The sequence below is a fragment of the Corvus hawaiiensis genome, chromosome W (assembly GCF_020740725.1).
Source record: "Corvus hawaiiensis isolate bCorHaw1 chromosome W, bCorHaw1.pri.cur, whole genome shotgun sequence".
In the NCBI taxonomy this organism is placed as follows: domain Eukaryota; kingdom Metazoa; phylum Chordata; class Aves; order Passeriformes; family Corvidae; genus Corvus; species Corvus hawaiiensis.
In genome coordinates this window covers 3,827,560-3,899,648 of record NC_063254.1, presented here as the reverse complement: position 1 = coordinate 3,899,648, position 72,089 = coordinate 3,827,560, and positions in this window count along the sequence as shown.

Here is a 72,089-nt window from a genome sequence, read left to right as displayed (position 1 = left end):
TTTAACTTCCCACCTGTTACTCTATCTCTTATACACCTTTATTAATCTTGTGTTTACCTTCTTAAACAGTTTTCTCTCCCTCAGGTAAGAAGACTGAACTACCAAAAAAACAAAACAAAACAAAAAAACAACCAACCAAACCAAAAACAACAACAAAAACCCCAGACCAAACAAAACAAAAAAAAACTTTATTCTACAAGCTGAACCCAAGCCAAACAGAATTGAACCACCAATAACACTGGTCTACCAATAATAAAACCACCAATGAATCTTATACCACCAGGCCAAATGAACAGAACTAAACTCAAAAACCGAACTACCAATAAATCTGCACAACAAAGCCAAAATCCCTCTGTTTTAGGTAATTTTAATCAGATTTCCCAGTGGACCGTCCAGGAAATTGCTCCCTTACCAAGGAGTCCCTACCCCTATGGGTTTTAACCCTAGAATTCCTACCAAGGCGTTCAACTCCTAAGAATTCCTGTTTGCGGATTCTACCAAGGTGTTTAACTCCTAAGGAATCATTTCGGGGGATCATTCAGCATGTTTCTTTCACTTCACTTGGTCACCGGTCATGTCTTTCACGAGAAAATGAAAACGCAGTTAAAAGAGCTCCACACTCACTTCAAGGATCTGGACTCTCCAGTCCTCATCTCATGCACACACCATTCAATCCCCCTTCACACCCCCCAGACAAGACTTACCAGGGTTGTCCTCTCTTGTTCGGGTCTTCATACGTACAAGAATTATGGGCGATATACCGCGGTTCTCCTCAAGGGAGCTGAGCTCAAAAAGAAAGAAAAAAAGAGAAAAAAAAAATTTGCCTTGTTCCACGATTTAGGACGTGTTTCCAATTACTGCCTGCTAGTGCCCACTGTCCTCCTGGGCTACAGAATGCTGTTAGAGGCGTCCCTCTTTCCCAGCAAGAAAGCAGGTCTTAGTGGAGATTATCACAAGGGGTCACCATTGAAAAAAATGAATTCAAAAGCTAAATTTTTAGCAATATAATATTGAACATTTATTAGTAGAACAAAGACATATCATAGTGCTGGGGCACTTAGCAATATTGCCAGAGGTGTGATCCATTCATTTTACTGTGGACTTAAGTACTCTCTTAAACTGTTACATATTCATTAAGCCCAGAAAGTAATTTACACTTCACTCAACTTTCCCCTCCTCTGGTTTCTGCCCCTTCTGCCAGCACGATGCTGCTTCGGTCCTCTGGATAGCTTCAGAATTGAAGATAGGCACCCTCTCTCTGGTGCCTCCCCCGTCTCCAGCCTAATTTGTAGCTGACAATTTCCTTGGGAGGTGTGAGTTTTGATGAGATAACAGTCTTCCTGGGATGCATTCGTGTGGATACAAAAATGCTGTTAGCAAGGAATTTTCCTGCTGCTTTCTAAGCTGTGGGATACTTTTCTCTCTCATGAAGAGATTAGCAGAAGTTCTGTAAACCATGAACACCTGTGACCTTGTAGAACTATGTTTATGGTACAGTAGAAAAATATTTTGACAATGGATGTTTTAGGATTTTAGCCAATCCACCCAGGGGGTGGCTGATCCTTTGTCCAATTAGACTATGAAGAAAAAAGTCTATAAAAGAGTTTGTAAAATAATTAAATAAATCAATCTTGCTGCACAATTCCTGCCTGCTGGATTTTTCTCCTCCTCCCTACGGCTGCAGGATACAGTAATATTTACTGCGCTAATACATGTGGTTTATCTTCTTTGTTTCTCTAAGATAACTTGGTTCCTGGCTCTGTAGTTTCTCAACTCAAAAGACATTTATTACCGTGTGTTTATTAATACATTTCTTAACATATTACAACTATTTTGAAGTTACAATTTACCTTAATCTCGTTTCTACTTAACTACATTTTACCTTAACACTATTTCTACATAGTACATCATCACTTATAAATGTTATAATCATATATGCAAAAGACAACATTTATCATTTACTCATTTATTGCAATGGGAAAATAAAGATTATTGAGGAAAACTGGAAAACTGCAAGGCAAGTCAAGTTCAGGCTTAAACAGTTGCTGTATGAAGAAAAGTTTATTGCTAACAGAATTAAAAATAAAAAGAAATAATAAGAAACTAATGCAAACTCCCCTCTCCTCCAGCACCTCCTCCTTCCTACCAAAACCACACAAGGGAAAAACAAAACATGGGATTTGGTCAGTGTTGCAGTTCTTAAAAAGTCTCTCCAATATTAAGGAAAAAGAGTTTCTTCTGCTTTAATGTGGTTTCCAAACTGTCACCAGCAACTGTCCCGCCTGGAAAAAAATCTGCTGAGGTGGAAAAACATCTCTCCCATGAAAATCTCACAGTCTATTCATACTACAGTCATGGGCCCAGAAACATAGGGTTTTAGTCTTTTTAAGGATGAGTTATTCTGGCCAGAAAACAAAGGTTCTCTTCTTCAAAATCTCTAAAAGCCTTTCACTGCTTCTATATAGCCTGGCATAGGCATTTCTCATATCTTCACAAGCCGCACATGAATACTCCATCCCCCCATGTACTTCAAATGGATTAAGAGACAAACAGTGTGTGATATTACAGTTTTCACCACGATGTGCAAAAAGCATTTTTAAGCTACGTGCCAAAGTGCCTCCGCCTCTTTTTCCCTGCCGCCACCCTGGTTCCGTCCCATGTGACCTACTTCCCCTTTCTTTCTGACCTTGGAGCTGCCATGTTAAGGAATTGATCTTGTTCAGGCTTATACATTGGAGAAAGCCTCGCTCCCTTGTATGCTGCTGGCTGCATGGTGTTGTCTTCGGTTCGGTACAAGCTGTGCTGGCTGCAGAGAGACTCCACCAGCTCCCACCAGGTCTGCACAGGGCCGCGCCAGCCATGTGGAGAGGGAGTGGAAGACCCACCGGTCCCCAGAAGCTGCGCTGGGTGGTTTGAGCTGTGCGGCAGTTCATGGCTGCTTAACTGCCTGCGGCTCCTGGTGGGTTCCCTCGCAGTGACCTGGGGGCCCCTGCCACTGCGGCAGGGGAGAGGAAGGGGGCAAGGGGCCCGGCCCGGGCCCGAGACAGGCCGAGAGCCTCCGCCCGGCCTCTGGAAACAGGAACCAAGAAAGAGAAATTCCCGCACCAGCATGCCATTTTAAATATGCAAATCACAAAAGCGCTATTGGCTCAGCACCTTGCCTATCAACTATGTTTCAACCTACTACACTGTGATAATTACATTTTGGTTTTAATTACTTTTTATTGGGGCAAAACAGTCAGTAGTCACCATGTTGGTTGAGTTCATAATGTCTCTCTGGTTTGAGGTATTAATGTCTTTCTGGTCCCTAGGCCTGTTTGCCTATCCACAGATAGCACCAATTTTGTCCTTGCTATGTAACTTTTACAGAGCAGGGGCACGAATCTGGGTTTCTATTTTGCTGTGCTCGCTGATAATGATTTATAGGAAGTTAAAAGAGATGCTGGGGGTTGTTCAAAATCTGTATGATCTGTTGTTTTTCCGTCCTAGTCTCCATCCTAGTTTCAGTAGCCTGTTTTGGGGGTTTATTAGTAATTGCACTCAGTTTGTCAGAGGAGGAGGAGAGGCTGGGGTTTCCCAGCCTTTCATCTCCTTCTTCCCCTTTAAATCTGGTACATCACCTTTTGAGAATGTTCAGTTTCCCCTGGATGTTAAAGAGACCACCTTCCTGGTATTTTATCTGGTAAGCTTCCTCTATATGGTTTGCAGCTGGTCTAGAATGAGAGTTCAGATTTCCAGGGTGACTGATGAGACACCTGACCCAGGCATGGAAAATCCTGAGTAGTGTGGGGAATGGCAGGATATGGGCCAAACCCTGAAGGAATTCTCTGACCCAATAGTCTGGAATTTTTCCCCCTGAACAAATTCAGAACCCAGCTGAGGTGGGGAAATATCTGAAAGAGAAATGCAATGACAGTTCTAATGGGAAAAAGCTCATTGCAATATGCTGGGCCTTGGCATATGCTTATTGCAGACTGCCAGATACTGTAGGGCAGCAGATAAAGGCAGAGGGGCAGGAAGATAAATCAGCAGATACCCTAGTCACTCAGGCTGCAGCCAAACCAGACAGGGAGCCTAAGCCAATGACAGTTGCTCCTGTTACGAAAAGAAAACAGAAACACAAAGTCAATCGCCCAATGAAAGATGATGATGATGCGGGTGAAGGATCCTCAAAGCCAGAAACTGACTCAGAACCAGAAATCATTATTGAGTCCATGTCCATGAAGGACCTTCATGGCCTAAGAAAGGACTACCCCTGACGGTCTAATGAATCTACATTAAGTTGGATGGTCCATATTTGGGAAGCTGCAGGCGATAATATAATTCTGGATGGCACTGAAGCGAGGCATTTGGGATCCCTGTCACATGATCTGGCTACCGACCAAGTGATAGTAAGGTGGCCTGAACCTCAGTCTCTGGACACGGCTCTTGAGAAGTGTGAGGGAAAGATACCTATGCTCAGATGATTTCTATATGCATCAAACCCCATGGAAGACCATAGAACAAGGGATCCAACACTTGAGAGAACGAGCAGTGGTAGAGATTGTCTACACAGATGACCCAGGATTGAGGAGTTCAGACAGGGTAAGAATTACACCAGTGATGTGGCAAAAACTCATACGACTTGGGCCACAAGAATAAGCTTCTGCTGTAGCAATGATGGAGCAGGATGACGGGGATGAGACCGTGCGTGATATGGTGAAAAAGCTCTGAGCATAAGCAGATGCCGTGCATGGCTCAACACATGCAAGAATTGCTGCTGTGGAAACACGTCTGCAGAAAGTGGAAGATAAGACGGAGGAGAATCACCACGAACTCAAGAAGGAGATTAGAGAGAACTTTCTCCAAATCTCAGGAGTACAGATCAGAGGTTCTGTTACCAGATGCAGACGTCCCCCAGCTAGAGAGAGAGGGTACACCCCACGAAGTGAGCTGTGAGTCTTCCTGTGTGATAGTGTGGAAAACATGAGGAGGTGGGATGGAAAACCCACTGCTGCTTTGGCCCAACAAGTGCATGAATTGAAGGAGCGCAAGACTCAGAGAGGAAGTTCCACCAAAAAGGAAGTAGCTCCAGTTGCCCATAGCCGAACTGCAAGACATGATGGAAGAGAAGATGACATATCTGGTCCCCTTGAAGGAACCTCTAAAATGTATGCCCAGGGAAAGAAGGATAACCAGGACTAGAGCAGCCCTGTCTCTAGCCAGGTAGAGGCCAGGGAAAACTGTGTCTTTTGGACTGTGTTGATTCATTGGCCTGGCACATCAGAACCACAAAAATATGATGCCTTGGTCGACACTGGTGCAATAAATTGACAATGATACCTACAGGCAGCAGTTTTTCTTCTAGATAGAGAAGAGGAGGAAGTGAGGACATGTAAGAAAGAACAAGATGGTGGCACTAAGGTCAGTGGAGAAGGAGGGGGAGGAGGTACTCCAAGATTCGGAGCCAAAATTCATCTGCAAGCCATAGTGAGGACTATAGTGAAACAAACTGTCCCCCTGTAATCCATGAAGGCCACAGGGGATGCAGAGATTCACTCGCAGCCTGTGGGAAAAGTGCTCACGCTGGAACTGGTGGATGCCAGAAGAAGCTGTGATCCACTGGGAGACCTGAAGAGAAAGAGAAGGCTCCTGCTTCCAAAGATAGAAAAAGAGGGCCCTTGCTTCCAAACTAGAGCAGCCTATCCTTAGAAGACTGCACCCTGTGGACAAGCTACCCATGCCACAGTGTCGGGGTCCCTTCCCCCCCTGCCATGTGGTCCTGGGAGAGGGGCCCTGGGGGGGAGACACGGGGTTTCCCTAGCCCCTGGTCAGCCTCATTCCCCATTGGTTGTTTTGTGTTCCCCGGCATGGGCAAGGACCCTCGGGTCCCGTGATTGCCTCAGTTCCTCGGCAGATCCCGGCCATGCGGCTGGAGAAATAAACATCTCTGAAACATCTATCAGGAATCGGTCCATATATATTTCTTTTCCACGGGCCTCGTTGTCTGATACACGTGTTGCAGTATCCGCACTGTAACACCACAGCAGTTCTGGGAAGACTGTTTTGCCCGTGGGAAGGATTCACGGCATAGCATAAAAAAGACTCCTCTCCCTAAGAGAACTGAAAAAGATCTCGGGTGATGAACTGACCAAAATCCCCCACTCCCTGTCTCCCTGCTGTGTCGGTGGAAAAGAGGGAGGGGGCTGAGGGGGGAAAAAGGTGTTTTAAAGGCTTATTTTACTTCTCATTATCCTCTGACTCTGTTAATAATAAATTTACTTTATACCTTTAAATTTGAACCTGTTTTGCCCTTAGAGTGTTTTTCTCCCAGTCCTCATCTCAACTCATGAGCCCTTTGTTAATTTTTTTCTGAGGGAACAGCCTTCGTGGGTGCCTGGCATTTGGTCAACGTCAAACCACAACAACACTGAACCCCAGAAGACGGAAATGACTAGCTTTGTTACATTCATGACTTTATCCTTCTGCAAGGCTAATTACTTCAGTAAAAATTTTTGTTTGGCTGGAATGAAAACAGATTTTAAATATTCTAGCTTCAAAAAGTTGCTGAAATTAAAGTACTATGTATAGTACTTGATGAATTCTACAGTTCTATTACTACCAGCACATTTTAGGGGATACTTGTAATAACATTTAAATTTTGCAAACTTGTTTTGCAATTCTCCTTACTCAAGCTCAATGAACATCTCTTGCATCAGAAATTATACTAACAATTCAGTCACTGCCTTCCTATTCTCTCAGCAGCCTGAAGTTACTCAGCGTCTAACAAAGCCAGGGCTATTCAGGCATCCATTATAGAGACTAAACATCTATTGTAACTGCTTTGGCAGCCGCATCTAGTAGCTACACAAGACTTGTGTGAAAGCAGAAAATTCATAGGTCATTGATAATGCAAATAAAATTATATCCTATATTCTGCTTTTGATTTTGGACAGGAAACACATCCCAAGATATTTTATAATGCATGGACTAGAGCTCCACCATTATTTGTCATCACATAATACAATGCAGTCTGAAATACAGAGAACTGCAAGAAATATATGTATAAGTAGTAACTAAAGAAGACATTCCTGAAATCCAACACACAACTACGAACAAGATTGAGACAGTTTTTTAATTCACAATTAGCTCTCAGTCTTTTCCAAAACTGGAGTAATTTCCACTCCAATTGGACAAACCAAAGGGCATAAGAGTAACTTGAATGAACAGCCTGAAAAAAAAGATTGCCTTTTAGATATTATGAAACAAACTCAGAACCCAAGTGAGGTCAGTTGGAGGGTGTGTTAGAGAGGATGGAAATAAAACATATGACTATCGCAAATGTAGGGTCAGAGCTAGCTGGCAGAGTCCGTGAAATGCTGTTTGGAAGAAGGTTTTGCATTTCAGCCCCACCACTAGCAACAAAATAGGAACAACATTATTGAGAGCCCTTTCATCCAAATAGGGCAAAACTGGATTTATAGATATAACTTTAAAGGGAGAGACATGTCGAGTAAAGTGGCAGTTTTCATGCTTTTTGAAAACATCACACTCAAAAGTCATTTTAGCCACTGGATGGGGAGAAGCAGCAGGCAAAGAGAGGTAGGCAGGGAAAGGGAGGAGTTAATTTTTAAAATTTTTTAAATTAATTAATAGATTTGAAAGTACTGAAAATCAAGCAATAGAGTATATTGAAAAAATGCATGCATTTATTTAGTTTTGGAAAAAAGTACGTATTTATCCAGGTGTCTTGGTTTGAGACAAATTTGGAGGAAAACGTCCAAAACGAACTTCCCTCTGTTAGAAGGCAGATTTCTGTTGGGGTCCCTCCCCTGCCATGGAGCCCTGGGAGAGGGGCCCTGAGGGCACAGACACGGGGCTTCCCTGTCCCTGCTCAGCCTCGTTCCCATTGGTTGGTTTGTGTTCCCTGCGCGGGCAGAAGGACCCTTGGTCCCGTGACTGGAACAGTTCCTCAGCAGAGCCCCGGCCATGCGGCTGGAGAAATAAACATCTCTGAAACAGCTAGCAAGAATCTGTCTGTCCATATATATTTCCTTTCCACGGGACTCCTGGTTTGATATATGCGTGTTGCAGGATCCCCACTGCAACAAATGGTGGAAATTTGTGAGCAGAACGATCCCCGATCCCTAAGCGACTGATTTGTGTGAGTAAACCCTGGAAACTTTGGATTCCTCTTCTTGGTTTTGCTTTGCTATTCCGTATCTAAACTATGGAGGAACCGTGGGAAGACTCTTGGCTCTCAGAGCCGCATATGGACATTTATCTTAAACTTAAAATGATTCTTGAACAACGATTTGTAAATTTTAGCTTGATTCAAGCTCAAAAAGAACTGAAACACTTCCTGGCATGGTTGTTTAAGAACTTTTTCTATGTTTCTTGGGATTTAATTCTTACCAAGGGCTTTTGGAAAACCGTTTGGACACAGTTAATACTGGAGTCAAAATATATGCCGATGGAAGAATATTTTCGTGAATATTATTTAGTTACCGAGACTGTTGAGCAATGTCAGCTGTGTCCTGGCGAAGGGAAGCCTGGCGCAGGGACCGTGCGGCCCAGGCCACGTGCACCGAGCGCTCTGCGAGCAGCAGCGAGGCAGTTCCCGCGCGCGGGCGGAGCCACGCGAGCCGCAGTGTCGGTGCCGGAGCGGGGAGCGGCGGGACCCGGCGGTGCCCGAATGGCCCCGTGCAGCGCGTGGTGGAGCGAGCGCCGTGAACGCCCGGCCGAGAGGGGCGGCGCGCGGGCGGCGGCTGGCGGCGATGGCGGTGGAACGGAGCCGCGCCCAGCCGAGACGCGCGCTGGAGCGGGGCGCGGGGGGGGTCGTCGCTCGGGGGCCCGGCCGAGACGTGGGTGCAGCGCCCGACAGCGGCAGCGAAGCTGCGACCAGAGGAGGCGACGCACGGAGAACTGAGCGGCGTGGCCCGGCCCGACCCGCGCAGCCCCGAACGCGACCCCGGGAAGAGCGCGCAGGCACCAGCAGCCCCGACAATTCCAACACGGGAGCGAGACAGAAAACAGCAGCCACTCGGAAAAAGGAAAAGATCATAGCAACTAAGACCTTAGGGGTAGTAAAATGGTATAATGTTAAGCAAAATTATGGTTTTATAACAAGGTGTGACAACCAGCAAGACATATTCGTGCATAGAACTGCTATTAAAAAGAATAACCCTGAAAAATGCATCCCAAGCTTGGGAGATGGAGAGGTGGTGGAATTTAATATTGTACTAGGGAGAAAAGGGTTACAAGCATCGCAGGTCACTGGGCCTGATGGTGTTCCTGTAAAAGGCAGTATATATGCAAAAAATCGTAGTCATGTTAGACAGTATCTCCATTGTAAGCCCCCCCTACAGTTTCCCTTTCCTAATCCCACCTTTCCCTTTTACCCTATATCCTATTACCCCCAGTGTACTCCCAATCCGTTTTTTCATCCATGGTTTCCCTCACAAAACCATGCTTTTGCCAATTGTTTCCCCAAAAATCCCTTTCCAATGCCGAGTGGGGGATGAAAAGGGGGAGGGAAGAAGTTAAACCCTCTCCTGCCTCAGTTTCCCCACAAAGCGTGCCCGGAGAGTCCTGTCTCCCTTCTGTCAGCCCTAAGATGTTCCACAGAATCTGATTGGACATTTAAAGGCTCAGGAGGGTGGCTTGTTTTGTTTTGAAACTGTTCTTGTTATGTTTATCCAGTTGTTTTCATTCTCCTTTTATTAAAATAAAACGGGTGAGGTGTTGGGGTCCCTCCCCTGCCATGGAGCCCTGGGAGAGGGGCCCTGAGGGCACAGACACGGGGCTTCCCTGTGCCTGCTCAGCCTCGTTCCCATTGGTTGGTTTGTGTTCCCTGCGCGGGCAGAAGGACCCTTGGTCCCGTGACTGGAACAGTTCCTCAGCAGAGCTCCGGCCATGCGGCTGGAGAAATAAACATCTCTGAAACAGCTAGCAAGAATCTGTCTGTCCATATATATTTCCTTTCCACGGGACTCTTGGTTTGGTATATGCGTGTTGCAGGATCCCCACTGCAACAGATTTCAGCAGCCCCTCCCCCACCAGGTTCAGAAAGAAATTCCTCAGAGGAAAGTGAAAAAAACCCCTATTTATTTAACAAGCAAAGTGCACACAGGCACAGAAAAAAAGAATGAATCATGTTAAATAATAAAACCTCTCACTGTGGAGAAGACCTGGGAAGATTTCAAAGTCCTTTCTGTGGATGTGGCCCTCTCCTCTCTGGAGCTGGGGTTCAGCGTGGGCCCCTCCGGGCCATGGTGTAGGGCCTCCCGGTGATGTTCTGGTGTTGCTGAACAGTTGAGAAGAGAAGAAGCCAAAGTCCCAGGAAACTCAGTGCTTTAGCTAAAGAACAAGATGCTAGCTAAAAAGCAAGAGAATGCCACTCTTGCCTGCTGCAGAGGGCCTAGTCCTGAGGAGAAGAGCCAGCAAGTTATCTGTATTTTTGAACACAAAATGCAGAAGGAATTCCACTGGTTTCCCCCCCGTCTCTTAAAGGTACAAAACTCATGTCTGGCATAGGGAAGATGATAGGGAATACAGTATCATACAGTCACCCCAGGACATTCCACCCCTTATTCCATATCGTCGGCTTAATGCCCAAACAAATATATTCTAATGATGCCTTTTCCTGGTCTTAAAATCAAGAGTCAGACACGGTTAGAAGGGGAAAAAGGATTTTACCTTGGTATTTATTGTAAGGATCCTTAGGTGTACACGTCCAGGTCATATGCATCGAGATGCACCCCACCGAGTCTCCCCCCCCCAACATCAGGTATAACATTATAGGCTTTACTAATTAGCATATCTATCAAAGATTCCCCAATGAGAGGCTCAAGTGAGCCCCCCTCCCCAAGGAACCTTCCTCTGGATGGTTCTATCTTGGTTTACAGAATGTGTTCTGGAGAGGACCTTGGGGTCTGGGGCACACTGATCCCTAGCTACGAAGCTTCTAAAATGTTTAGTCTCTTAGCTTGACAAACAAGTTGTCATAGGTTAGCAAGCATAGTCCCGGAAGGGATGTCCTTGCTAAGGGGTGCTTACAGTTTCCTCTGGGAACTGATAGAACCTATCAGCTGCCCAGTTTGAATATGGACAATTCTCTAAGCCACTTAAAGTTGTGATCACCTCTGTTATCCACATTTAAGAATAGGCAAACTCCCCCCCAAGCTCTCTCTCGTTTCCGGCGCTGGGACAGGTGGCTGCGGGCCCCGTGTGGGGGCCAGCGGGCCTGGCCAGGCCCTGCTTGGGCCAGGCCGGGCCGGGCCATGGCCATCCTGGAGTCGATGGACCTGTTCCAGCCGTGGAACCCCCCCCACTGCCTTGCTGTGGGCAGCCGGAGTGGCTTGGCTCTCCCCCCTCTCCACTGCGATAAGAAAGATTCAACATTCCAGCTGCAAAGCAGCAAGGCCGAGGTGAGATTAACCCTTTTTATTGCTGTGAAGAGCTGAAAACCCTAGGGAAGAGAGAGAGGAGATGCTTAAAGCTGAAATTCTGTTGTGAAGCTATGATATATCAGAGTATCCCGTTGTAATTCCATGAAGATATGGGGGGTGGAGTGTTCAACTCGTGAGCAAAAGCACCTGCACTGAGATAGGCAGATGCTGACGCAGCTGTAATTTCATGAGAAGTTTGGACAGGGAGAGATGAACCAGATGAGGACTTTTGCTCCAAACGGGAAAGGAGAAAACCTCAGTTCCTAGAGATGCTCCCAGAGATAGTCCCAACAATGAAGATGAGGAAGACCCTTTGCTCCCAGGGAAGGAGAAGGGCCTCTGTTTTTGTTTCTGAACGGCTCAACCTTAAAATTGTACCCCAAAAAACTTCAAGAGTGGACCCTCGAACGTGGGAAAACCAATTGCTATCTGTGTGTGACCTTGAACAAGCTGCAAGTCGGGGGAAGGGACTCACATGCAGGCAGAGAGACTCCTCTTCCTGAATGGACTGAACGATATTTGGAAGTGGGCGGCTGGCTCGTTGTGATACTGTTTTCATAGCATGAGCAAGAAGAGACTTCTCTTTCTAAATGGACTAAACAAGGTTATTATGGCAGTGGTAAACAGACTGAACATCTTAAGGGTTGTCTTTGAACATTGTCAGTGGGAGAAGGGAGGAAGGTGGGGGGAGGAGGAGAGTTCTGAAGGTGGTATAATTTTTTTTTTTCTTTTCTCCCTCTTTTAGGTCTGTTAATAAACTTCTTTATATTCTTTCAAGTTTGGTGCCTGTTTTGCATTTCTCCTAATTCTTATCTCACAGCAGATAAACAGTAATGAGTATTTTGGACCAAACCACTACACAAGTCCAAGAATGTAGGCAAAAAGCACTAGGAATACAGAAGTTGTAAAAAGGTATAACAGGGGTATAAAAGAAAAGGCAAAAATCTTCATGGCATCATTTCCCCCCTTTTAGAGACTAACAAAGCTCTATCTTGTCTAGTCTCTACTCTACTCTATTTTTTACTTGCAGAACGGTTTACACAACCGGCTGCTCCACAGGCAATTACACAGATAATAACTACAATTACAGCTATGATGAATATTTCTTTTACCCAGGCCCAGTTTGGTAACCATGAGGTGAGGGTATCAAAAATATGATCAAATTTTAAGGTGTTATTTCTAGAAGCTACTTCATGTAGAAATTGAGTTCTTTTCCAAATTTCATCTAAATCTTTCTTAATTCTTCTATTAAAATGCCAATCAATGGCCAGTGACCCCACCCATCTAGGGGTGGTAACTGAGTACAGATCCAGCAATCGCTCTTATTAAGAACTTTGGACACATTTTGGACTACAGTCTTATGCAAATCATGGGGTGAACCCTGAACCATGGTTACCAGTTGGGCAAACAGCAAACATGTAAAAAACAGTTTAAACTGCATCTTTCTGATTTGTCTCAGTCTCTGTCTTCTTGGTGATTTCGGGAGCAGAAGCTTTCTTCACCCTGGAGTAGTGAATCCAGGGTCCCTTGCCAGCAACCTTGACCGCAGTAAAAGTGGTCAGCAAAACTTGGAATGGTCCCCTCCAATTGGCTTGCAAGGGGTCGCTGTCCCACCACTTGATGTAGACCCAGTCTCCAGGCTGGAATGGGTGAGCAGGTGTGTCCAATCCTGTGGGATATGCCCAGCCACTGCCCTGGAGGGATGTCTGCTGAGATAAGAGATTTCGCAACCGCCCAGCAGGACTCCCTGGAAAGGACTTTTGAGTCATGGTGAGGAAAAGTAGACCCACAATCCTTTGGGATACCCTATGCAGATCATTCTGTAACCCATTGGTCTATCCCAGACCCTCTGTAATCCATTGGTCCCCTTGCTGATCCCCTGTATCCCTATAAAGGAAGACCAGCTCGCCTCTGTGGAAGAGAGAACTCGTCCCTGGCCTTCCCTTCGCCGGAGGGAACCCACAATAAAGCTACCTTCGTGCGGAACCAGCCACACGGGTCTTCTCGTCTCTCTCTGGTCTGGTTTGGCCTAGAGGCAGCCCTGCAGAGCTGAGCTGGAATCACGAGCTGATAATCACTAAAGAGCTGACAGCTTTTGCAAGGGCTCCTCTGCCAGCAGCTGAGAGGAAGACACCGGACCTCGGGAAGGCGATTCCTTTTGGGACCATCTCCCCGGACCGGTCACCTCTTCCTGGGTCACAGCCACGGACCCCACCACCAGCTGTAATACAATCCTATTGGTTTGGATAACGCGACGAATCTCTGGAGCTTCTGCAAAGTGGAACTCAGAGCCATTAAATATTTCTGCAAATCATTTTTACCTCTCATATGAATTTCCCTCGGGATATGTGGAACCTGGTATGGCCTGCCATATAATATTTCATAGGGACTGATGTTGTCCCTTCACCTTGGCTGTATGCAGACTCTCAGCAAGGCTATAGGCAGGGCTTGAACCCATGTCATGGATGTCTCTTGACAAATCTTGCAAATCTGGGTTTTGAGGGTCCCATTCATGCGTTCAACTTTGCCACTTGCCTGGGGCCTGTATGGTGTGTGCAGGTCTCAGGTAAGTCCCAGAATCTTGCTAACTTCCCCAACCACTGTTGCAACAAAATGTGGTCTCCTATCTGATGACATTCCCAAAGGAACCCCAAATCTTGGTATTATATGATTGAGCAAAGCTTTCACAACTTCTTTTGCTGTGTTGGTGCGACAGGGGAACGCCTCAGGCCATCCACTGAAGGTGTCAACCAGTACCAGTATATACCTGCATCCCTCTTTGCGTGGCATCTCAGCAAAATCTATTTACCAATAATCTCCCGGGAGATCTCCTGTCTTTGTCACTCCTAACACAACTCTCTTGCTTGTGTCAGGGTTGTTTTTACAGCAGGTTTCACACTTGCTTGTTACAGATTGTACAATATCAGTCATCCCTCTCCCTATCACTACTTTCCTCAAATGTTTTAAAAGATTTTCTGTTCCCTAGTGGGTACTTTCATGCTCTTGTTGGGCTATTTCCAGAAGGATCTGGGGTGGAACTATGACTTGTCCTACTGGGGTAACAGCCCACCCACCTTCTTTGATTTCAGCCTTAAGGAACTAAATTAATTTGTGATCCCTCTGATTGTATTTTGGGGTAAATGATGACAAATCTATCTCTTTGTGTGGTACCACTGCAAAAATGCCTTTTTCTGCAATCCCCCTGGCTGTTTCGTCAGCAAAACGATTTCCCAGTTCGGGGGCTGTTTTCCCTTTTTGATGACCCTTGCAATGCATGATAGCCACTTCCGTAGGCTTCCAAATTCTCTGTAAAAGTGCAAGAATTTGTTTAGCATGCTTAACCTCGTTACCTTGAGCAGTCGACAGGCCACGTTCCTTCCAAATAGCTCCGTGGGCATGCACAACACTGAAGGCATACTTAGAATTAGTCCATATGTTTTCTTTCTTCCCCCCGCTAGATTCTAGAGCTCTCGTTAGTGCAATGAGTTCAGCTTTCTGTGATGATACATCTGGAGGCAAGTCTTTTGCCTCAATGATTTTATCTGAGGTGGTTACGGCGTAACCAGTCATCCTCCTACCGTTTTTCATGAAGCTGCTCCCATCAGTGTACAATTCTGCTCACAGGGCGAGGGTACGCGGCTGTTAAAAAAGATGGTAGAGTCAAATGGTGTCCACTTAAGTCTATCAAACCTGACCTTCAGAATAAGACTAATGAAAGCTGCGAGGTTTTGTTTGCAGGACTGGATCTTTGGACGCCCCGGTGACCCATACATCCCTGTGCCTGAGGGAAGCGACAAGTCATCGAGCAGCCCAGCAGCACCCAAGAATCCTACACCAGTGAAATCCAAGCAACAATGGTATCTTTGCATAATTTTGCTTTTACAGCTCCTTGGCAGAGGGCAAGCCGATGCAGAACATCACCCTCACCAGCCATTCAGGTGGGTCCTACGCCACCTTTCGGGCGACAAAGCAATCAAAGAAACCATCACACCAGACAGCCCATCTTTTGAGTTTAAGCTAAAAGACATTTTTCCCTCGCATCAACAATTCCCTAATTTCGGTGATTTCTCACTGTACCAAACCTATTGGTGTCCTGCTTCAAACCCAGGTAAAAGCTACTGTAACTATCCTGGGTACGGTTATTGTGGGTATTGGGGGTGTGAGACTATCGTGACAAACGATAGATGGCAACTGCAGAAACCTGATGAGTTCCTCCAAGTCAAGTATGCACCCCAAGGCTGTCGCGAGCCAAAATTCTCACTTGACAAGCGAATATACCTGCCCCAAGACAGGAGGAGACACACTTGCACACACTACAGAATGACAATTCTACAGCCGGCCCATAAGAGCTGGGCCTCAGGTAGAGCGTGGACAGTGTATGTTCGCGCCCCTCACAACTATTGGGTGAACGTACAAATTGTCAAGCTCCTACCGTCAGAATCCCAACCAGTCGGGCCTAATCAGATTCTTACGGTAAATAGAAATCCTATCCTCACCCCACCTGGCCCATTAGGTACCTATCAGATACCCAAGTCAGCTCCTTATGATCCGTTTCTCAGCGTACTGAATGCTACCTTTTTGTCTTTGAATCAATCAAACCCGAACTTTACAGAATCATGCTGGCTGTGTTATGACGCGCAACCCCCTTTTTATGAGGGCATTGCACTTAATGTTCCTTTTGGCTACTCAGCAGCACAAAATCCACACCAGTGCAGGTGGAACACCCCCCGCAGAGGAGTCACTCTGAGTCAGATCACCGGCCAAGGCAAGTGCTTTGGCAGTGCAGCCTTAGCAAAACGAATGGGCAATGTCTGTACTGAATTTGTCAAACTTGACAAAACGACCAATAAGTGGGTGGTCCCATCCACGTCAGGAATGTTTGTTTGCCAGCAATCTGGAATAAGCCCCTGTGTGCTCCTTGATAAATTCGATAACTGCTGATTTTTGTGTCCAAGTTTTAATTGTTCCTAGAGTCCTGTATCACCAAGAAGAAGAAATGTACCACCTTTTTGAAGAACCTAGCCAGCTCCACAAGAGAGAAATAATAACAGGCATAACCATCGCAATGCTGCTCGGCCTTGGAGCCACCGGCGCAGCCACAGGTGTTTCAGCCCTCGTGACCCAACACCAGGGACTTTCTCAGCTGCAGATGACTATTGATGAGGACTTACAAAGGACTGAAAAATCCATCTCCTTTCTAGAGAAATCTGTTTCCTCGCTCTCAGAAGTCGTCCTGCAGAACAGGCGAGGACTGGACCTCTTGCTCATGCAACAAGGAGGCCTGTGTGCCGCCTTGAAAGAGGAATGCTGCTTTTATGCAGACCACACCGGAGTTGTACGGGACTCAATGACTGAACTAAGAGAAAGACTAGCCCAGAGAAAAAGAGAAAGAGAAGCCCAACAAGGATGGTTCGAGTCATGGTTTAACCAGTCTCCATGGCTGACCACCCTTGTTTCCACTCTAATAGGCCCCCTCACTATGTTACTCCTAACGCTGATTTTCAGGCCTTGCATACTAAACAAATTGGTGTCATTTGTTAAAAGCCGGTTAGAAAAGGTTAACATTCTGTTTGTTGACCGCCAGCAATTGCTCTAGAGCGCATTTATTTTGTGAATGTTATATCACTTTTTATAACTTGTTATGTAGGTTTTTACTAGTTCTTGAAATTTTATACCATTTATACTTTGCATGTTTTTTAATCAATCATGGGGGGGGGGGGAATGTGGATAATTTAGGATAGAGGGGGGGGAAATCTCGTAGGAGATTAGGGACAGGCGTTCGGAAGATATCGCGCTGTGCGGGACAGGTAAAACCCCTCCCCTCTACAGGTAATACCTGACCAGAAGGAAATGACGTGGTAAACCCAGGTTATTTAACCCTATGTAACCCATGAATAAACGCCATTTTTTGTCCACCAAATTGGTGTCCGCGAGCTGATGGCCCGAACGACCTGAGGTGGTCGTCGTACCGTTCCTGAACCAGGTCGCTACGCCTTCGAGAGGCAACACAATTCCCAGTCTGGATCTTTCAAAGGAACATCTTTCAGGTCTGGTCTGCTGGAATAAGTTTCCTCTATTGTCTGCAAACAATCGTGCTCAGGCACACTGTTAAGTAACATGGATGATAAAAACATGGCAGGGTTTACCACAGAAGTTGTCTTTAGGGTAACATCATCTTGTTCTAACAACACAGATTGGTATTTGAGCATCCTGCTAGGGGAGAGCCAGTGTCCCCCCTTTTGCTCCAGCACATTAATCACTGCATGGGGTACATACACGACAATGTGCTGCCCAAGGGTGAATTTACGAGCCTCCTGTATCAGAAAGACTGTTGCTGCCACAGCTTTCAAGCATCCAGGCCACCCCTGGGCTACATTGTCTAGTTGTTTTGAAAAATAGGCCACAGCTCTTCGCTGGTCTCCAAGGTGCTGTGCCAGTACCCCCAGAGCAACATTCAGTCGCTCATGTGTAAAGAGTTCAAAAGGTTTAGTCAAGTCCGGCAGCCCCAGAGCTGGGGCTGACATCAAGGAATGTTTCAGCTTTTTAAATGCAGCCCTGGCATTCTCTGTCCACATGATTGTCCCCTTTTCAGCTGCTTTAAGGACCTCATATAAAGGTCTCACCAGTATACCGTAGTTTGATATCCACAGGTGACACCAACCTACCATTCCCAGGAAGGCCTGCATCTCCCTTACGGTATGGGGCTCTGGAAGTTGACAGATGGCTTCCTTCCATTCTCTGCTAAGTTGTCGATGTCCACGGAAAATTTCCAGGCCCAGGTATACTACTGTTTCCCTGGCAACCTGTGCCTTTTCTTTTGAGACCCAATACCCATTTGGCCCAAAAAGTTCAACAGACACAGTCAGCTCTATGCAGTCATCTCGTGTCTTGGCCGCTATCAAGATGTCATCAACATACTGGAGAACCACTCCTCCTGGTTCTTGTTTCCTCCAGTCCTCAAGCTCCTTTGACAGCTGGTTTCTGAATATGGTCGGGCTGGTTTTGAATCCTTGTGGTAAAACTGTCCAGGTGAGCTGGGTCTTTCTCCCTGTTTCTGGATTCTCCCACTCAAAAGCAAAGAGTTCTTGGCTATTCTTATGCACAGGAATGCAGAAAAAGGCATCCTTGAGATCTAAAACAGTGAACCACCCTAATTCATTTGTTAGTGTTGTCAAAAGTGTGTAAGGATTTGCTACCCCTGGGTGTCTGTCCTCTGTTATCTTGTTGATTTCCCTCAAATCCTGTACCAACCTATAGCTTTTACCATCAGCTTTCTTTACTGGCAAGATTGGTGTGTTGTACCTGCATTCACATTCCACTAACAACCCAAATTTGAGAAACTTTTCAATCACAGGTACTAATCCCTTACGAGCTTCTAATTTCAGAGGATATTGTCTTTGCCTTACTGGTGTAGCCCCTGCTTTGAGTGTGATACTCACAAGTTCAGCTTTTTTGGATCTCCCAGGAGAATCATTGGCCCGCACTATTTGAATGACAGCCTCTTCAACTTCTTTGGGAATTTTTCCATGGCATTCTTGTACAAGTATAGCAGCTGCTTTGATAATTTTAGATTCTGGGATTATAACTTTCACTCCCCCTTCCTTGGAAAACTTAATTTCTGCTTCCAATTTTTCCAATAAATCTCTGCCTAACAATGGCATTGGGGAATTTGGCATATACAGGAACTGGTGAGTGACCCAGTGTTTTCTCAATTTAAATTTTAAAGGTTGGAGAAAAGGCCTTGTTTCACTTACCCCTGTAGCTCTGTCATAGGTTAGCAAGCATAGTCCCGGAAGGGATGTCCTTGCTAAGGGGTGCTTACAGTTTCCTCTGGGAACTGATAGAGCCTATCAGCTGGCCAGTTTGAATATGGACAATTCTCTAAGCCACTTAAAGTTGTGATCACCTCTGTTATCCACATTTAAGAATAGGCAAACTCCCCCCCAAGCTCTCTCTCGTTTCCGGCGCTGGGACAGGTGGCTGCGGGCCCCGTGTGGGGGCCAGCGGGCCCAGCCAGGCCCTGCTCGGGCCAGGCCAGGCCGGGCCACGGCCATCCTAAAGCCAATGGACCTGTTCCAGCCATGGAACCCCCCCCACTGCCTTGCCGTGGGCAGCCGGAGCGGCTCGGCTCTCCCCCCTCTCCACTGCGATAAGAAAAATTCAACATTCCAGCTGCAAAGCTGCAAGGCCGAGGTGAGATTAACCCTTTTTATTGCTGTGAAGAGCTGAAAACCTGAGGGAAGAGAGAGAGGAGATGCTTAAAGCTGAAATTCTGTTGTGAAGCTATGATATATCAGAGTATCCTGTTGTAATTTCATGAAGATATGGGGGGTGGAGTGTTCAACTCGTAAGCAAAAGCACCTGCGCTGAGATAGGCAGATGCTGACGCAGCTGTAATTTCATGAGAAGTTTGGACAGGGAGAGATGAACCAGATGAGGACTTTTGCTCCAAACGGGAAAGGAGAAAACCTCACTCCCTAGAGATGCTCCCAGAGATAGTCCTAACGATGAAGATGATGAAGACCCTTTGCTCCCAGGGAAGGAGAAGGGCCTCTGTTTTTGTTTCTGAACGGCTCAACCTTAAAATTGTACCCCAAAAAACTTCAAGAGTGGACCCTCGAAAGCAGTTGCGGGAAAAGCTGCAAGTCGGGGGAAAGGACTCACATGCAGGCAGAGAGACTCCTCTTCCTGAATGGACTGAACGATATTTGGAAGTGGGCGGCTGGCTCGTTGTGATAATGTTTTCATAGCATGAGCAAGAAGAGACTTCTCTTTCTAAATGGACTGAACAAGGTTATTATGGAAGTGGTAAACAGACTGAACATCTTAAGGGTTGTCTTTGAACATTGTCAGTGGGAGAAGGGAGGAAGGTGGGGGGAGGAGGAGAGTTCTGAAGGTGGTATAATTTTTTTTTCTTCTTTTAGGTCTGTTAATAAACTTCTTTATATTCTTTCAAGTTTGGTGCCTGTTTTGCATTTCTCCTAATTCTTATCTCACAGCAGATAAACAGTAATGAGTATTTTGGACCAAACCACTACACTAAATTGGTGTTTCTGCCCGGTTACAAACCGAACCCGCGACAAGCTCCAATCACATCCACAGTGTCTTGACTCAGTTTACCTTTTAAAGTATTTAACACAATATGTTGCCCTTGTATCAACCAGAAATTCAACATCATCATTCCCCAGCTTAGCTACAACCGAAGGCTCTGCTGGGGTAGTTACCTTCGGTCCCCGTCAGTCCGTATTTACAGTTAGTTCTGAAACTGGGGCTTCTTTTCTGCTCGTGATGGACACTCATTTTTCCAGTGCCCCCGTTTTTTGCAAATTGCACATTGGTCCGCAGATAGGGGAAAAGGGGGACCCCTTTCTGACGTCTCAGATGACTTTTCCTTATCATACTTCTTCCTGTAGTGGGGTTTATGATGTTTACCTTTGTCTGCTAAGTCTCTGTTCTGATATAACTTCCAGGCTACAGTCAACAATTTACTTATATCCGGTGGCCCATTGTAGTGGTTTGGTCCAAAATACTCATTACTGTTTATCTTCTGTGAGATAAGAATTAGGAGAAATGCAAATCAGGCACCAAACTTGAAAGAATATAAAGAAGTTTATTAACAGACCTAAAAGAGGAAAAAAAATTATACCACCTTCAGAACTCTCCTCCTCCCCCCACCTTCCTCCCTTCTCCCACTGACAATGTGAAAAGACAACCCTTAAGATGTTCAGTCTGTTTACCACTTCCATAATAACCTTGTTCAGTCCATTTAGAAAGAGGTCTCTTATTGCTCGTGCTATGAAAACATTATCACAATGAGACAGCCGCCCACTTCCAAATATTGTTCAGTCCATTTAGGAAGAGGAGTCTCTCTGCCTGCAATGTGAGTCCTTTCCCCCGACTTGCAGCTTTTCCCGCAACTGCTTCCGAGGGTCCACTCTTGAAGTTTTTTGGGGTACAATTTTAAGGTTGAGCCGTTCAGAAACAAAAACAGAGGCCCTTCTCCTTCCCTGGGAGCAAAGGGTCTTCATCATCTTCATCGTTAGGACTATCTCTGGGAGCATCTCTAGGGAGTGAGGTTTTCTCCTTTCCCGTTTGGAGCAAAAGTCCTCATCTGGTTCATCTCTCCCTGTCCAAACTTCTCATGGAATTACAGCTGCGTCAGCATCTGCCCATCTCAACGCAGGTGCTTTTGCTCACGAGTTGAACACTCCACCCCCCATATCTTCATGGAATTACAACAGGATACTCTGATATATCATAGCTTCACAACAGAATTTCAGCTTTAAGCATCTCCTCTTTCTCTTCCCTCAGGTTTTCAGCTCTTCACAGCAATAAAAGGGTTAATCTCACCACGGCCTTGCTGCTTTGCAGCTGGAATGTTGAATTTTTCTTATCGAAGTGGAGAGGGGGAAGAGCCAAGCCGCTCAGGCTGCCCACGGCAAGGCAGTGGGGGGGGGGGGGGGGGGGGGGGGGTTCCATGGCTGGAACAGGTCCTTCCACTCCAGGATGGCCATGGCCCAGCCTGGCCTGGCCCAAGCAGGGCCTGGCCGGGCCCGCTGACCTCCACATGGGGCCTGCAGCCACCTGTCCCAGCGCCGGAAACGAGAGAGAGCTTGGGGGGGAGTTTGTCTATTCTTAAGTGTGTATCACAGAGGCGGTCACAACTTTAAGTGGCTTAAAGAATTGTCCATATTCAAACTGGCCAGCTGATAGGTTCTTTCAGTTCCCAGAGGAAACTGTAAGCACCCCTTAGCAAGGACATCCCTTCCGGGACTATGCTTGCTAACCTATGACACCCATCTATCTTTTGCAGCTTTTTCTTTATGTCATTCGCAGATTGACCTATAAACGGGTAAGCCAGGTGGATCTGCTGCTCAGGTGAGTCAGGGTCTAAGGTAGTGTATTTTTGTGCAGCCTCTTTAAGCCTATTTAGAAACTCTGTGGGTGCCTCATTTGGATTTTGTTTGATCTCATATAACCTAGCCCAATTCACTGCTTTAGGAACGGCACATTTTAACTCAACAACCACCCATTTTTGGTATCGCTTCAGCTTTTCCATCTGTTCTGGGACATTAGGATCCCAGTTAGGGTTTGCTAGGGGATAGATATCATTAACTGACCCTTGAAGACTCCCAGTTGCAATTTGAGTTTCTATAGCAGATATAGTAGCTTTGTTGACCATTTCTCTCTCTGTTTTATCCAATAATTCATCTAGCATAACATTTAGATCACCCCAATCTGGGTTTTGGGATTTTATGGCCATTTCTACACGCATAGCTACTCTCTCTGGGTTGTCCCTGTACTTCCCAATTGAGTTTTTCCACTGCTGTAGTTCTCCGAGGGAAAAGGTGCCTTTATATAAATCACTCCTTGATTTCCTACAGCCTGTCTCAGAGGTGCCTCTAATGCAAGTTCTTCCTCCCCCCCTTTATCTGCTTTGGACCTTGTGTGTTTAGCGACGGGACTGACTGCTCTCATAGCTTCTCGGGACATCCTGCCCCTTCTTCTACCTCCCTCCCCGTGAGAACCATCTGTATCAAAATCATCCCATTCGCTTTTAATTGAAATTGGTTCATTGGTTTTAAAAATTGTTCCAGGCGAATGTTGATCAGGAACTGTCTCTCTTTTTGCGGCAGTGGAGGGGTAGGGAGGCAGGGGCTGCAAGCAGCTTCTCCCATCCCTAGTTCTGCAAGAGCCGCCTGGGTCGGGGCCATCCCATCTGCCCTCAGCTTTAACATTGGCCGCGCCACAGGGTGGGGAGAGCGAGCGGCTCCTCCTGTCTCTGGCTCGGAAACTTGCGGTTCTCTGTATTGGGGAATGCCGCCGCAATTGCCCATGTCCATTTCTGCCTTCACTTCTGTGTTCAGGGTACTCGGGGAAAGGTGGCCAGCCTGCCCCTTCCCCTCCCCCTTCCCCGTCTCTGCCTCTGGAAAAGTCAGGGGGCGGTGGCATACCTGCCTCTTCTCTGCCTCTGGGGCGGTCAGGGGGCGGTGGCCAATCCACCCCTTCCCCGCCTCTGGGGCGGTCAGGGGGCGGTGGCCAATCCGCCCCTTCTCCGCCTCTGGAAAAGTCAGGGGACTGTGGCATGCCTGCCTCTTCTCTGCCTCCGGGGCGGTCAGGGGGCGGCGGCCAATCCGCATCTCTCCTACCTCCGCGCCCGCCCTCCGCCCCTGACGAGGCTGGGGGCGGGGGAGCCCCGCGCTGCTCCTCTGGCTTGGAGCCGGCCGCCTGCCCCCTCCCCTGCCCCCGCTCGGACAGCGGCGGGGACAGCGGAGGCGGCAGTAGAGGCGGTGGGGGAGCCACTGCTCCCCCATCCCCCGCCCCCACCTGTGTGGGCTGCCCTGCCGGCGGAGGCGGCGGTGGCAGTGGCGGAGCCACCGCTCCCCCATCCCCCACCCCCACTTGTGCTGGCTGCCTCGGCGGCGGAGTCGGTGGTGGCGGTGGCGGCGGCACAAGTGGGGGAGCCACTGCTCCCCCATCCCCCACCCCCACTTGTGCGGGCTGCCCCGGCGGTTGAACGGGGGGGAGACCCCCCCTCATTGCGCAAAGCTTGTGCTACCATATCTGTATCTGTCATATCAATTTCTCTGTCCGTATTAGTATACGAGTCAGCTTGCTGCGGCTTTTTCTTTCCCTTTCTCCTCCTCAAAGTCATTTCCATATTACTTTTGTCTACCACATATGCTTCTTCCCTGTTCAAATACATAGTAAAAAGTTCTGCATATCGTAGTTCATCAAACCTATGTAATGATCTCAATTCTACCATCAGGTCATTAATGATGTTACTTTCCAAACTCCCATAGCGAGGCCAATTTCCTTGACTTAATTTTAAAGTCGGCCAAACCCGTGTGGACAGCCTGATCAATTCTCAGGTGTCCAAAGTAGTTTTTCGCCCTGTCAGCCATCTCCAATGTTTTATTATCAGCTCTAATGGGCTGTTAGGAGGGATTTTTTCATTCACACCACCCATGTTTGCTCACAGACAGAAAAACTCTGCCAGAGGAAAGCTCCTAACTCTGGAATTCAGCCTGCAATCTGGCCTTGGAATTCCGATTTCCCAGGCAGTTTATCTAGGTTACTACACAAACACTTCAAAACAGCACTTTAAAATAGTAAAAAGCAACTAGTTTGAGCAAGCAGTAAATGCGCGCGCGTGAAAATCTGGTCTCAACAGGATTCGAACCCACAACTTCCCAACGTCCCAACCAACCAACCAACCAACCTCTGAGCCACCCCTGCGGCTGCGAACACTGCATCCTCTGGGCTCATGTGGACTCCACGGAGGGAGTCCCCTCCTTTCCACAGTTTGTAGGGGAAAAGTTTAAGCTTTCCCCTTTTGTGGGCTTCTATGCCCCCAACCTTTCCAACCCCCTCAGAGGTCTCCTTCCCTAGTGCTAGCACAGACTCGGTAGTATCGGTCCCCTTTTCACTCACCTCTTTCCGTGTTTCTGCCTTTCCGTGCTGGGTCCTAGTCACAGTCTTACATTGTTTCTCCGGCCCCTCTGTAATTTGCCGGCAAAGAGAGGGGCAAAGCAAGATGTGTTCCAACCCAAGACTGCGAGTTTCAAGGTCTTTAGGGTCCCTTCGTGGTGGCCAGCAACTGATGCCTTTTCCTGGTCTTAAAATCAAGAGTCAGACACGATTAGAAGGGGAAAAGGGATTTTACCTTGGTATTTATTGTAAGGATCCTTAGGTGCACACATCCAGGTCATATGCATCGAGATGCACCCCACCGAGTCTCCCCCCCCCAACATCGGGTATAACGTTATAGGTTTTACTAATTAGCATATCTATCAAAGATTCCCCAATGAGAGGCACAAGTGAGCCCCCCTCCCCAAGGAACCTTCCCCTGGATGGTTCTATCTTGGTTTACAGAATGTGTTCTGGAGAGGACCCTGGGGTCTGGGGCACACTGATCCCTAGCTACGAAGCTTCTAAAATGTTTAGTCTCTTAGCTTGACAAACAAGTCCAAGAATGTAGGCAAAAAGCACTGGGAATACAGAAGTTGTAAAAAGGTATAACAGGGGTATAAAAGAAAAGGCAAAAATCTTCATGGCATCACTAAATCTACACACACACATTTATACATACATATATATATACAGCTATATACAGATAGTGAGTGACATTCAGCAAGCAGTGGTATATAGGCATTCCAACATTACAGATGGCTCTCACCCAACATGAGATCTCCCTGTGGTGCACGTGTTGTTCCATCTTTCTGCATTACCCACCATGTGCAACCTGGTCCCTGAGTAAAGAAAACCCCACGGATGGGTTTGTCTGTACTCGAGGCAGAACTAATCCAAACAGTCTTTCCTAACAGACCTCTGACATGCGCTACTGGGACCTTATCTCCATCTACTTTATGCAGGGATTCAGATTGGGCTGGACCAGCTTGGTTGGTGGAGCCTCGGGTGTTAACTAACCAGGTGGCCTTTGCTAGATGCTGTTCCCAATTCTTAAAAGTTCCCCCACCTAGTGCCTTCAAGGTGGTTTTCAACAATCCATTGCACTGTTCCACTTTGCCTGCAGCTGGTGCATGATGAAGGGTATGGTACACCCACTCAATGCCATGTTCCCTAGCCTAGGTGTTGATAAGGCTGTTCTTGAAATGAGTCCTGTTGTCAGATTCAATTCTCTCGGGCGTACCATGCCTCCAAAAGACTTGCTTTTCAAGACCCAAGATGGTGTTACGGGCCATAGCATGAAGCACAGGGTAGGTCTCCAACCATCCTGTGGTGGCTTCTACCATTGTGAGCACATAGCGCTTGCCTTGGCGTGTTTGAGGCAGTGTGATGTAATCAATCTGCCAGGCCTCCCCATACTTGTATTTGGACCACCTTCCCCCATACCATAGGGGTTTCACCCGCTTGGCCTGCTTGATCGCAGCACATATCTCACAGTCATGGATAACTTGGGAGATACTGTCCATAGTTAGACCCACCCCTCGGTCTCATGCCCACCTATAGGTGGCATCTGTGCCTTGATGACCTGAGGCATCATGGGCCCATCGAGCTAGGAACAACACTCCCTTGTGTTTCCAGTCTATCTGTGACACCTCTATCTTTGCAGCCTGATCTACCTGCTTGTTGTTTCGGTCTTCCTCATTAGCCCTACTCTTGGGGACATGGGCATCTACATGGCGAACCTCCATAGGTAGCTTTTCTACTTGGGCAGGGATGTCTTTCCACTCTTCAGCAGCCCAGATTGGTTTTCCCCTATGCTGCCAATTAGCCTTTTTCTGTCGCTGTTGAGACAGTCACGACACACACACTCTCTTGGCCCCGAGCAATGGCAAAAAGCACGTTTATTATTTACACAACTTCTTTTATATGCTTTCTTAGCTACATGTTCATTGGCTATTATTTTGCTGCAATACAATACTATTGGTTGTCTAGAGTGTACAAATATTTTTTGCTAAATATCGGCCAGTATCCTCCATTTTGCAGCTGTTACAACTTCTTTCTGTTGTTTATCTTCTTGCTTCTGCAATTCTCATGAGTACAAACTGATTGTATCAAGGGAAATGTCTGCGAGGCCTTCAGACTAGCTGTCAGTTCCCACAGGTCCCCCTTTTTGTTTTTCAACTATAAATGCAGCGTTTATTGTCCTCTGCAGGGCCCTTTGCAGAAAGGACAATAAACACAGCACAAGGAGTAAAATAAGAAGGATAACAATTACAACTAAACATCCCATTTACATGAGGTATTTGACCCATTTAGTAAGTTGCCAATTACCAATCAAAGCATTGAACCAATTGGACTCATCGTCTTCCCTTAATTTTGAAACACTTATTTGTAGTTCTTTGATATTAGCAAACATGGATTTAGAGTGGTCAGAGAGATTCATGCAGCACATGCTATCAAAGTCTTCACAACCATGTCCATGTGCTAACAGCAAAAAGTCAATGGCTGCCCAATTTTGCAAAGTAGCATGTCTAACAGAATCGACATCAGTTAATAATCCTGATAGAGCAAGTGAAGTGGTATTAGTCTGTTTAGCAAGCCAGAAGCCTAACTTATTTAACAATCTTTATGCTTTTCCAGCTGCTACTCTTGGGGCAAAAAGGGAAATTAAAACACATTTTTCTAAATTCCAAAAATCAAGGGCGTCATTGCAGTGTCTTGCACACAAGATAAGATACATGGAATACAGATCACAATCAATAAGAACCCATCAAGTACAACCATGCTACTGACAAAGAGACCCACGGCATAGGAAAACAAAAAGATAGTGTCTAATGTCCCCAGAATGAAAGAGAGAGGGCTGCTTCTTCTGCACTTGGCAGTAAATGGCTACTGTTCCAAAGCTCATGTCTGGAGCTCAGGGGCTGTGCTGTTTAGGCAGGAGAAAGTCCATTAGCTGGAAGTTCTGACTTTGACATTACTGAATGTCTTTCTGGAAGCATGGAACAGGGAATAGCTGAAGAAGGTCAGCAGAACACAATAACGTGAGGGTAAGTACAGTGGGACACAAGGCCTCTGTTGGCAGGCTGCCTCCGTAAGCTTCCAGGCACAGCCATGTTCCTGGCAGCCCTACCCCTGTTCCTGCTTTGGCCACAAGGGCTGGATAGTGATTGGGTCATTTTTTCTCTCACTGGGCCTCGTTTTCTTGGAGGCGATTGATGTTTGTCCAGTCAAGCAGGTAACCACTTTAGACCTGTTGGCAATAAAACACATGCATACCTTCTCTCCTAGGTTAGTAAATCAGCTAGGTCTTGCCACTGCACGCCCAATTGTGGATCCTTTCGTAAAACCTTTTAGAAATTGGTCTCACACATGCAAATCTTTAGACTGATATTGCTCTGCTGGGGATCAAAACTGATGATTTGCCTGCAAAAACTTAGTGAAAATATTGCATTATCTAAATGTTCCTGAGGAGCCATCCTAATTTTTTATTACATTGAAATGAGGGAGAGGATTTAAGGGATTTTAAAACCAAACACTTAAAAATGGGAAGGGCTAGCAAAATTAACAACACTATAAACAGAACCCATACAATGTCTTTGATAATGGAAGGAATCCAGCTGCTGGAGCTCCCAGTGCACAGGAGGAGCTGCAGCAGCAGGTGGGAGAGCAGCAGGTAGGATGTCATCACACAGTCAAGGGTGGTAACTTTAGGAAAAGTGTAACACAAATATAATTACACAAATACAATTAATTTAAATAGCAATGGCTCCCTTGGGCTCCCCCTCTTTCAAAACAAAATGAGGGGTCATTTTGGGAAGGGAAACACATTTTAAGGAGACTGGGAAGGGGACAGTTTGTTTTTCAGGCCTGGTGGAGTCCTTTTTCTAGGTGGTTTGGTTTTTCTTCTTTTCCAGGCTGTAGCAGCTTCTTTCCTTTGCTTGGCATCCACAGGTGGTCTCAAAAAGGGTTTGATCCACTTCCCAGGGATCCATTTTGGACCCTCGGGGGTGGAAACACACCAGTAGCTTCTACCCCGGGTGACTAGGGGGTACGGGCCACGTATTTGTAAAGTATCAGGGTCTTCTATTAGGACCTCAGGTCTCTCAGTCAGTTTATGCTTGGCAGAGTTTGTGAAGTGTCTCCTGATAGGAGGGTTGGGTTCCTCATAGGAACAGTTTAAAAAGTTCAAAGTGAACAACGCTTTGGACAGTCTTATGATGGGGCCAGCGATCTCATTGCCACCCTTTTGTTGTTCAAGCAGTCTTTTTAGTGTCTGATGTTTCCTTTCCGCGATGGCTTGGCCTGTGGGTGAGTGAGGGATGCCAGTGATGTGATCCACACCCCACTCACTCATGAATCTGTTCAACTCTGCAGAGGTGTATGCTGGGCCATTATCAGTTTTTATTTTGTTTGGTGTCTCCAACACAGCGAAGGCCTGGACTAGGTGGTTGATAACATCTTTGGCCCTCTCTCCACGGTGGGCTGAGGCGAAGGTCACGCCAGAAAAGGTATCCACAGAAACATGAATATATTTCTGGTGGCCAAATTAGGGGAAGTGGGTGACATCTGTTTGCCATACCTCACAACTGCCTAGGCCTCGGGGGTTAACCCCTTAACCTAATGATGGAAGCTGATGTTTCTGGCAGGTGGGGCATGTCACCACAATGGCTTTCGCCTGGTCTCTAGTGAGGTGGAACATTCGAATGAGAGCTGGAGCATTTTGATGGAATATTGCATGGCTCAGCTGGGCTTGCTGGAATCTGTTAGGCAGATTCGCTAACTCGATGGGCATAGCTAGGGCATCTGCTCTCCTGTTCCCTTCTGCAATAAATCCTGGCTGGTCAGTGTGTGATCTCACATGCATGGCATAGAATGGTTGCTTTCAGTCGGAGATCAGTTGAATCAATTTCGAAAGCAAGTTATGAATTTTTGGGTTTGTAACCTCCTTTAGTAAAGCTGTCTCTGCCCTGGAAACTACACCTGCTACATAGGCTGAATCAGTTATCAAATTGAATGGTTCACTGAACCGCTCAAATGCTCTGACCACGGCTGCAAGTTCTGCCACTTGTGGGGATCCTTCAACTACCTGCACATCAGACTCCCACTTCTAAGTGCGAGAATCCCTCCAAGTGATGACAGACTTGCGGGAATGACCAGAGCCATCTGAAAAGATTGTCAAGGCATTTAATGGTTTTCTACTTTGAATTTCTTTTGGAATCAGTTTGAAGACTTGTCATGGGTTAGCAAGCATAGTCCTGGAAGTGATGTTCTTGCAAAGGGGTGCTTACAGCTTCCTCTGTGACCTGATAGAACCTATCAGCTGGCCAGTTTGAATATGGACAATTCTTTAAGCCACTTAAAGTTGTGACCGCCTCTGTGATGCACACTTAAGAATAGAAACTCCAAGGCAGAGCCTCTCTGTCTTGTTTCCGGTGCTGGGACAGGTGGCTGCGGGCCCCATGCGGGGGCCAGTGGGCCCGGCCCAGGCCCTGCTCGGGCCAGGCCGGGCTGGGCCACGGCCATTCTGGAGCCGATGAGCCCTGTTCCACCTGTGGACCCCCCCCCTCCCCCTTCAGCAGGTCTGTGGGCAGCCTGAGCAGTTCAGCTCCCACCCCCCTCCCTCTCCACTGCTGCCAAGGCCAAGATTTCAGCTAAAGCTGCACCGCTGTCTGGCAGAAGTCATGTGATCTGTGACCCACAGCAATAAGCAACATTCTAGCTGCAAGGCCTAGGTGAGATTAACCCTTTTAGTGCTGTGAAGAGCTGAAAACCTGAGGGAAGAGAAAGAGGAGATGCTTAAAGCTGAAATTCTGTTGTGAAGCTATGATATATCAGAGTATCCCGTTGTAATTTCATGAAGATATGGGGGGTGGAGTGTTCAACTTGTAAGCAAAAGCACCTGCGCTGAGATAGGCAGATGCTGATGCAGCGGTAATTTCATGAGAAGTTTGGACAGGGAGAGATGGAAGCGATGAGCACTTTTGCTCCAAATGGGAAAGGAGAAACTTCAGTTCCTAGAGATGCTCCCAGAGATAGTCCCAACAATGAAGATGGGGAAGACCCTTTGCTCCCAGGGAAGGAGAAGGGCCTCTGTTCTTAGAGATGAAATGCTCCCAGAGATGGGTGAAGAGAACTTTTGTTTCTGAACGGCTCAACCTTAAAATTGTACCCCAAAAAACTTCAAGAGTGGACCCTCGAAAGGAGTTGCGGGAAAAGCTGCAAGTCGGGGGAAAGGACTCACGCAGGCAGAGAGACTCCTCTTCCTAAATGGACTGAACAATATTTGGAAGTAGGCGGCTGTCTCATTGTGATAATGTTTTCATAGCATGAGCAAGAAGAGACTTCTCTTTCTAAATGGACTGAACAAGGTTATTATGGAAGTGGCAAACAGACTGAACATCTTAAGGGTTGTCTTTTTACATTTTCAGTGGGAGAAGGGAGGAAGGTGGGGGGAGGAGGAGCGTTCTGAAGGTGGTATAATTTTTTTCCTCTTTTAGGTCTGTTAATAAACTTCTTTATATTCTTTCAAGTTTAGTGCCTGCTTTGCGTTTCTCCTAATTCTTCTCACAGCAGATAAACAGTAATGAGTATTTTAGGCCAAACCACTACAGTGGGTGAGTTTTTCATGCCTTGCGGTAGAACTCACCACTGGTAGCGCTGCATGGGAGCCTTTCGGTTGATGGAAGGTACTGAGAAGGCAAACCAGGGCGCATCGTCTGGGTGTAGTGGGATCTGGAAGAAGCAGTCCTTAATATCAATGACAGCTACCTTCCACTGCCTAGGGCGCATGGAGGGTAAAGGCATTCCAGGCTGCAGGGGTCCCATGTCCTCAATGACTGCATCTATTTTCCGCAAATCGTGTAGGAGGCGCCACTTGTCTTTCCCTGGCTTTTTGATTACAAATATTGGGGAATTCCATGATTTGAGGATTCAGTGTTACCCTTTTTCAATTGCTCCTCCTCGAGTGCAGTGAGCACCTCTAATTTGTGTTTTTCCAGAGGCCACTGATCCATCCAGACGTGATCGTCAGAGATCCAATTTAATTTCTGGAAGGGGCGCTCCGCAGTGGCCTTTATTAAAAATTCTGGGATTGAGATGGAATTTCGACTCGAGCCCCCCACTGGGACATGAGATCTCTGCCTCACAGGGTGAACCCAGAGTTAATTACAAAAGGATGGACTGATGATATCTGTCCCTCCGGACCGTCAATTTGGACAACTGTCCTGCTTCTCTAGGCAGATATAGATTTCCCCACACCCGTCACAATACCTTCTGCCAGCTGCAGCTTCCAGTGTGACGGCCAATTGTGGGAAGAAATGACAGTCACATCTGCTCCTGTGTCCATCATTCCTGCCAGGCTGATGTTCGAGCCTTGGCAAGACAGTTTGCAATTAAGCATGGGTTTGTCGTTCCCAACTACCTCAGCCCAGATGTCAGAGGAGTTGTAGTCCTGTGGCGGACTACTGGGCATGAGAATAGCTTGGGCTACAACCTGGTTAGCAGCAAGAAAATAGGGAGGGTTAACACACTGGATATTGACAGTAAAGAACCCTTGTGGACCCACTTGAACAATTTCTGGTGTAACACAAATGTTAGCTGGTGTGTGTACAACATCTTTTAACACAAACAATATACAGTCTTTCATATTCTCGCAACTCACGACGATTCTCTGGGGTGTTACCGAGTCCATCTGAGTTGCAGTGGTCGTGGTAACCATTTTTCTGGTGACAGTTTCATGATTCATTCCCCCGCATGGCCCTGCCAATCCACGTGGTCTGGTCAGTTTTTTGGCTGCATCCCATCGGCGGCAGGCGATGTCATTTGCCCTGGGGAGACAGCTCAAGAACCCTGATTAATTGGAGCCGGAGCTCTGCAGTTTCGGGCCAAGTGCCCTGGTTTGCCACACCTGTGGCAAACCCAATTAGCATTACTTTTGCTTTGAGATGCTTTTGCATCAGCAGTGGCTGCAGTTCCTATTAAATTCCCCCCTGTTTTTAAATTCGGCTGATTAATAGGCACTAAAGTCATGCAAGCACAAATCATTTGACTCTAGGGTCGGTGGAGGTTCGAATGGAAGACCCAAAATCACTCTTTTGCAAGCATCATTGGCATTCGTCTTAGCAATTTGCATTATAATATGCTCTCTCGTTTTCGGATCTTCCACTTGTCTTTCCACTATGAGCCTCAGTTTATCCACAAAATCAATAAATGACTCATTTTGCAGTTGCCGAGTCTCTGTGTAATTCAATTGAGGTGCTAATTTAGGGTACATCATTAAGAATGCTTGCTGTGCTGCTTGCTTTACAGCATTCAGGACCAGTTCTGGTGCATTTTGAGCCTGTTTCTGGGGCTTGGCTAATAACCCTTCACCGGTTAGGTGATCCATAGAAACTCCTGCATTGCTTGGATCCTGCAGTAAGATCGGGAGGACCTCTCCCAGTTGCTTTCTCCAACCTTCTTCCCACATTTGAAACTCGGACGGGGAAAGCAAGCAGGAGAAAATGCTTTTGAGGTCATGTGGCACAATCACTGTACTGCTGAGGGTTATTCTCAGAAGGTTCTTAAAATACTGACTCTCCCTCCCAAATTCTTTCTGCGCTTTGCAAAGCTCTTTCAGCCCTGCAGAATCAAAAGTTTTCCATGTGGGATTGTTGCCTGCTCTGTCATATGTTACAGGAGCAGCAAAGGGACAGGAGCGAGCTGAGAGGACTGCCGGACCCGATTTCAAGAAGGCGTTGGTTCCGATTTCTACCCCGTGGGAACCGGAAGGAGGGGTGTGGGAACCAGGAAGTCCTCCACAGGGGGCGAGGTTGGAGGACCAGGAGGAGTGGTCACAGGATGGGCTGGGACTCCCGATGCAGGGGGCGGAACCCGACATGTGGGAGGAGCCCGAAGACATCATGTCTGGGGGCGGGGATAGGAAAGGGTTGGGGGTAGGAGGGCGAAAGGGACTGTGGGAAGAAGAAGAGGGGGGAGGGGTGAACTGTGCCATGTGGTCAGCGCCATTGTTCATACACGTGGAGTGGGGGGGGATAATGGCAAACTGCATTTAGAACAGTTTTCTGGGTTTACAACTGGGGAAGAGGGTGAGGGATACAGGGTTTGGGAAGGGGTCGAGGCAGCCTGGCCAGGGCTATCTCTGCAGGGTGGCTGAAAAGACCAAGAGGGGTCAGAGAGAAGGTAGCAACACTGTGCGTGTGGGCATATTGCCTCATTCGGATTTTCCAACAAAGGGGAAGTGGGATGAGGAGCAGGTGGGGAGGAAGAAGGGATATGGGAAGAACTACTAGGGGATTTGTGCTTTTCTTTTACTTTCCAATCCATTTTATGCAAGTCCCGAAGGACTAGAACTAGAGGAAAGAATTTTCTCCAGAGGTATCTCCCTTTGGCTTTAAATCAGTATTCTTATCACCCACAGCTTGCCAGAAGGCAGGAGATTTTAAATTTGCGGGAGACACTTGAGGAAGGTAAAAGAAAAGCCAGCGAACAAACTGTTTTAACAGACCCTTTGGAAATTTAAGCTCACTAACTTCAAGGAATTTCACAATTTGGAGAAAAACCTCTCTTTGGGGATGAGAGAGTTTTGATCCCATCTCTCTCTCAACACTTCTTCCACCTGCCACCCACAAAATGAAAAAAGAAACAAAAATCCCAGGGACCGTGGATACTTACACATTTCAGTTCAGCAGAAATCAGCACAAATTCACAGTTACAGGCGTCCGGTCCCAAAACTAAAAACACGGGTGGGGTCCTCCGAGGCTCAGTTCAGTGTAGAATCAGTCGGAGTTAGCAGCCTTCCCTCAGGGCAGCACTCCTAAAACAGAGCGAGCTGCACCGAGAGGCGTTGGCACCTCGTGGCAGGAGCTCTGGTGTGCCCTCGATCAGAGGGAGCCCAGCTGCGTTACTTCTGTGCGTTGCAGAAGCGACTTCGGCATCAGGTAACGCAACCGGGTGCTTGTAACCACAAGCCTCGGTGTGCCCTCGGGCAGAGGGGACGGAGCGTTAGCCTCCACAACGTCCTCGCTGGACAGCTCAGTGGAATCGGCGTGGGATGGTTGCGTGCGCTGGCTCCTCCTCAGAGGAAGCACGTCGGGCAGCCGATGGATTAGGCTCGCATTAGCCCAGAGGCAAAGAAGGCGGGAGGGGCTTCTGGTGTGGGTTCCAACAGGTTTATTTGCAGGAGGGTCCAGGAACCAGAAAAGCCTCGAGGAAAAGTGGGCTAACCCCTTTATGGGGGTGTGGAGCAAGGCAGGGAAAGAGAAAACAACCAATGGGGTACAAGCAGAGGGAGGATACAATTTTTCAGAACAAATCTGGAAAACAGGGAGGCAGGAGTCATAACAGGGAACCAGTTAATAACTAAGAAAGGGAGAACTTTCTGGAACAGAGGGAGGTAATTTAGGATTGGGAGCCACCCAGGGGGAGGTAACCTAGATCTCAGTGATCTCTTCTGGTGACTGACATTTGATGGTTTCAGCCCGAGAGCAGGCTGATCCACCCCAATAATCAGGATAGGCACTGCTGTGCACGCTAGCTGGCTTCTTTGCAGAGGAAACACGGCAGAAGCCGATGATATCTGCTCACATTAGTTCAGAGGTAAAGGAAGAGAGAGGCCGTTCTGGTCTGGCTTCTAACAGGTTTATTGTCAGAAGTTTCGTAACCAGAACATGGCAATGATCTTAATCTGGGATGGCATGGGATCCTGCCGAGAGGCATTTCCTCAGTTTTATAGGGTGTTAGAAAACCGCGGGGAAAGGGGAAAACAACCAATGAGTTACAAGCCAGGGGGAGGATACAATGCAACATGAACCAATGGGGGAAACCGGGAGGCGGGAGATACAACAAAGAACCAATGAACAACTGAGTAACCAAAAAATTTCCCGAATAGGGGGAGGCTTGGACCTGGGCACAGCCCAGGGGGGATGCGGCTTAGGCTTCTGAGCTGCCCCTTGACCCACCCTCCGAGTCTGTGTCTTGGGGAAACTCAATCCAGGGGAGGGGCTGGGATTGATTGGCATCTCGCTGCCCCAGCCCTGCAGTGGGCTGGGTCATAGCAACAGAGCCACATTCCCCCTTTTTTGTTTTTGTGATAACATGTGCGTCTCTCACTATGAATGTGAAGGCAACAGAAAAGCAAGAAAATGCATATAATGAGACAGTAAACCCATGCCGAGCAAAAATAAGCAAGGTAATACATGTAATCAGTAGCACACGACAAAGGAATAGTGACTTACAACAATACACCCTCAATTGCCTAAATACTGTACCATCACCCAGAGTCTGCCGTAGCTGGCGAGCCCCGATTCACAATGAGGACCTAGAGAACCTTCCCGGACAAGGCTTCCAAGTTTACCTCAAAAGGAGGTCCAGCTTTTATAAGTCCGTATCAGCAAGTCAAAGTGACTCAATTATGTTTTTAGTGCAGAAACACCTGGGTCTGTAGGCGTACCTCTGACCAGGTAGGGCCAGGGCTTGGCCAGAGCCAAGGCCTTAACTGGAAAGGTTTCCCTACCATATCCTACAAACAAGCCTCTATTAATAGCAGTTGGGAAAGTCTCCTAAAAAGATATATGTCTTGCAGATAGCTACACAACAGTATGTGAAAGTTTGTAAAGCAGCTGGCTTTGTCTTTTATCTTTAGCTAAGTAGTGAATGGTACCATGATCAAACTGCAAACAACCAAAGAAATACATATGTGTAACATCAAATAATATCTTCTGGATAATGCCCTTTATAAAACATCCGTGAATTCATGATATGACATTAAGAACATATTCAGAATCAGTAATACAGCAACAGTAACTGATCTAAGACATCAAGATTATGGTTCTCCACACATCTATGTATATATGTCAATAAAGCAAAATAAAAGCAAGAAAGCACTAAACACCTTACAATCAATAATACCCATAACTTGGAATCATTACTCATCCTTCTCTGCTACCTATGAAAGATAAAAAACCAAAGATTGTTATGTATAATTATCTTAATTGGCCAATGCAGAACATTTATACCTATAGAATTTTCAGCGAATTTAAGGCTCTAACAAACCGCATCTTCATACATTTTTACCACTTATTATCTTATATTCTTAAACAGTTGCTTAACAATTGATCATCATAGTAGTCTCAATCGGTTCAATCTTACCTCTATAACAAAAGAACTGTATCTTATAATTCAAATGAGCATATTTCAGCAGAACTTAGACTTAACTTCACTCAAATTAAATGTCACTTAAATGTAACAGAAAGCAAACCAAATAGAACTTAGTTAACATCACTGAAACTGAACAGAAATTAATCTGAATATAACTTAACAGAAATTCAAAGAACAGAACTTAAACTGAACACACTTAAAGCCTAACAGCACTTAAACTTGTCAGAAATTAGTCAACAGAACTTTAGATTAACAGAACTTAAATGGAACAGAAATTCAAATTAACAGAACTTAAATCTGACATCACGTAAGTTTGACAATGCTTAAGTTTAACAGAATTTAAACTTAACATCACTTGAATTTTACAATACTTAATAGAACTGAACCCTAGCATCACTTAAACTGTACAAAGCTGAAACATAACAGAACTGGAAATTAACATCACTTTAATTTAACAGAACTAAAGTCAGACTTGAGTGTGTTCCTTTAAAAGTTTCAGATACAACAGAATTTAACTCATCTTGACTCCATCGTTGCAAGAAACCTAGAGAAAATTTGTCACACAACAGTTAAACATCAATGAACAATAAGCAAGCAAACAACTGATTTGTAAATAAAATAGCAGCAACATGGATTTACTGGAGACATTATAAAGGTGTGGCAAATACGTTGTGATTTTACATAATTTACCTGTGAGAATAGCTCACTGTAACTAGAAACATTATTGAAAATATCAATTCACAGTCAGGACTTTTCTGGTATAAGCACAATTTCACATGATTTTCCAATTTTCAGCTGTACCCCTGTCTTGGTTTTGAAAGACAGGTGTCTGCTAAGGAAGGCAGAAGCCTCCCTTGAAGTGGCAGATGTAACCCCTTTCCCTCCGAGTTATTATAATTTTCAAATCAAGGGGGCTTTTAGGCAAAGATGTGGGAAATAGGAATAACAGTTCTTTACTATTATATATATATAACCAGTCAAACAAAACAACAATAACTATGGCAGTAACAGCAAACAATCACAAACCCAGTCCCAGCCTTCTCAGCTGTCAGGCCCTTTCTCCTTGGGTGCAGTTCTGCTCGCAGGCGGCAGGGGCACTGGCGGGTCCCGGTGAGCAGGGCAGGTGCGATGGTTCCCCTGCGGCTGCAGGGGGCGCTCCGAAGTGAGCTTGGGAAGCACGCGGCACTGGTGGCCTGGGATCCCAGGGAGGGATGGAACAAAGGCTTCACAAACCCCTGGGCAGCTGACCCCGGTGTCCGGCTGGACCTTTGGGAACAGCAAGCAGGAACGGCAGGCTGGAGCGGCAGGGACGAGCACAAATCCCAGATGGCAGACGAAGTGTATCCGAACGGAGAACCCCCCGGAGGTCTGGGCAGGCAGGGCGAGCACAGCTACAACGTAGTGGAGGCTCGAAGCAGCGGCAGGGCAGGGCGGCCACGGCCCGGCTCCAAGCGGGGCAGGGAAGGCAGGCTTGGGATCCTGGTGTTTCTCCAGCAGAAAGAAAAGCGGCTGTAGAAAAAAAAACCATCTTCCTCTCTCTCTGGACGCCGAGACCGAACTGCCCACACCCCCAGGTGAAACAAAAAGAGAAGCCAGGTCCTTTGTTTTCCTTAAATATCTAGCCATTTGTTCCCCTAGCAACATGTATAGGGGGAAAATTCCTTTAACAGAAAGAAAACTAGGACTAAACTAAAACCCCAACATTATCCACCCCGAATTTTTCCCATACTAACATGTTACATGAAACTTAACCCTTTTAACCACATAAATACATGCATCACCCGAATTATATACATATATACATGCTGATACTGATACAAGTGCAGAGCCATGGGTAGTTCACCCTAAAACAAGGTCCCCTTGAGGTATGCATCAGGTCTCTCCATCCTTTTGCATCACTCACCAGGTGCAGCCTGGTCCCTGAGCAAAAACAACACCACGGATGGGTTTCTTTTTGCTCAAGGCAGACTTAAACCAAACAGTTTTCCCAAGCATACCTCTCATGTGCACCACTGGAACCTTATCCCCGTCTGTTGTTTGTAGGGGTTCGGATTGGGCAGGGCCTGCTCGGCTGGTGGAGCCTCGGGTGTTAACTAACCAGGTGGCTCTTGCTAAATGCACCTCCCAATTTTTGAAAGTCCCCCCACCCAGTGCCTTCAAGGTGGTTTTAAGCAGTCCATTACACCGCTCAACCTTCCCAGCTGCTGGTGCATGGTAAGGGATGTGGTATACCCCCTCAATGCCATGTTCTCTAGCCCAGGTGTTTATAAGGCTGTTCTTGAAATGAGTCCCATTGTCAGACTCGATTCTCTCAGGGGTGCCATGCCTCCAAAGGACTTGCTTTTCAAGGCCCAGGATGGTGTTCCGGGCAGTAGCGTGAGGCACAGGGTAAGTCTCCAGCCATCCTGTGGTGGCTTCTACCATTGTGAGCACATAGCGCTTGCCTTGGCGTGTTTGAGGCAGTGTGATGTAATCAATCTGCCAGGCCTCCCCATACTTGTATTTGGACCATCGCCCACCATACCACAGGGGCTTCACCCGCTTGGCCTGCTTGATCGCAGCGCATGTCTCACAGTCATGGATCACCTGGGAGATACTGTCCATGGTCAGATCCACCCCTCGATCTCGTGCCCACTTATAGGTGGCATCTCTGCCCTGATGGCCTGAGGCATCATGGGCCCATCGAGCTAGGAACAACTCTCCTTTATGTTGCCTTTCCAAGTCTATCTGTGACACCTCTATTTTCGCAGCCGGATCTACCTGTTTGTTGTTACGATGTTCTTTGTTAGCCCGGTTCTTGGGGACATGAGCATCTACATGACGGACCTTCACGGATGGCTTCTCTACCCGAGTGTCAATGCCTTTCCATTCCTCAGCAGCCCAGATTGGTTTTCTCCTCTGCGCTGCCAGTTTGCCTTATTCCAGCTTTCCAGCCAACCCCACAGAGCATTGGCTACCATCCATGAATCAGTGTAGAGGTAGAGCTTTGGTCACTTCTCTCTTTCAGCTATGTCCAGAGCTAATTGAACGGCTTTGAGCTCAGCAAATTGGCTCGATCCACCTTCTTCTTCAGTAGCCTGTGCAACTTGACGTGTGGGGCTCCATACAGCGGCTTTCCATTTCCGGCTAGTGCCTACAATTCGGCAGGAAGCATCAGTGAAGAGGGAATATTGTCTTTCACTCTCTGGTAGCTCGTTATATGGTGGGGCTTCTTCGGCACGCGTCACCTGCTCCTCTTCTTCTTCAGAAGATAACCCAAAAGTCTCACCTTCCGGCCAGGTCATAATTATTTCCAAGATCCCAGGGCGACTTGGGTTTCCAATTCGGGAGCGCTGCGTGATGAGGGCAATCCATTTGCTCCAAGTAGCGTCAGTGGCGTGATGCGTGGAGGGAACCTTTCCCTTGAACATCCACCCCAGCACCGGTAGTCGGGGTGCCAGGAGGAGTTGTGCCTCTGTGCCGAATTACTTCTGAGGCAGCTTGGACTCCTTCATAAGCTGCCAAGATTTCTTTCTCCGTGGGAGTGTAGTTGGCTTCAGACCCTCTGTAGCTTCGGCTCCAGAATCCCAGTGGTCGGCCCCGAGTCTCACCAGGCACCTTCTGCCAGAGGCTCCAGGACAGACCATTGTTCCTGGCTGCAGAGTAGAGCACGTTCTTCACCTCTGGTCCTGTCCTCACTGGGCCAAGGGCTACGGCGTGAGCGATTTCCTGCTTGATCTGGGCGAAGGCTTGCTGGTGTTCAGGGCTCCAGTGGAAATCATTCTTCTTGCAGGTAACCAGGAAGAGAGGGCTCACAATCTGGCTGTACTCGGGAATGTGCATTCTCCAGAAACCTATGGCACCTAGGAAAGCTTGTGTTTCCTTCTTGTTGGTCGGTGGAGACATTGCTGTGATCCTATTGATGACCTCAGTGGAAATCTGACGCCGTCCATCTTGCCACTTTACTCCCAGGAACTGGATCTCTCGGGCAGGTCCCTTGACTTTGCTCTTCTTGATGGCAAAACCAGCTTGCAGGAGAATTTGGATTATTCTCTCTCCTTTCTCAAACACTTCTGTTGCGGTGTTCCCCCACACAATGATGTCATCTATGTACTGCAGATGTTCTGGGGCCTCACCGTCTTCCAGTGCAGCCTGGATCAGTCCATGGCAGATGGTGGGACTGTGCTTCCACCCCTGGGGCAGTCGGTTCCAGGTGTACTGCACACCCCTCCAGGTGAAAGCAAACTGAGGCCTGCACTCCGCTGCCAGAGGAATGGAGAAAAATGCATTAGCAATGTCAGTAGTGTCATACCACTTCGCTGCTTTGGACTCCAGCCCATACTGGAGCTCCAACATGTCCGGCACAGCAGCGCTCAATGGTGGAGTCACTTCATTCAAGGCACGATAGTCCACAGTCAATCTCCATTCTCCTTCCGATTTGCACACAGGCCAGATGGGGCTGTTGAAGGGTGAGTGGGTCTTGCTGACCACCCCTTGGCTCTCCAGCTCATGGATCATCTTGTGGATGGGGATCACAGCATCTCGATTTATCTGATACTGCCAGCGGTGCACTGTCGAGGTAGCAATTGGCACTCGTTGCTCTTCCACTTTCAGGAGCCAAACTGCAGAAGGATTCTCTGATAGTCCAGGCAGGGTGTTCAATTGCCTAATGCCCTCTGCCTCCACAGCAGCAATCCCAAATGCCCACTTGAGTCCTTTCAGGTCTTTGTAATAGCCATTCCGGAGGAAGTCTATGCCCAGAATACACGAGGCCTCTGGGCCGGTCACAATCGGGTGCTTTTGCCACTCATTCCCAGTCAGGCTCACCTCAGCTTCCAAAAGGGTCAACTGCTGTTATCCCCCGGTCACCCCAGCGATGGATACAGGTTCTGCCCCCACATGTCCCGATGGCATTAAAGTACACTGTGCCCCAGTATCAACCAACGCATCATATTTTTGTGGCTCTGATGTGCCAGGCCATCGGATCCACACCGTCCAGAAAACCCACTTCTCCCGTGCCTCTTCCTGGCTAGAGGCAGGGCCCCTCTAGCCCTGGTTATCATTCTTTCCCTGGGCGTACATGCTCGAGGTACCTTCAAGGGGATCCGACATATCATCCTCCCTTTTGTAATACTTGGCAGCTCAGTCACGGGAGGCTGAGGCTTCTTTCACCTTAGCAGAACCCCCTCGGTCAGTGCCTCCCTCCTTGAGTTCACGCACCCGTGCTGCCAGGACCGAAGTGGGTTTCCCATCCCACCTTCTCATGTCTTCCCCATGCTCACACAGGAAAAACCACAGCTCAGCTCGTGGGGTGTACCCTCTCTCTCTAGCAGGGGGACGACGGGCTCTGACTTGGGGGCCTGTGACTCGCACTGGTGCCACACTGTCCTTCCTCATCTCCTCCCTCATCTCCTTCATCTCCTCTTTGAGGTCCTGGACCACAGCAGAGACATGAGCTTTCAGCGGACCATTGACCATACTGTCATAATTCCTGAGCTTGTTGGCAACAGAGCCCACTGTTTCTCGGATATTGTCAGCATCAATCCTTGCAATGAAGGTGGTGTATTGCGATGGCCCTAGCTTTGCCAGGTTCCACATCATCTGTCCTGTGCACTTGACCTTATCGGGGTCATTATCATGCTGCCCATCCTTCCCAAAGAGTACCTCTAATACTGCTACCTCTCTTAGCTGCTGGATCCCTTCCTCGAGTGTCTTTCACTGCATTCTATCATGGTACTCCTGCATTCTCTCTTTGTGAACGAACCTTTCTCTCACACTCATTAAGAGCCGCTCCCAGAGGGAAAGGGGCCCTGGCTCCCTCACAAATATCTGGTCCACACCTGGGTCCTGGGTCAACGATCCCAGATACCTTGCCTCACCACTATCCAGTTGCACACTTGTGCCCATAAGGTCCCAAACCCGAAGCAGCCAGGTGGTATAAGGCTCACGCCCCCTTCGCACAATGTCGTTTCGCGTAGCACGGAGACTGTCGTGCGACAGGGACTCAGTGATGATTTCTGGCTCTGGCTCTCCTGCTGGTTGTGAGGGCCCTGGTTGCCCATCATCATTAACTGGTCGTACTGATTTGGTCTTACACTTCCTCCTTTGCACAGGGGCGACTGCTGCTGGCTGTGGTTGTCCTTGTGGTTCAGCTGAAGCCTGGACGGTTGTAACATCCGTGGGTTCCACTGCTGCACCATTGGACTCACCCTCTTTGGGGCAGGGAGAGGGTTTTTCACTAGCTGAGGAGGTGTATTCCCTTAGCAATTGGCATATCTCCTTGCGCACCTGGCCTATCTCCTGGCACATCTCCTGGATCCCCTTCACCAGTACCCCCACCCAGTTCGGATAGTCCATTTCTGAGGTGGGCTGTTGGGTGGTATCAGGCTGTGAGGCAGGGTCAGGCTGTGGGGCAGGATCTCTAGTGTCTGGGGCTGTGTCAGGCTCTGGGGCTGGATCAGGCTCTGGGGCTGGATCTCTAGCCTCTGGGGCTGGTGTCTGGGTAGTTATCCAAGCCAATCTCAACTTATCCCTGAGTGCTAAATAGAGTAGGCCTACCAGCACCAGTTGGTTAGTACTCAGAGGGAATCTAAACCCTTCGAAAATTGGTGGGGTGGGCCCAAAGAACTGGTTGAGGGGTTGGGAGAAAACTTCCCCTGGTGTCATTTCCTCACAGAAGGTACCATTTTTAACATAACCCCAAAAACATGCACTCAGTGTGTGATAGCCCTTTATCCACGTGCCCACATTCCGGAGGAAGTTAAAAACCCATGAATTCCTCACCTTCTCGACCCATAGCGCAAACTGGATAACAGCAATGGTAGCCTTAGTCAGAGAACCCATGTTTAGGGAAGGAGCTGCAAAGGGGAAGAATATAGCCACGACCACGTGCCACCCGAACCGGGGTAAAATAGACCACATAGTGCTGCCTAGCAAGGTTCCTATATCCAGCACACAAAATAAAGTTATCCAGGAACTGTTATTACTTTTTCACCTCTCTCCCTTAATGCCCTCAGGCCCCACGGTTGGGCGCCAAGATCTGTCTTGGTTTGAAAGACAGGTGTCTGCTAAGGAAGGCAGAAGCCTCCCTTGGAATGGCAGATGCAACCCCCTTCCCTCCGAGTTACTATAATTTGAAATCACGGGGCTTTCAGGCAGAAATGTGGAAAATAGGAATAACAGTTCTTTACTATTATATATCTATATGTGTATAACCAGTCAAACAAACAACAATAACTATGGCAGTAACAGCAAACAATCACAAACCCAGTCCCAGCCTTCTCGGCTGTCAGGCCCTTTCCCCTCGGGTGCAGTTCTGGTCGCAGGCGGCAGGGGCAGTGGTGGCTCCTGGTGAGCAGGGCAGGTGCGATGGTTCCCCCACGGCTGCAGGGGGCGCTCCGGAGCGACCTTGGGGAGCACGTGGCACTGGTGGCCTGGAATCCCAGGGAGGGATGGAACAAAGGCTTCACAAACCACTGGGCAACTGACCCCCGTGTCCGGCCGGACCCGCGGGAACGGCAAGCGGGAACGGCAGGCTGGAGCGGCAGGGATGAGCACAAATCCCAGATGGCAGACGAAGTGTATCCGAACGGAGAACCCCCCGGAGGTCTAGGCAGGCAGGGTGAGCACGGCTACAATGTAGCAAGGCTCGAAGCAGCGGCGGGTCAGGGCGGCCACGGCCCGGCTCCGAGCTGGGCAGGGAAGGCAGGCTTGGGATCCCGGTGTTTCTCCAGCAGAAAGAAAAGCGGCTGTGGAAAAAAAAAGCAGCTTTCTCTCTCTCTGGACACTGAGACCGAACTGCCCACAACCCCAGGTATAACAAAAAGAGAAGCCAAGTCCTTTGTTTTCCTTAAATATCTAGCCATTTGTTCTCCTAGCAACATGTATAGGGGGCAAATTCCTTTAAGAGAAAAAAACTAGGGCTAAACTAAAACCCTGTCATACATGAAATCCCTAATTGTGCTTGGTCTTTGCATATTAAGTGCTTTAATTAATTAATTCTGAGTTAAATATTTTTTAATTGAATGTTAAAATTAACCCATCAGCCCAGGTACAAAAATCAAGTTCCATTATCAGTGTTTTCAATTGTTCAAAGTAGTTTATTAAGAGAGTTGCACCATTCCCAGTTAAAAATCCCCCAGTTAAAAATCCCCAATTTATGCTCCCTTTTCAAACTTCAAACCACCTGTACACCATAAGAGTTATCTTTCCTGTGTTTACTGTATACTTTTACAAGTGTTTTAAGATGTGTTGGATGTATTTTAATATTTTTTTAGGTGTTTTTACTTGCACTTAGGTCCAAGGGCTAACTCCAAAAACCCCAGTTCTAACAGCCAGCACCTATTTTTAGCCCCTTAGCCGTTACCCTGCAGGCAAGCTCCATGGCAACCTGAATTTTAATGAGGGCATGTTACCACCCTTATTTCAACTGATACCACCCCTCTGACAATGATGAGCTATTGGTGGACTGAGATGATCTGTCAAAGGGAAAGCACCAATCACTTTAAACCAAAGGGGCGGGCTGTGGGCGGACCGGGGCGGAGCAAAGGCACTATAAAACAATGAGACAGAGAGAGAGAAGGGAGAGAGTGTCCTCTGCAGGCTAGCTGTGGTGGACATCAGTACTGGGCATTAGAAGCCTTACTCCTATTAAGGAGCCTTTAATAATTTTTTTTTACTTTTGGACCAGCCAAAAGTCAGCTCAGCACTGCAAGTCCTTTTTCTCTACCTGAGGTCCAGTGCTGACCCAGCCAGAAGATCTCAGATCCCTGCACTCCTGGGGCATACCGTCTATCGAGCCATAGGATCCCAAATTTTTATATTTTTCTAATTTCTGTAATTTTTCAATTTTTCTGTTTTCAATAAATTATTTTAATTTTTTATTTAACTAAGAGTTGTCTCTTTTCTCACAACCCCAACACCCCAACTTGGATATAAACCTCCCTCTGGTGCCGTGAGAGCTTGGAGCCCATTTTTTGAAAGCGGAGCGCACGGCTCAGCGAGCAGCAGCAGCTGTTGAACACACGGCTGGGAGCGTGTGGCGGGACCGCACACGGCGTGACTGAGTGGCGCCGGAAAGTGTTGGTCCGTGCTGCAGGGGCATGGGGGGCGCCATGAGCCAAGGCCGGGCAGCCTGCACACCGTGCGGCCAGGGAAAGCGGCGCAGCAGAGCTGGCGAGCGGTGGCGCCAGGCGCAGTGGACTTGGTGAGCGGTGGCACCGGGTGCAGGGGAGCCGGGTGGCGCCGGTGCACATGGCACAGCCGCAACCGCTGCGCAGCTGCATGCTATGGAGCTGGGTGCGGCATAGCCGGCGAGCGGCAGCTACGTGGGGTGTCGGGGCCGGGTGGCGCTGATGTGTTATGAGGCCTCCTAGACACAGGGACTAGGCAGGAGTAAAAGAATAAAATATGTATTTATTTGAAAGGCCTTCAAAGGTACACCCTGGGAACCACAGGGTATTGCCAAAATGGACCCCAAGATGGACGACAGGTCACGAGTTTTTCACACTTTTATAGATTTGGTTCATTTGCATATCACGGTTAATTCTCCAATTAAAGCTTCAGTTCAATGATGTAATTTCCCCTCTGCTTGCCCCCCTTAGAAGCTCTTTGGATTATACTTTTTGGGCCTAGGATGGTCTGGGTGACCTTGGAGTGCAGGCCCAGAGAGGCTTTTGTTATGTCTACCCAGCCTGAGAGAGCAGAAACCACCAGGCCACAAGAAACTTCAGAGTTACACTCTAAGCAGTACAGGATTTGAAAAACAAAAAGGTCAAGACCTAAGGCATCAGAGCCGGCGCACACGGCGTGGGCACGGCCGCAACCGTGGCGCGGCTGCATGCTACAGAGCCGGGCAGCACACGCGTGGCAGTCTGCTGGAGGGTGCTGGCGGCTCGCGGCGGCGGTGGCTTGCAGCAACGAGCCGCTCCATGGTCAGCGGCGGCTCTGATCCGCACGGCGGGGACTCGCAAAATGTAAAACTTAAAAGAAACCACCCCAGGGACCCCACAGAAAATTTGCAGAAACTCACCACAAGATATGTCCCAGGAACAAAAAACTGCAGCTGGAGTCCTTCGCCGTATGACCGGTCCTCGAGCTGAGGTTTGGTCTCCTCTCACAGCACCACTGCTAAAACACAGTGTGCTGCAACAGGAGGTGTGGCTTTCCCCAGGCACGAGATCCCTCGATGACTGAGAGCAGCCTTGGGTAGAACAGGGTTTCTTCCCCTTGAGAAGTCCCTGCTCTGCTCGGGTGCCACTTGAGTTTTGCAGCTGTGAGTTGGCAGAAGGGAGTTTACCCCTCGTGTGCCGACACAAAGAAGCCCAGAGGCCAATGCTGAAACCCCTCTGGAAGGCGGCACTCAGTGCCCATCACACAATGAAAAAGGGGTAGAGATCCTCACCCAAAAGGGGCTGTATCTTCCTGTCACTGTTAAGCAGGCACACAGGCGAAGGCAAAGAAGAGAGGGGACTCTCTGTATGTGTTCCACGCAGGTTTATTCTGGTGAAATGACAGGGACGAAAAGGCAAATTGGTGGGAGGGTCCAGGGATCTTATACTGGGTACAGAATAGGCGGGTGTCTTGGGGTGACCTTATGATGTGTATCCCATATCGCTGCCCTATGCCCAGAAATTAATTTTTGTGCCTGTCTATGCCTTTAAACTGAGCCTGAGAGGGGGAAGGAAAAAAAACTGAGCAAAACTTTTTCAAAGCAGTTTGCAACTTGTTCAAGGTCACAGAGATAGCAACTTTTTTTTTCTAGCTGCGGCAGGGGAGGGAGGAGGCATCCGGCTTGCTGCTGCCCGGTCACCTTTTGGTCAGTTTTTCAGTTTCATTTTCTCCGAAGAGAGACTGAGAGTTGAATTTTTTCCTTCCCTGGAATTTCGGATTTTCTCTCTTTTCTGCTGTACTGCTTCAATATCAGAACACATCAGGAGGACTTCCCACCGAGCACAGAGGGACTGGCCCCAGGCCAAGCCCCAGCTCCGAGGAGACCAAAGGGAGGACTCTAACACTTTCCCAGGTTTTTTTCTCCACAGTGAAAGATTTTATTATTTAGCATTATTTTCCTTTTCCCATGTGTTTGTTAAATAAATAGTTTTTATCTCCTTCACTTTCCTTTGAGGAAAATTTATTTTTCCTGAACCTGGTGGGGGAGGGGTGGTGACCTGCCCTCTCAGAGGATATATTTCTAAATTTGGCCAAACCAGCACAGCGGGGAAAGGGATCGCAGCCAATGGGATAGGGGTAAGTATGTGGGGTTGACAGCAAGGGAACCAATGGGAACAACACATAGGAGGGACTTAGGGATGGAACCAGTGGGGCATTGAGGAACAGAGAACTTTTTAGAACTGATACATATTAAAGAAGGGAAATGAATATACATAAATTCATACATAAAACAGAGAGGGGAAAACATTAACCAATTGGGAGAAAACACGCAAAAGGCAGAACAAGGGAATCATTGGTTCTCACCATGTGTCTTGGTTTGAAAGACAGGTGTCTGCTAAGGAAGGCAGAAGCCTCCCTTGGAATGGCAGATGTAACCCCCTTCCCTCTGAGTTATTATAATTTTCAAATCAAGGGGGCTTTTAGGCAAAGATGTGGGAAATAGGAATAACAGTTCTTTACTATTATATGTATAACCAGTCAAACAAACAACAATAACTATGGCAGTAACAGCAAACAATCACAAACCCAGTCCCAGCCTTCTCGGCTGTCAGGCCCTTTCCCCTCGGGTGCAGTTCTGCTCGCAGGCGGCAGGGGCGCTGGCGGCTCCCGGTGAGCAGGGCAGGTGTGATGGTTCCCCCGCGGTTGCAGGGGGTGTTCCGGAACAAGACCAGGGAGCACGCGGCACTGGTGGCCTGGGGTCCCGGGGAAGAATGGAACAAAGGCTTCACAAACCCCTGGGCAGCTGACCCCGGTGTCCGGCTGGACCTTTGGGAACAGCAAGCAGGAACGGCAAGCGGGAACGGCAGGCTGGAGCGGCAGGGACGAGCACAAATCCTGGATGGCAGACGCGATGTATCCAAACAGGGTACCCCCCGCAGGTCTAGGCAGGCAGGGCAAGCACGGCTACAACGTAGTGGAGGCTTGAAGCAGCTGTGGGGCAGGGCGGCCATGGCCCAGCTCCGAGCGGGGCAGGGAAGGCGGGCTTGAGATCCCAGTGTTGTTTCCAGCAGAAGGAAAAAAGGCCAAAAAAGAACCAGCAGCTCCGAACTGCCCACACCCCCAGGTGAAACAAAAAGAGCAGCCAGGTCCTTTGTCTTCCTTAAGCACTCAGCCATTTGTCCCCTAGCAACATGCATATGGGAAAAGTTCCTTTAACAGGAAAAAAACTAGGACTAAACTAAAACCCCAACACCATGACTGTAAAGTTACATTCTAAACTTGTGTTGCTGACCACCACAGCTGGTTGTCTGAGTTCTCCTCAGAAGACAGTGGCTGGAGCCACTTCCACCACCACAATCGTTGTCAAATTCCAAGTCCCCATCAGAAGTGGCAAATTGCATTGCTAGAGGCTGCGCCGGAGTGCTGGCGGCTTCCAGTTCCACTGGTGGCTGAGGCACAAAAGAAGGCAAAGACTCTCCCGCAATGCTCTGGCAGGGGGTCTGAATTGCTGGAGGGGCAGCAGTGGGGGGGCATGGCTCAGCAGGTGGTGTGGCAGAGCCAGCAGTAGCAAGTGGCTCAATGGGCAAAGCGGCGGGCAGAGCGGCAGGCAGAGTGGCAGAGCTGCAGCTAGAGTCAGCAGCAGCAGTAGCCGACTTTTCCCCAGCAGCCTCCTGTGCTCTAATGGTTTTCAAGATAGCTCGCCAGACGGGTAACAAATCAGCTACTAATTTATCATCCTTAGTTGCTTTATCCCAAAGTCTCACCCCCACTTCGTCCCATAGTTCTGCTGAAAAAGCCATGGCAGGGCTTAACCCTTTAACGTGTGATTCCGCCTAGTGTAGAATCAGCTTAAGGGAGGGAGAAGCAACAGATCTGCCTTGCTTCTCCAAAAGTTTAGACATAAGTTCATAAACATGCTTCTCTTCTGAGGACATATTACTGCCCATGTTCCCCACAGCTCACCTTCAAAACCTGAATGGATTAACGTTGGCCGAACTTCCCATTTCCTTTCAACGGACACTTAAGTTCTGCGGGGTTTCTCCGCCAGGCGCCAGGTAGGTGGTTTGTCGTACTCTTCCTTACACGGGTACACCATTTGTGGAGATTGAGGCAAAGGACACGGACCCTGCTGGATGCTAGTAAAGCAGCAAGCAAAGCCAGTTTATTACAGAAATCACTAGCATTTATAGTTCTATAACTTCCGGACAAATTCTTCTACTTAGACTACCTTTGCCCCTGTTCCCATAGCAACACTATCAAGTCCTTGCAGACACCCCCTTGTGCCAGCAGTGACCTTGTTCGCATCTTCTTTACACTAAAGTGGTCAGGTCGTGGCGTCCTCTTCATTCCGTCTTTGCTTCTTGTTCTTGCCTTGAGTTTTATCTGTCCCACGGTTTCCCCTGAACCAAGGCTAGGAGATCTGCACAGCTATCAGCCTCCATTGCTGTCTGGCTCCTGACAATTGACTTAACTTTCTTCTCCTGGGTCTTTTCTTGGTTTTGCAATTATTTGCAGTGACATCATTTTCTGTCCTTTGGTAGCCATTTCTGGATCTGTAGGCATGGCTACTACCTGCATCCCCTTGATCATGTGCTGAATGAGCTGCGCTCAGCAAGGTGTCATGAATGGTAAAAAGATTAGAGTTGCTACAGCACATGAGAGGGAAAAAAGCATTTGTTTAATCCATAGTCTACCAGGTAACCACAAAACGTGTCCCATTCCTGTCTTATCCATATTTGGACTGGTACATGTGCTAACTTTCAAGAAGGTCAAGAGCTGTAGCTGTCTGGTTATTATTTTAAAGACAGCTTGTAACTTAATTATCTGATTTAAATTACAATAGCAATTCATTAGGATACCAAGTGAGTCAAGATTATGAAGAGTTAAACTTTAGCTAGGAGTTAGAAGCAATTTGTACTGATTGAACCAAAAGATAAGTTAACGAAGAGTTAGAAATTTAGCCAAGAAGTATAGTGCTATTCACTATTATGTACCTGTCTGAAACTTTGCTTATAGTAAATGAACTGTCATAAGGACAAAAGAAGCTGATAGAATTATAGCTAGCACTTAGATTGCATGATCAAATACAGGCAGGAGGTATGGACTGTCTCCAGAAGGCTTGCCGAGTCTTGCCCACAACAGAAGGTAGAAAGTTCATGGTGACGAAGAGATCCCTGACTTCATCTTTCAAGACCACTGACTCAAATCAAGACCACCGATCCAAATCAAGAAAAAAAATTGCGCACCCTCAAAGGACTAATAACCACATTTTAATAGGAAGCAGGAATGGGAGGTGCTGGAGATATGTATATGATTAATATGTAACACTTTGTGAAATAAATAGAGGGCAAATAACCGTGTAAGCGGCTGGCACATCTCTAGGAGGCGACTCTAGTGCCACCCGCTGGCGTAATAAACATACCACTTTCTGACTTTAATTAGTTAGAGAGTTAGACTGTGGGTCTGCTGATAGATAAAGCTAGATATTGAGAGATGAAAGAAGCAAAGGGGGGAACCATAAATTCCATAGGAAAAGAGAAAAAAGGGAGGGTGTTACAGATAGGCAAAGCCTTACAATAAGGGCCTTGTTGCCTTTGTAAAATCATGGCCTAGTCCTGTTACTTCGGCTAAGTAGAAAAGGATTCTGGGTAATGACTCAGCTGGAATAGAGGTGGAAAACAAGTTACATAACCATAGAAAACAAGTTATATAACCATCACGTGTTTACATCGTGATTTATGGTGGTTGGTTCAATTATATTTGCTTGGCTTTAGTGGAATGTTACTCATAAAAGCCTAATTGCTTAAAAAGGCCTGATATTTGCAATAAACGAGCTCCCTTTTGCACCTGCCTGAGGACTCTGCATTGCTTCTTATCGCTACATGTGGCTCCCGAACAATAGGATATCAGATTATGGTGAGGAGGAGGACTGTGACTGGCAATGAAGCCCCGTGGACTCAGAACAACAGGGTATCAGATTGCAATGAAGAGATGGACTGCAACTCACCCTTATGACCCTGGACCCCTCAACTGCAAGCAGAAAGCAGAGCTCAGACCCTACTACGATGACAGGAGAGCAAAATGCTGACACAGTCTATAAGGTTAGGTCAGTGGTATTCGCTGGACGAAGAACCATGGGACTGTGAGTATCCTGTGACCGGGGTTGTCCCAGGAGCATGGGTGCAGCTTAAAGATATTGTAGCACATTCTCCACATTGGAGCAACTTTTACTACTGGTTAAAAAACCCTGTAACTGTTTCCTTAATGAGAAAGGCTTTGATATTAAAAACTCCTGCATGTACCTACAGCAGGGAGTGCTGGAAAAGATACTGATAATGAACCCAGGCACAGATCCAGGGAATGGACCTAGGGCATGGATCGATCCTCAACTTTGAATAACAGACTCAATGTTGCGGGCACTATTAATGCACCCCCTGAGCAGCCTCTTTGCACAGGGCTTCCCCTGGGAGCAGGATGCTCCCCCCGAAGCAGGTGCTCTACAGGGTGCCTCTCCTGCCATGGCTTCTTTGGTGCCAGGTCCTACACAAATGGCTTCTCTGCTGCCAGCTCCCCCCTCAGTGGCTCCTTCGCTGGCTGCCCCCATGACGCCAGCGCCCCCCGCAGCTGCTCCACTAGAGGTGGCGCCCTTGGCCCCATCGGCCCCTTACGGCCCCACTGGCCCCTGCTCGCCCAGAGCTAGCCCACGGCATACTGGCCGACTCTGAGCTATCCTGACTTGACTACCCTTCAGACCCCGGAACCATAAAGCAATGGGCAAATGACATATTTATACCCTACACGGAATGCTGATGCTACGGCACTTCGCTATCAGAAAATGCCAAGAAGACGCATAGAAACATGGAGACCTGTCGGTTATCACTGCGTGCCCACCCTATTGCAGGGACTTGGGCTACTCTACTGCCAGAGAACTGCGGTGATTGGTACAGGAAAGTGGTGCGTCCTCCCCCTTCCCGTGTTCATGATGTGCAAAAGGTTACCACTTAGGGAGTTAGTGTTAATATAATTGTAATGTCCCAGGCCTGGATTTATGAGGTTGTATATACCTTCTGTGAGGGAAAATTGGCAAATTTAGGTGTTGTTAGATTTCCTGTAGGTGATTTAGTTGTACTGATCATGGGGATCTGAAGAGGGTAATATTCATGATTATGGCCATAGCTTTTGTGTCAAAGACAGCTGAGAAACTTTTCTGTATGTGTCATCTGGGAAGTGAAGAGATAACTGATTCTTTGCTCAGTTATAATGATGTTAGCTGTTACCACAAAAATTAGAAGCTTGTATACCTGGAAAAATATTTGCAATCCCGGTACCCTCAGAGAATCACTTATTGTTATGTGGCCCCTTAGAAAATTCAATAGAATCCTCCTTGGAAACAGCAATTAACTCTAAAGCCTGACGCCAAAACATTGAATGATTTACAAAAATTGCTGGGAGCGACTAGCTGGGTGAGGCCCACCGTAGCATTCCTTTCCTCACTCCCCCACTACTGTTATCTGCAGAAGCTATTCACGACTCTCCACTGTAAAGGCAGGCAGAATTGTACTAGCTTTACCTGTTCGCTTGCTTTTTTACCCCACAGCTTCAATAAGGTAATTTTATTGTGAATCTTTCACCATGAACAAACATGTGACAGCTCTTCAAATAGGAACAGCTATTTAGTGGTTCAAGTGTAGTTATTCTTCCTTGCCACTTATAAATTGAAATTGGACTTGTGTCATAGGTTAGCAAGCATAGTCCCGGAAGGGATGTCCTTGCTAAGGGGTGCTTACAGCTTCCTCTGGGACCTGATAGAACCTATCTATTACCACAGGCCTGGTTCCTATGGTATATCACAGTGTCCCGCAGCCATAGGGAGGAGGAGGAGAGAAGATCCAGCAGGCAGGAATTGTGCAGCAAGATTAATTTATTTAATTATTTTACAAACTCTTTTATAGACTTTTTTCTTCATAGTCTAATTGGACAAAGGACCAGCCACCCCTTGGGGGTGATTGACCAAAATCCTAAAACATCCATTGTCAAATTATTTTTCTACTATACCATAACAAGACTTTTCAAGGTTGCAGGTGGCTTGGTTGTTTACATTCCCTGCTACCTCTTCTGTGAGAGAGAAAAGTCTCTCACGGACTTAGAAAATAGCAAGAAAATCCTCGCTAGCAGCATTTTTGTATCTACAATTCCCCCTTTTTGTTTTATAAGATAACAACTCTACTATTAATCCTAAATAGAAATCTACATCAGTTATTAGTTCTAAATATGTCCTTAAGGCTTTAACTATCTGACTCCATAACAAGAAATTTAAAGTTCAGTCTCTGCTTGTGGAAGGACCATCACAGTCTCTGCTTGTAGAAGGACCATCCGCCTGATGGTTGACATCCTGGTCATCATCAGAAGAGTCATTAGGCTGATGATCTACATTCTGGTTGCCATTTCGATGGTTGGCGTTCTGATCATCATTTGGAGGTTGCCTGTTCTGCCTCTGGTGCCGTAGGTCAGGGCGAACACATTTTGCAGGTAGCCACCGTACCCCAGTATCTGTGGAAACGCAAGCATACCCACGACCCCAAACGATAAGCTCACACAGGCCTTCCCACTTGTTAGTGAGTAAATTCCGTACCCAGACTTTTGCCCTGGGAAGTTGTGTCTCACCTGCAGACTGCAATGAGAGAAAATGATTCAGAATAACAGGATTATTTGAATTTTGTGGTACTGTAAGGTGATTCATTGTATACAAAGCTTTTGCTAGTCGGCTCTGTGGGGTTTCTCCATGCATTCCCCTTTTCTGTTTGTCCAAAACACGCTTCAAGGTACCACGAGTGCGTTCGACAATGGCTTGGCCAGTAGGAGAATGTGGGATACCGAAGATATGGTCCACACCCCATAGGTGTAAAAACTGCCGCGTCTTCTCCAAGGCGTAGGCAGGACCATTATCGGTTTTCACAGAAGCTGGCATGCCCAGGACTGAGAAAGCCAATTTCCAATGGGCAATGACATCACGGCCCTTCTCTCCAGTGTGAGCAGTAGCCCACATAGCCGAGGAGAAAGTGTCAATAGACACATGCACATATTTCGGCCGACCAAATTCCGGGACGTGAGTTACATCCGTTTGCCAAATCTGCAAGGCTTTTAGCCCTCTGGGGTTTACCCCCACTGGCAAAGGCGCAGCGAGTCCGTGACAGTCAGCACAAGCCCTGACAATGTTGCGTGCCTTGGTTGGTGTTAAATGAAAGTGCTTCTGCAGGGTATGTGCACTTTGATGGAAGAAACCGTGCAATGCCTTGGCTTGTGCAATTTTGTCAGGCTGAGGCCCTACCCACGCAGGGTTGGCCAGCATGTCAGCCCTGGGATTGCCTTCTGTTAGAAACCCTGGTAAATTGGTGTGGCTTCGAATGTGCAGAATGTAATACGGATGCACTCGAGCCTGAATTGCAGACCACAAGGTTTGCAACAGCTAAAACAGAGCTGCACTGTTCACCTCCTTCAGAAGTGAACAATCTAAGCATTGGGTTATATCTGCTACATAAGCAGAGTCAGTAACCAAATTCAAAGCTTCCTGTGAGAATCTCTGAAAAGCCATGGTAACAGCCCTTAATTCAACTAACTGAGCAGAGCCTGACTCGTGTTCCTTCAGCACCTGCCATTCTGATCCCTCCTTCCAGGTAACAATGGCTTTCCCAGTTTTCCCTGAATCATCCGTAAAGACGGTGGGTCCTTGCACCAGTACTCGGCTATTTCTCGGCCGCAAGGATTTTGCCAACTGCAGTAATTTATGGCTGGGCAAATGGTAAGTGATCTGCCCTGAAAAGTTTTGCAGCGCGCTTTGCAAAGGAGCACTATGGATGAGGCTCCACTCAAAGTATTCCTTTGAGATTGGAATGACAATTACTGCAGGATCCGCAGCCATCAGTTGCAAACACCGTTGATGGCATTTGATTATCAGAGAAGTGACCAATTCAAACACTGTGGTCACAGTCCTTTTTGGCTGGTGAGGCAAAAGGACCCATTCTAGGATATGCAAAGGATCAGGCCATTGTGCATTCCACTGGCCAATGATACTTGTAGGATGGAGGTCTGGAATAGTAATGAAAACAGTGATAGCAATGGAGGGATCCACTCGATAAACCCGACGAGTGGAAACAGCCTGTTGGACCTCCTGCACCGCTCATCGCGCTTCTGGAGTCAACTCCCGAGGTGAATTCAGATCGGGATCCCCTTTTAATGTATTAAAAAGCGGGGAAAGTTGCTTTGCAGTTAGACCTAAATAAGGTCGTAACCAATTGATGACACCCAGCAGCTTCTGAGCATCATTCAAGGTTTTAATCGAATCCGGGAATTGCACCTCTTGGCGTTGGATAGTTTGGTCCAAAATTTTCACTCCTAAATATTTCCAAGGAGGATGCTGTTGAACTTTCTCCGGAGCTACCTCTAATCCATAGGCGTGCAGAGCAGCGAGCAGCTGAGGCTGTATTCTCAGCAGCTCATCTCGAGTGGACGCTGCCACCAGGATATCATCCATGTAATGGTAGCAGCGTGCATCAGGAAACTGCTCGCGAACTCCGGCTAAAGCTTGGACAACATACCACTGACAGATAATTGGGCTGTTCCTCATCCCTTGAGGGAGGACATTCCATTGGTATCTCTTAGCAGGTTCAGCAATGTTAATGGCAGGCACAGTAAAGGCAAATTTTGGTTTGTCATCAGGATGCAAAGGAATTGTGAAAAAACAATCCTTTAAATCAATTATCAGGATGTCCTACCCCATAGGAATCATGGTGGGAGAGGGCATGCCAGGCTGCAATGCCCCCATACCTTCCATTACTGCATTAATTTTCCGGAGGTCCTGCAATAATCTCCATTTCCCTGATTTCTTCTTAATTACGAAAACAGGAGTGTTCCAGGGGCTAGTAGAACATTCAAGGTGCCCCTGTTGTAACTGTTCCTGAACCAGCTGATGAAGGGTGTCTAACTTCTCTTTTGGTATGAGCCACTGCGGCTCAAAGATTGGTGTGTTAATCAACCACCTCAAAGGCAGTGTAGGATACTGTGCGCCCTTACGCACAGTGACCCCTGCTAAAAATTTGTCCCAATCTGTACGCCCAAGCTGCCAACACATCCCGCCCCCAAAGGTTAAGGGAAGTGGTAGCAACATAAGGCCTAATTGTAGCTGAGTGCCCCTCTGAATCCTTCACCACCACAAGCCATTGGCTTAAATAGCTCTGTGTGGTTCCTCCTAATCCTGCGATGGCCAATCCCACTGGGGCTATAGGCCATGAGGGAGGCCATGCAGAGAAGGAGATGATAGTTACATCAGTACCCGTATCAATCAAACCTCGAAGCTGAATCCGGGGTGGACGGGCGTTCGGCAGGATCAGGGTACATGTCATCTGTGGCCTTTGGTCAGAAATGTCTGCAGTCCAGAAGGCCTGCGGAAGTCCCGTAGATCCACTGCCGTTATCTTCGTGAGTTTGTTCAATCCTGGGGACACAAGACTTAAAAGGCACTAATTTAGCAAGGCAGGTCTTTTCAGGAATAATTACAGGGGGTTTTTGCGTGGAGACCATAGCGCAAATCTGACCTTTAAAGTCAGCATCAATAACTCCTGAGTGCACTAAGATTCCTTGATGGGCAACGTCAGGTTTTCCCACCAGCATTGCACTGGATCCCTGGGCTAAGGGTCCATATGCATCCAAGGGAACCTTATAAATACCGCAAGAGTCTAAGACGACTGGGGCTGCAGTGTGGACGTCAAACCCGTCTGATCTCTGGGTGCCGTCTGATCCCTGGGTGCTGTCTCCAGGGTGGCTGGGTAGGCCTGTGCCTGTACCTGTGCCACTCTCTGGGGGAGAGACTGCATCGGAGAGCAATTCCCCCTCCTTGCACCACGGCGGAAGTTTCCCGGCAATGGCCAACCATCGGCATGAGTCTGGGATCTACAATAGCCCGAGCAATGCCCTGGCCTGCCACACCTTTTGCACTGGGGGATCGGTGTGTTCTCTTTTTGCCTTGGCTTAGGCCGCTTCCGTTTCTTCACCTGTTTTGGTTGCTTTGGTTCACGACCAGAAGATGTGTGAACAGGCTGCAGGAACGCAGCCAAAGCAGACCTTCTCTGGTTCCCAGATCCCACCTTAGCGCAGGCTTCGACCATGTCTGTTACCTCAGGATCCCCTGGTAAGGCATCTATGATTTTTCTGCACTCTTCATTTGCATTATCTCTCACTAACTGCCTTAACAACAACTGTCTTAACCCGTCATCCTCAACCTGCTTCTCGAGAGAAGCAGCGACTTCCTCTACAAAGGAGAGGAATGACTCTGATTTCCCTTGAACTATTTAAGTATATCGCTTTCTGGGCGCAGACAACTCTATGGTTTTCAACAGGGCAGCCATGCCGACCTGTTGAGCTTGCTGCAGGATGCTAGAGGGCAAGTTACCCTGTAGACTGGGATCAGAGAAGGGACCAGTCCCCATCAAAGCATCCATTCCTGCTGTCCATCTAGGATCAGCAGCAGGGAGCTGCAAATTTGCTAATGCAGCCTTGCCGGCCAGCTTTCTCCAGGTTTTCTCAAAAACTGTAAATTGTACAGGTTGAAATAGAATTTGACCTAAGTGTCTGATATCAAATGGAGCAAGCAAATCTGTATTTATCACCCTTATTATCTGCATAACCTCAGCAGAACCGAGCCCATATTGTGCCACCTTGGATTGGAGGTCCTGGGCAACCTTCCAAGCAATTACCTCGTGCTTGTCATGCTCCCCTGAATCTGGGAGAGCCTTATACACTGGGAAAGCTTGGATCTCCCCTTTTGGGGAAGCACTACCATCCTGAACTTCTGGCACAGCCTGCGGATGGAGTGTAACATTTCCCCGGTTACCCCCAGAATCCTCAGATCTATTTGGCATTCCAAGTGTTTCCAATAACCTCCAGTCACCCTCCTCCAATGCTCGCATCTTAATAGACTCTAAGAAGCGATTGTAAGGGGTCGGACGCACTATTACCCTGCAGTCCTGAAAGGTCCAGGGGTGAGACCGGCGCAGCTTTTTCCTTCGCCGCGCGGCTACAGCCGCCTGACGACCTGGGGCCAGAACCTCATCTGCCTCACTGCCTGACGAGGAATCATCAGGCAAAGGCAACTTTGGGGTGCTGGGAGTGAACAGAAATGGACGGGGAGGGGCACTTTGGCTAAGTTCGCTAGAGGCAGAACAGAGAGTAGAGACTGCAGCCGGCTGTGTGACAGTGTTTACAGCAGTTTCTTTACGGGAGGCCGTCTCAGCCAATCCCGACCGAACCGGTACTAAAGCTGCAGCCACCGTCTCTGGGGCTACGGCTGCGCTTGGCGCTGCGCCCGGCGCCGCGCCCGGCGCTGCGCTCTGCACCACACTCGGCGTCACGCTTGTCTCTCGCACAGCAGCCGCGTTTGGCGCGGTAGCCGCTTCCGCTGCTGTTTCTCTCTCCCCGGCCGCACTCGGGGCCGCTGCCCCCGTGGCTTTTTCGCGCTCCCCGTCTCCGCAGCCACCGCCGCTTCTGGGTTTTACCGCGACAGCGCTGCTTCTGGTTCGGCCGCCGGCCGCACCGTTTTCTGGCTTGGAGCCGCGTCTCCCACGGCCTGTGCGGGCATTGTGGGCAGTGCTGTCGGCGCGGCCGGCACGGCCGGCGTGGGCTCTGGCATCCGCTGCTCTAGCAGGCTGAGCAAGTCCTCCATTCTTTGGGATAGGTTCGGTAGCTCTGTCAGCAAAGGCAGATGCTGCATTAAAAGGTCGATGGCTCGGTTCTGCGACTGTGCAGAACAGTCCAGCGCCAGGGAGGGCAGCGGAGCACAGCCAGGCAGTGCCGGAGCAGGCACGCCCGGCGCTACGCCAGCTAAGAAGTTAGATCCAGGTGCATACGCAACCGAGCTAGGAGCCGCTCTGGGCGTCCAAGTTGCTAAGCCGCTGATTTGCGGCCCTGGATAAGCTGTGGCCGCCGCCCAGCCGAATGGCAAGGCAGGCTGTACACTCTGCTGCTGCCCGGACCCCCCCGCCTCTGGCGGCGCGTGGTTCCTGGGGGCTGCGGAGTCCTGCAATTGTGCAGGGTGAGCTGGCTCAGGCTCTGCCTGTGGAGCCGGGGGGGTTTTTCCGAATCCACCATCATTTGCCCCGGAAGCCCGGTCAGGGGGCCCCCCCCGGACATTTCTCCATCACTCATCACCGAAATAGGCGAGCCAGCTCTGCTGTCACAGTCAAGGTCTGTCAGCAGAAAAAATAACAAAGGCCAGGTTTTGTATAATTCTAACGCTGCTGGCTCCCCAGTCGGGAGCTAGTGTCGGACAGCACAGTCGAGTTCCTGCCATAAGGCAAAGTCCAGGGCAATATCTCTGTCCATGGAAATCCCTTTTAAGGTAGCCCAGTCTAATAATTCCCGAACTGAGTTTTCAGGAATGGAGGTGTGCAATATGCTAAACACACCTTTCCAGACCATTACGACAGTGTCGTTCTGTGAGCCGCTGTTCGCCATTTCTCAGTCACATTGGACCTCCTGGTCCCGGGGGGGAAGGGGAACAGCGTACCTCTAGAGGAATTCGGCTTGGCTCGCAGCGTGCAGGACACGTCAGAGAGTGCAGATCACGTCGGGCAGCACCAAATATTACCGCAGGCCTGGTTCCTACAGTATATCACAGTGTCCCGCAGCCATAGGGAGGAGGAGGAGAGAAGATCCAGCTGGCAGGAATTGTGCAGCAAGATATATTTATTTAATTATTTTACAAACTCTTTTATAGAATTTTTTCTTCATAGTCTAATTGGACAAAGGACCAGCCACCCCTTGGGGGTGATTGGCCAAAATCCTAAAACACCCATTGTCAAAATATTTTTCTACTATACCATAACAAGACTTTTCAAGGTTGCAGGTGGCTTGGTTGTTTACATTCCCTGCTACCTCTTCTGTGAGAGAGAAAAGTCTCTCACGGACTTAGAAAATAGCAAGAAAATACTTGATAACTGTTGCAGTGGGGATACTGCAACATACATATACCAAACCAGGAGTCCCGTGGAAAGGAAATATATATGGACAGACAGATTCTTGATAGCTGTTTCAGAGAGATGTTTATTTCTCCAGCCGCATGGCCGGAGCTGTGCCGAGGAACTGTTACAGTCATGGGACCAAGGGTCCTTTGCCCGCGCAGAGGAACACAAACCAACCAATGGGGAACGAGGCGGACCAGGGGCCAGGGAAACCCCGTGTCTGTCCCCTCAGGGCCCCACCCCCAGGGCTACACGGCGGGGGAGGAGACTCCAACACCTCACCCGTTTTATTCAATAAAAGGAGAATGAAAACAACTGGATAAACATAACAAGAACAGTTTCAAAACAAAACAAGCCACCCTCCTGTGTCTTTAAATGTCCAAACAGATTCTCTGGAACATCTTAGGGCTGACAGAAGGGAGACAGAACTCTCTGAGCATGCTTTGTGGGGAAACTGAGGCAGGAGAGGGTTTAACTTCTTCCCTCCCCCTTTTCATCCCCCACTCGGCATTGGAAAGGGATTTTTGGGGAAACAATTGGCAAAAGCATGGTTTTGTGAGGGAAACCATGGATGAAAAAACGGATTGGGAATACACTGGGGGTAACAGGACATAGGGTAAAAGGGAAAGGTGGGATTAGGAAAGGGAGACTGTAGGGGGAGCTTACAATGGAGATATTGTCTGACATGACTACGATATTTTGCATATATACTGCCTTTTACAGGAACACCATCAGGCCCAGTGACCTGCGATGCTTGTAACCCTTTTCTACCTTGTATAATTTTGAATTCCACCACCTCTCCATCTCCCAAGCTTGGGATGCATTTTTCAGGGTTATTCTTTTTAATAGCAGTCCTATGCACGAATAAGTCTTGCTAGTTGTCACACCTTGTTATAAAACCATAATTTTGCTTAACATTATACCATTTTGCTATCCCTAAGATCTTAGCTACTATGATTTTTTCCTTTTTCCGAGTGGCTGCTGTTTTCTGTCTCGCTGCGTCTTTGCTCTCTCTTTCGGTCGCTCCCGTGTTGGAATTGTCGGGGCTGCTGGGGCTTGCGCGCTCTTCCCGGGGTTGCGTTCGGGGCTGCGCGGGTCGGGCCGGGCCGCGCCGCTCAGTTCTCCGTGCGTCGCCTCCTCTGGTCGCAGCTTCGCTACCACTGCCAGGCGCTGCAGCCACGTCTCGGCCAGGCCCCCGAGCGACGACCCCCCCGCGCCCTGCTCTAGCGTGCATTTCGGCTGGTCATGGCTCCGTTCCACCCCCACCGCCGCCAGCCGCTGCCCGCGAGCCGCCCCTCTCGGTTGAGCGTTCACGGGGCTCGCTCCACCACGCGCTGTGCGGGGCCGGGCGGGCACCGCCGGGTCCCGCCGCGCCTCGCTCCGCATCCGACACTGCGGCTCGCGTGGCTCCGCCCGCACGCGGGAACTGCCTCGCTGCTGCTCGCAGAGCGCTCGGTGCACGTGGCCTGGGTCGCACGGTCCCTGCGCCACGCTTCCCTTCGCCAGGACACAGCTGACATTGCTCAACAGTCTCAGTAACTAAATAATATTCACGAAAATATTCTTCCATCGGCATATATTTTGACTCCAATATTAACTGTGTCCAAACGGTTTTCCAAAAGCCCTTGGTAAGAATTAAATCCCAAGAAACATAGAAAAAGTTCTTAAACAACCATGCCAGGAAGTGTTTCAGTTCTTTTTGAGCTTGAATCAAGCTAAAATTTACAAATCGTTGTTCAAGAATCATTTTAAGATAAATGTCCATATGCGGCTCTGAGAGCCAAGAGTCTTCCCAGGGTTCCTCCATAGTTTAGATATGGAATAGCAAAACAAAACCAAGAAGAGGAATCCAAAGTTTCCAGGGTTTACTCACACAAATCAGTCGCTTAGGGATCGGGGATCGTTCTGCTCTCAATTCACCACCATTATGTTGCAGTGGGGATACTGCAACATACATATACCAAACCAGGAGTCCCGTGGAAAGGAAATATATATGGACAGACAGATTCTTGATAGCTGTTTCAGAGAGATGTTTATTTCTCCAGCCGCATGGCCGGAACTCTGCAGAGGAACTGTTGCAGTCATGGGACCAAGGGTCCTTTGCCTGCGCAGGGGAACACAAACCAACCAATGGGGAACGAGGCTGACAAGGGGCCAGGGAAACCCCTTGTCTGTCCCCTCAGGGCCCCTCTCCCAGGGCTACACGGTGGGGGAGGAGACCCCAACAGCTAACAGCATTTTTGTTCCTACACCTATCAGCTGGTCAGTTTGAATATGGACAATTCTTTAAGCTACTTAAAGTTGTGACCACCTCTGTGATACACACTTAAGAATAGACAAACTACCCCCCCAAGCTCTCTCTCTCGTTTCCGGCGCTGGGACAGGTGGCTGCGGGGCCCGAGCGGGGCCCAGTGGGCCCGGCCCCTGCTCGGGCCAGGCCGGGCCGGGCCACGGCTCCAGGATGACCCCCCCCCAGCAGGGCTGTGGGCAGCCAGAGCGGCTCGGAACCACACCCCCCCTCCACTGCGGCCAAGATTTCAGCAAAGCGGCACCTCTGTCCAGCAGAGGTCAGGTGACCAACACCGATAAGCCACACAGCTGCAAGGCCGAGGTGAGATTAACCCTTTTTATTGCTGTGAAGAGCTGAAAACCTGAGGGAAGAGAAAGAGGAGATGCTTAAAGCTGAAATTCTGTTGTGAACCTATGATATGTCAGAGTATCCCATTGTAATTTCATGAAGATATGGGGGGTGGAGTGTTCAACTCGTAAGCAAAAGCACCTGCACTTGGATAGGCAGATGCTGACGCAGCTGTAATTTCATGAGAAGTTTGGACAGGGAGAGATGGAAGCGATGAGGACTTTTGCTCCAAATGGGAAAGGAGAAACTTCAGTTCCTAGACATGCTCCCAGAGATAGTCCTAACGATGAAGATGTGGAAGACCCTTTGCTCTCAGGGAAGGAGAAGGGCCTCTGGTTTTTGTTTCTGAACGGCTCAACCTTAAAATTGTACCCTAAAAACTTCAAGAGTGGACCCTCGAAAGCAGTTGCGGAAAAAGCTTCAAGTCGGGGGAAGGGACTCACATGCGAGCAGAGAGACCTCTTCCTAAATGGACTGAACAATATTTGGAAGTGGGTGGCTGTCTCATTGTGGTAATGTGTTCATAGCACGAGCAAGAAGAGACTTCTCTTTCTAAATGGACTGAACAAGGTTATTATGGACGTGGTAAACAGACTGAACATCTCAAGGGTTGTCTTTTACATTGTCAGTGGGAGAAGGGAGGAAGGTGGGTGTGGAGATACAGCTAGAAAGCAGAAGTGAGAGCACTGCTAAACTCATGTCAGAAGTAGCCGCGCTAACGCTGCTAGGCCGCAAACCGTGGCAGGCAGTAAGGCCTATAATGAAACAGTCAGCATAAACGGTATGCTTGGTATGTACCTGTGATAGTTAGTGCTAGCTTCTAGTTTTGCAATGTTATTAACAAACATAGATATGGTTGTTATCGTGATTGCTGCTTATATAACTGCTTATATAACTGAAAAGTATAAATGCTCAACCCTGTACCAATAAAATCGGCTTATTGCATCCAAGCAATCTGCCCCATCTCTTTCATCGCCGACTGTCTCGCGACCGTATCGCTACAACTGGTGCCTCCGCGTGAGGACTGGGCTACTCCTACGTGACTGTCGGCGACGCCCTGCAGAACTTCAGTAACTTCGCCAAAGGTTAAGCCACAGGGGAGCGGGAGCCTTCGGAACTGTGGTTAAGGGGCGGGGAGAAGCGGGAGCCACGCCAGCCGGCAACTGATCCTCTGAAAAAGAGGTGAGTCTCTGAAGGGAACTATGGGCCAGGGTCAGGGGATGACCACCCTAGAAAGAGATGTGCTTGCGCTTATGTCTCGGTTTTGAAAGACAGGTGTCTGCTAAGGAAGGCAGAAGCCCCCCCTTGAAGTGGCAGATATAACCCCTTTTCCCTCTAAGTTATTATATTTTGAAATCAAGGGCCTTTAGGCAAAGATGTGGGAAATAGGAATAACAGTTCTTTACTATATATATATATATGTATATAACCAGTCAAACAAAACAACAACAACTATGGCAGTAACAGCAATCACAAACCCAGTGCCAGCCTTCTCGGCTGTCGGGCCCTTTCCCCTCGGGTGCAGTTCCGCTCGCAGCCGGCAGGGGCGCTGGCGGCTCCCGGTGAGCAGGGCAGGTGCGATGGTTCCCCCGCGGCTGCAGGGGGCGCTCCGGAGCGAGCTCGGGAAACACGCGGCACCCGTGCCCTGGGATCCCGGGAAGGGATGGAACAAAGGCTTCACAAACCCCTGGGCAGCCGATCCCGGACTCTCAGGAACAGCAGGCTGGAACGGCAGGCTGGAACGGCAGGCTAGAACGGCAGGCTGGAGCGGCAGGGACGAACGCAAATCCCGGGTGGCAGGCGAGATGTATCCAGATGGGAGAACCCCACGGAGGCCCAGGCAGGCAGGGCGAGCAGGGCTACAGCGTAGCGAAAGCTCGAAGCAGCAGCGGGGCAGGGCAGCCACAGCCCGGCCTCCAGCAGGGCAGGGAAAGCGGCTTTTGGGGTCCCGGCGTTGTTTCCAGCAGGAAGAAAGAACGGCCAAAAAGAAAGAAGCAGCAGCTCCTTTCTCTGCAGCTTCTCTCTCCGGACGCTCAGAGCGAACTGACCCCACACCCAGGTGTAGACAAAGGAGTAGCCAGGCCCGCCCCACCCCCCTTTTTGTCTTTCTTAAGTACAGCTATTTGTCCCCTAGCAACATGCATATGGGAGAAAATTCCTTTAACAGGAAAAAAACTAAGACTAAACTGAAACCCCAACATTATCCACCCCGAATTTTTCCCATACTAACATGTTACATGAAACTTAACCTTTTTAACCATATAAATCTATGCATCACCCAGATTATATACAAATATACATGCTGATACTGATACAAGTACAGAGCCATGGGTAGTTCACCCTAAAACAAGGTCCCCTTGAGGTAAGCATCGGGTCTCTCCATCCTTTTGCATCACCCACCAGGTGCAACCTGGTCCCTGAGCAAAAACGACCCCACGGATGGGTTTGTCTTTGCTCAAGGCAGACTTTACCCAAACAGTTTTCCCAAGCATACCTCTCATGTGCACCACTGGAACCTTATCTCCGTCTGTTGTTTGTAGGGGCTCGGATTGGGCAGGGCCTGCTCGGCTGGTGGAGCCTCGGGTGTTAACTAACCAGGTGGCTCTTGCTAAATGCACCTCCCAATTTTTGAAAGTCCCCCCACCCAGTGCCTTCAAGGTGGTTTTAAGCAGTCCATTACACCGCTCAACCTTCCCAGCTGCTGGTGCATGGTAAGGGATGTGGTATACCCCCTCAATGCCATGTTCTCTAGCCCAGGTGTTTATAAGGCTGTTCTTGAAATGAGTCCCATTGTCAGACTCGATTCTCTCAGGGGTGCCATGCCTCCAAAGGACTTGCTTTTCAAGGCCCAGGATGGTGTTCCGGGCAGTAGCGTGAGGCACAGGGTAAGTCTCCAGCCATCCTGTGGTGGCTTCTACCATTGTGAGCACATAGCGCTTGCCTTGGCGGGTTTGAGGCAGTGTGATGTAATCAATCTGCCAGGCCTCCCCATACTTGTATTTGGACCATCGCCCACCATACCACAGAGGCTTCACCCGCTTGGCCTGCTTGATCGCAGCGCATGTCTCACAGTCATGGATAACCTGGGAAATACTGTCCATGGTTAGATCCACCCCTCGATCTCGTGCCCACTTATAGGTGGCATCTCTGCCCTGATGACCTGAGGCATCATGGGCCCATCGAGCTAGGAACAGTTCTCCTTTATGTTGCCAATCCAAGTCTATCTGGGACACCTCTATTTTCGCAGCCTGATCTACCTGTTTGTTGTTACGATGTTCTTCATTAGCCCGGCTCTTGGGGATGTGAGCATCTACATGACGGACCTTCACGGATAGCTTCTCTACCCGAGTGGCAATGTCTTTCCACTCTTCAGCAGCTCAGATTGGTTTTCCTCTGCGCTGCCAGTTTGCCTTATTCCAGCTTTCCAGCCAACCCCACAGAGCATTGGCTACCATCCATGAATCAGTGTAGAGATAGAGCTTTGGCCACTTCTCTCTTTCAGCTATGTCCAGAGCTAATTGGACAGCTTTGAGCTCAGCAAATTGGCTCGATCCACCTTCTCCTTCAGTAGCCTGTGCAACTTGTCGTGTGGGGCTCCATACAGCGGCTTTCCATTTCCGGCTAGCGCCTACAATTCGGCAGGAACCATCAGTGAAGAGGGCGTATTGTCTTTCACTCTCTGGTAGCTCGTTATATGGTGGGGCTTCTTTGGCACGTGTCACCTGCTCCTCTTCTTCTTCAGAAGATAACCCAAAAGTCTCACCTTCCGGCCAGTTCGTAATTATTTCCAAGATCCCAGGGCGACTTGGGTTTCCAATTCGGGCACGCTGCGTGATGAGGGCAATCCATTTGCTCCAAGTAGCGTTGGTGGCGTGATGTGTGGAGGGAACCTTTCCTTTGAACATCCACCCCAGCACCGGTAGTCAGGGTGCCAGGAGGAGTTGTGCCTCTGTGCCGATTACTTCTGAGGCAGCCTGGACTCCTTCATAAGCTGCCAGGATTTCCCTCTCTGTGGGAGTGTAGTTGGCTTCAGATCCTCTGTAGCTTCGGCTCCAGAATCCCAGTGGTCGACCCCGAGTCTCACCAGGCACCTTCTGCCAGAGGCTCCAGGACAGACCATTGTTCCCGGCTGCAGAGTAGAGCACGTTCTTCACCTCTGGTCCTGTCCTGACTGGGCCAAGGGCTACGGCGTGAGCAGTTTCCTGTTTGATCTGGGCAAAGGCTTGCTTCTGTTCAGGGCTCCAGTGGAAATCATTCTTCTTGCGGGTAACCAGGTAGAGAGGACTCACGATCTGGCTGTACTCGGGAATGTGCATTCTCCAGAAACCTATAGCACCTAGGAAAGCTTGTGTTTCCTTCTTGTTGGTCGGCGGAGACATTGCTGTGATCTTATTGATGACCTCAATGGGAATCTGACGTCGTCCATCTTGCCACTTTACTCCCAGGAACTGGATCTCTCGGGCAGATCCCTTGACCTTGCTCTTCTTGATGGCAAAACCAGCTTGCAGGAGAATTTGAATTATTCTCTCTCCTTTCTCAAACACTTCTGTTGCGGTGTTCCCCCACACAATGATGTCATCAATGTACTGCAGATGTTCTGGAGCCTCACCCTTTTCTAGTGCAGTCTGGATCAGTCCATGACAGATGGTGGGACTGTGCTTCCACCCCTGGGGCAGTCGGTTCCAGGTGTACTGCACGCCCCTCCAGGTGAAGGAAAACTGAGGCCTGCACTCTGCTGCCAGAGGAATGGAGAAGAATGCATTGTCAATGTCAATAGTGGCGTACCACTTCACTGCTTTGGACTCCAGCTCGTACTGGAGCTCCAACATGTCTGGCACGGCAGCGCTCAACGGTGGAGTCACTTCATTCAGGGCACGGTAGTCCACAGTCAATCTCCATTCCCTGTCAGACTTGCGCACAGGCCAGATGGGGCTGTTGAAGGGTGAGTGGGCCTTGCTGACCACCCCTTGGCTCTCCAGCTCACGGATCATCTTGTGGATGGGGATTACAGCATCTCGATTTGTCCGATACTGCCGGCGGTGCACTGTCGAGGTGGCAATTGGCACTCGTTGCTCTTCCACTTTCAGGAGCCCAACTGCAGAATGATTCTCAGATAGTCCAGGCAGGGTGTTCAATTGCCTAATGCCCTCTGCCTCCACAGCAGCAATCCCAAATGCCCACCTGAGTCCTTTCGGGTCTTTGTAATAGCCATTCCGGAGGAAGTCTATGCCCAAAATACACGGGGCCTCTGGGCCGGTCACAATAGAATGCTTTTGCCACTCCTTCCCAGTCAGGCTCACCTCATCTTCCAAAAGGGTCAACTGCTGTGATCGCCCGGTCACCCCAGCGATGGATACAGGTTCTTCCCCCACATGTCCCGATGGCATTAAAGTACACTGTGCCCCAGTATCAACCAATGCATCATATTTTTGTGGCTCTGATGTGCCAGGCCATCGGATCCACACCGTCCAGAAAACCCGGTTCTCCCGTGCCTCTTCCTGGCTAGAGGCAGGGCCCCTCTAGCCCTGGTTATCATTCTTTCCCTGGGCGTACATGCTCGAGGTACCTTCAAGGGGATCCGACATATCATCCTCCCTTCTGTAATACCTGGCAGCTCGGTCACGGGAGGCTGAGGCTACCTTCACCTTAGCGGAACCCCCTCGGTTAGTGCCTCCCTCCTTGAGTTCACCCACCCGCGCTGCCAGGACAGAGGTGGGTTTCCCATCCCACCTTCTCATGTCTTCCCCATGCTCACACAGGAAAAACCACAGCTCAGCTCGTGGGGTGTACCCTCTCTCTCTAGCAGGGGGACGACGGGCTCTGACTTGGGGGCCTGTGACTCGCACTGGTGCCACACTGTCCTTCCTCATCTCCTCCCTCATCTCCTCCCTCATCTCCTCCCTCATTTCCTTCCTCATCTCCTTCATCTCCTCTTTGAGGTCCTGGACCACAGCAGAGACATGAGCTTTCAGCGGGCCATTGATCATGCTGTCATAATTCCTGAGCTTGTTGGCAACAGAGCCCACTGTTTCTCGGGTATTGTCAGCATCAATCGTTGCAATGAAGGTGGTGTATTGCGATGGCCCTAGCCTTGCCAGGTTCCACATCATCTGTCCTGTGCACCTGACCTTATCGGGGTCATTATCATGCTGTCCATCCTTCCCAAAGAGTACCTCTAATATTGCCACCTCTCTTAGCTGTTGGATCCCTTGCTCGAGTGTCTTTCACTGCATTCTATGATGATACTCCTGCATTCTTTCTTTGTGAATGAACCTTTCTCTCACACTCATTAAGAGCCGCTCCCAGAGAGAGAGAGGCCCTGGCTCCCTCACAAATATCTGGTCCACACCTGGGTCCTGGGTCAACGATCCCAGATACCTTGCCTCACCACTATCCAGTTGCACACTTGTGCCCATAAGGTCCCAAACCCGAAGCAGCCAGGTGGTATAAGGCTCACGCCCCCTTCGCACAATGTCGTTTCGCGTAGCACGGAGACTGTCGTGCGACAGGGACTCAGTGATGATTTCTGGCTCTGGCTCTCCTGCTGGTTGTGAGGGCCCTGGTTGCCCATCATCATTAACTGGTCGTACTGATTTGGTCTTACACTTCCTCCTTTGCACAGGGGCGACTGCTGCTGGCTGTGGTTGTCCTTGTGGTTCAGCTGAAGCCTGGACGGTTGTAACATCCGTGGGTTCCACTGCTGCACCATTGGACTCACCCTCTTTGGGGCAGGGAGAGGGTTTTTCACTAGCTGAGGAGGTGTATTCCCTTGGCATATCTCCTTGCGCACCTGGCCCATCTCCTGGCATATCTCCTAGCGCACCTGGCCCATCTCCTGGCATATCCCCTGGCACACCTGACCCATCTCTTGGCACATCTCCTGCATCCCTTTTGCCAGTACCCCCACCCAGTTTGGGTTGTCCATTTCTGAGGTGGACTGTTGGGCGGTATCAGTCTGTGGGGCGGGGTCTCTAGTGTCTGGGGCTGTGGCAGGCTGTGGCTCTGGGGTAGGATCTCTAGTGTCTGGGGCCGTGTCAGGTTCTGGGGTAGGATCTCCAGTGTCTGGGGCCGTGTCAGGTTCTGGGGCAGGATCAGGCTCTGGGGTAGGAACTCTACTCTCTGGGGCCATGTCAGGTTCTGGGGCAGGATCTCTAGTCTCTGGGGCTGGTGTCCGGGTAGATATCCAAGCCAATCTCAACTTATCCTTGAGTGCTAAATAGAGTAGGCCTATCAGCAGCAGATGGTTAGTATTCAGAGGGAATTTAAACCCTTCGAAAATTGATGGGGTGGGCCCAAAGAACTGGTTGAGGGGTTGGGGGAAAACTTCCCCTGGTGTCATTTCCTCACAGAAGGTACCATTGTTAACATAACCCCAAAAACATGTGCTCAGTGTGTGATAGCCGTTTATCCATGTGCCCACATTCCGGAGGAAGTTAAAAACCCATGAATTCCTCACCTTCTTGACCCATAATGCAAGCTGGATAACAGCAATGGTAGCCTTAGTCAGAGGACCCATATTCAAGTAAGGAGCTGCAAAGGGGAAGAATATAGCGACGGCCACATGCCACCCGAACCAGGGTAAACTAGACCACATAGTGCTGCCTAACAAGGTTCCAATATCCAGCTCACAAAATTAAGTTATCCAGGAACTGTTATTCCTTTTTCACCTCTCTCTCTTAATGCCCTCAGGCCCCACGGTTGGGCGCCAAGATCTGTCTCGGTTTTGAAAGACAGGTGTCTGCTAAGGAAGGCAGAAGCCCCCCCTTGAAGTGGCAGATATAACCCCTTTTCCCTCTAAGTTATTATATTTTGAAATCAAGGGCCTTTAGGCAAAGATGTGGGAAATAGGAATAACAGTTCTTTACTATATATATATATATGTATATAACCAGTCAAACAAAACAACAACAACTATGGCAGTAACAGCAATCACAAACCCAGTGCCAGCCTTCTCGGCTGTCGGGCCCTTTCCCCTCGGGTGCAGTTCCGCTCGCAGCCGGCAGGGGCGCTGGTGGCTCCCGGTGAGCAGGGCAGGTGCGATGGTTCCCCCGCGGCTGCAGGGGGCGCTCCGGAGCGAGCTCGGGAAACATGCGGCACCCGTGCCCTGGGATCCCGGGAAGGGATGGAACAAAGGCTTCACAAACCCCTGGGCAGCCGATCCCGGACTCTCAGGAACAGCAGGCTGGAACGGCAGGCTGGAACGGCAGGCTAGAACGGCAGGCTGGAGCGGCAGGGACGAACGCAAATCCCGGGTGGCAGGCGAGATGTATCCAGATGGGAGAACCCCACGGAGGCCCAGGCAGGCAGGGCGAGCAGGGCTACAGCGTAGCGAAAGCCCGAAGCAGCAGCGGGG